Source organism: Tiliqua scincoides, chromosome 11, assembly GCF_035046505.1.
Source record: "Tiliqua scincoides isolate rTilSci1 chromosome 11, rTilSci1.hap2, whole genome shotgun sequence".
NCBI classification, from domain to species: domain Eukaryota; kingdom Metazoa; phylum Chordata; class Lepidosauria; order Squamata; family Scincidae; genus Tiliqua; species Tiliqua scincoides.
Genome location: NC_089831.1, coordinates 21,640,889 through 21,703,800, shown reverse-complemented (window position 1 = coordinate 21,703,800; position 62,912 = coordinate 21,640,889). Strand labels below are relative to the sequence as shown.

Below are 62,912 nucleotides of genomic sequence, written 5' to 3'. Positions count from 1 at the left end.
TGATTTGCAATCATGCCAAAGGACAGGAAACAGCTCTAGAGAAATAGTGCCCACAGGTCACTTCTGGGTTGCAGAGGAAAACAAGAGTTTATCTTAGGTGCTGGTGCAAGATTGCACCTATTCTGTTGCAAAATAGGAAGTTTCCATTTCCAGTGCTTAAAATGACATTGCAAATATGCTGGTATTCGCTTTGTACTCAGGGTAGGAGAATGCTTTGGTACCAGCAGGAAAGGGGAATAGTAGATCCTCTGGTGTTTATATTCCATCACCACCCCTCCAGGCTCTGACACTGATCTCCCTATCCAGTCATTCAGGTTACTGCAACTCAAACAAAAGCATCAAAATTCATGAGCAAACGCATCACTTTTTCATTTGTGCTGGAGAAACCTGTTCAGGTGCCAAGGGGCTTGAGCCAATCTCCCCCAATTCCCCAAATTGGAGATAACTTCTCAAGAGATCTGCACCTGAATGAAATTAATGTGAAACCAGATCAGAAAGAAACATCTGGATGTTGTGCTTCTTGAAAGATAGAACCTTCCTGCAATTGTAAAAATCCCTATGGGGATTTAAATAGCCTGCCTATGTAAACCGCCTTGAATAAAGTCTTGAATAAAGACCAAGAAAGGCATAATATAAATACCTGTATTATTATTATTATTATTATTATTATTATTAATGCATGAAAAATGCAAAACGAGTGTCCTTACACTTTATAATGCACTCCATGCCCCCCCCACTAAGTTGTAGAACTGCCCCAGAGGGGAACTTATACAGCCCTCTGAACCCATGTTCCCTTCTAATACTGCAGCAGCAAAGCAATGTTAACGGTATGTTAAATATCGGAAAACACCTCCTGACCTATCTGTGATTCAATGAGTGAGCATGCTATCATGGCAAAGTGTAATGCATTTTGTAAGACTGAACAGCAGATTCTCTTAAGACTAAAGTCTCTTTAGTTTTTTTTGGTTTGTTTTAATTTTTGGAAAGTTCCCTGCTGTTCAGACCCCCCCCCCAACTATGAGACCCCCCCTACGAGACCCAACTACGAGACCCCCCTACCCAACCAACTCGTAGTTCAGCATCCTGTTACCCACAGGGACCCAAGCAGATCCCAATTGTGCCCCCTTTGTCATGTTGCCCTGTTTGCCTACCTGTCACTTTCCTGTTCTAATTCTTCATCTCCTTCAGCGGGATTTCAAGCCCCATGTTTAGAACCCTGAGTGGAGGGAACAAGCTTTAGAGGAGAGATGTGGAACTGAGGAATATCAGTTCAGAACAAGGTTGAGCATTGCACCATATATCACTTCAGGAGCATTCTTCTCCCCCCCCCCACCCCCAACAAGCAGCCCTTGGGCCTTTGTGACAATGTGCTTGCATGTGACGTGCATTTAGGCCTTAGGTTTGCACTGAACCTGGAAAAACAAAGCTGAGGAAAATCACTGTGTTGCAGCACACCCCCAAAATGAATGTGTGTGCAGAGAACATAAGAACAGCCCCACTGGATCAGGCCACAGGCCCATCTAGTCCAGCTTCCTGTATCTCACAGTGGCCCCACCAAATGCCCCAGAGAGCACACCAGACAACAAGAGACCTGCATCCAGGTGGCTGCTGCAAAAACGGAGGTTTGTGAGTCGACTGATGTTTATTAGAAAATATGTTTAAGGCCCAGGATTGGCAAGCTGGAAGGAGCAGCAAGAGCAGGAAAGGCCAACAAACATATGACATCATTTTCGGCATCCCAAACTTTGCTTTCAGAAACAGCAGGTCCCCACAATGAGGTTCCAAGAGACTGCCTCTCTGTATGGTGATGCTTAGTGCTCACAAGCTGCCAAGGAAACAAGTCCCAGCAATAAGCGTTGACACAGACTGGTGAAAATGAAGCTCTGGCTGGACCTGGCACAGTCCGGTATCTACAGTTGCTCACATGAAGGGTCTGGCAATACAGGAGACTTTGCTTTTTATTGAATCATCTTCAGTCAAAGGGACTTTGACCCAGAAAAGTACAGGGAACCACTTCAATCTTCCTCACAGGACGATGAGTCAATAGGATTCATTTTAAAGTTTTTGGAAGAAGAAAAAAATGGGAGTAAGAGATTGAAATATTTCAAACATTAAGAGATAAGAGAATACAAAAAGGCTGCCAGCATCTCTTGAGTAAGTCTAGCATGCTGTGAACAAGCTAGGTGGGCATCACTGGTGTGAAGCGATATGTAGACAAAGCAGAAAAAAATAAGCTTTTCTGAAAACTTTGCACTGTTTATGACTTGAGACCAGGAATGATCAGAACGTCCTGCTCTGTTTGGGAGAAGCAATGGGTGTTCTTGCTCTGCTTCCGTGGGATGAGGGATTCTGCAACCCTGCAGCAGAGAAACATAGCAATTCAGTAAATGTCACCAGGAGTAGAAACATGGGGCTGAGGGCAAAGGGTTCGTTAGGTATGGATTAAATCAAGATTTCCTGATTACATTTTTTTTGTAGTAAGTTAAACTTTCACACACAAGACAAATTGCATTCCCAATGCAATCCTTCTAAACACGTTTAATCAGAAGTAAGTCTGTATTCAATGGGATGCAATCCTATTTACAGTTTCCTGGGAGTAAGCCCCATAGACTATAATAGGACTTACTTCTGACTAGACATGGATAGGATTGGGCTCTTACTCCCTAGCAAGTGTACTTAAGTGGTAATAATCCTGCATCTGCTTATAAGCCTTGTTGCACCAATGACGACTCTTGTTTAAAGGTCTGGGCTTATTTGTACACTACTCATGATACTTTCTGACTGTTTCTTTAATACTGCATGTTGTAATATGAGACCTTATGGTGGAAAGATGCTATAAAAATGTTTCAACTAAATACGATGCTGTAACATGAGTTACCTTTTTAAACCTTTATGCAATACTTCTGAATATTCTGGGTACTATATCAATGCTTATAACAGAATGTGCCTCTTGCTTTCTTTTATCTGAGTTGCAGAAAGTGTGTCCTTTAAGCATGAGTTACCAGCTGCGATACAAGGACATCTGCAAGAGGGATCTGAAGGCCTTAGGAGTGGACCTCAACAGGTGGGAAACCCTGGCCTCTGAGCGGCCCGCTTGGAGGCAGGCTGTGCAGCATGGCCTTTCCCAGTTTGAAGAGACACTTGGCCAACAGTCTGAGGCTAAGAGGCAAAGAAGGAAGGCCCAAAGCCAGGGAGACAGACCAGGGAGAGATTGCACTTGCTCCCAGTATGGAAGGGATTGTCACTCCCAAATTGGTCTTTTCAGCCACACTAGACGCTGTTCCAGAACCACCATTCAGAGCGCGATACCAGAGTCTTCCGAGACTGAAGGTTGCCAACACTATACCAGTTTTGAAATTCACACTGTTAGATCCCTGTAAATACACTTAGGCAGCAATGCATACCTTCAAATTATGGTACATTCCTATCTTTTGTCTACTCCAGTGATTTTCAACCTTTTTCATTTCATGGCACACTGACAAGGAGGCACACCACCAGTTTTTTTTTTACAAGGCACACCGCACTGACACCAGGGGCTCACATCCCCCAGTGGCTCTACTAACAAACGATCCTCCCCCAAATTCCCACAGCACATCTGCAGACTATCCGCAGCACACCAGTGTCCCATGGCATAGTGGTTGAAAATGGCTGGTCTACTCAGACAAAGATCAGGTTGTGTGGTACATTAATTTCCTGTGGTTTTGGAATACAAAGTCCTTCTGAAGATGTACTTGGCTAAAAAAAATTAAAATATCAAAAAGTTTGGATACCCCTGTCCACACTGAGCATGAATCACTATGGAACGACTCACAAAAGTATTATGAAATGCGACATCTCCTTTCTGACTATGGGCTCACCTTCAGCAGCAGTAATATCCACTGTTGCTTTCTTGTGGGTTCTTCTAGATTTCACCCTGGCAGAATGGGTCTTGGGGTCCTGACAATTTGCCAGCTTAGCTGCAAACAGAAAGGGAAAAAAATAAAATAAAATACAACTGACACACCAGAACACTGATAGTTGATGGAAGGGGGGCTGAAACCATTAACTCAGGGGTGTCAAACATAAGGCCCGGAGGCTGGATGTGGCCAACAGAAGCTTTTCCTCTGGCCCTCAGGCTCTCAGCTGCTGAGCGGTGCTGATGTGTTACTGCTGAAAGGGCAGCCCACATGGAAATTGGGCTCTCCCATATCTGGAAAGGTGATCACAATTTGTGTATTTTTCTCTTCTGTCATTTACAACTGTGGAAGCAACGGGCGCGCATGTGCCCTCTCAGCAACTAGTTGAGCGAAATCACCTGGCCAGCTGCCAAGCATGCACTCACGCTCCAGTTCTGCCTCCCAACTGGGGAAGTGATTGGAGTGCATGTGCCCTCTCGGCAACTGGTCAGATAAATCGCCTGGCTGGCTGCGGAGCGTGTGCTCATGCTCCAACTTCCTGACTGGGCAAGCAAATGGAGCACATGTGCCCTTTCAGCAGCTGGATGGGCAAAACGCGCTTCCCCCAGTGGGGTACCAATTGAAACACATGCGCCCTAATGACATCATGACACTGCATGGCTTCATGACGTCACTGTGTTACTATTGGCACCAAAAGCCCTGGGCACACCTCTGGGTTAAACAGGGACTAGACCAAAAACTATGGAGTAAAAACTTTCAAACAAGTACGTTACAATTTTTGTTATGAAGACATGTGGTTTCTTTCTCACATCTTCATTCCAGATGTGGAAGCAAGCAGTTCTCTCAAGCTGAGGAGACAAGTCACTTTTTAGCCTGGACTTTTGTGCCTCACTCTGGCGCAAAAGTGTCCAGCTGTATACCACTAGACAAAAAGGTGGAGATGGTGGCCTGAGCAGGCAGTCCTGACAAATTTTGAAATACTTCTGTCAAAGATGTCATCGCATTCTGTTACTCCTGGATGAAGTAATTACTGATCCCTGCAGGAAAGCCTGACTGATGTCTGATCACCATCTGGATAAAAACAAACATTGCCAAGCGCTGTGCTATTTTTGAATCTGAGAAAGAGAGTGTGCTTTTGATAGGAAATCCTGAGAAACAGTACAGTACAGGCATGCATCGCTTAATGACCTTCCGCTTAACAACAGACCGCATATATATGACGGTGGTCAAAGCACAACACAGAGGCTCTTAACGAGGCAGTCACGTCTCCCATAGCCGGCAGCAGAGTGAGCGATAACACAACAAAGCAGCTCTTAATGCAAAGAACAGGCCATTTCTGTCCGTCCATCTGTCACCAGTACCCTGTGCAGCCTGCAAGTGTCTGGCAGGGATTGTCTGTTTACACAACAAAGGCACCAGACTGGGCTGAATATTCGCTTAAGAACTAATCGCATAACAACAGAGATAGGAGAAGGTATCTCTGTTGTGACACCATTTCTGGTCACCCAGTCAGTGTGTGGTATGTGAAAACTAGCAGCAGCTGCCTTCCTCATTCCATTGCTGAGCTGATTCTTAGTGCCAGAAGTTAAATGGAAATAAGTGGCCTTACTCACCTAGGAACTTGGGGTTAATGATATTGTCATCTTTCAGCAGTGGCGTAAACACTATCTCTGAAGATCTAGTTCCTCCTGTAAGGAGCAAAGGAGAGAAACAATTTTGGGGATTGCCCTGCACAGTGCTCAGAAGTGTGAGAGATGAGCTAGCCATTTTCTTGTTATAACCTGCATATCATTTTTCAAGGTAGTTTTTTCTTGTCTTTTCATTCCAGGTGATGAATTCACAGCTTCTAGATTTAGAGTGAAAATCTAGGCTAAGGGCTCTGCAGGTTGCACCCTCTGTCTTCCAGGACAAACATCACACCAAGGGGGTATTCAGTCTGGTCCCACCATTGGCCAGAGAATCGAGCATCTGCAACAGGATTTGGGTGCATTTTTTCCTTGTTACAACACATTTAAAGGTGGACCCCAATATCAGTGGTGAGTCAAATCAGTGGATGCCGAATCAGGGCCTCACTGCCGGAGTGCACTGTTGCAAATGCGCCTGATGGCACATTTGCAGCTTTACTGCTGGCCCAGCACCAGAGCTGGCCCAGCAGAAGCCCGTCCTGAGACAGTGTCGGTTGGAGGCCAATGATCTGCTGTCAAGGTGTGGTATTTTCAAGTGTTTAAGCAGAAGCACACAGAAAGCCTTGGTATGGCAATTGCGGGCAAACCCCCCTTGTTATTGGCAAACCGACAAGGAATGCTAGTTTCCAGGCTGAAGTGTGACAATAGCTGATACAGCACTCTGTGAAGAAGCACCCATTGTTCTCACCCCTGTATGAGATTCTAATGTGGCTTTATCTGAGAACTGAATGTAGCTGTCAATGTTGCAAGTACAATAAAAACGCAGGAGGAGGCTAGTAGAATCAGCTTTTTCTCTCTCTGCTTTGAATCTAAAAGTCTGTCTCTCGTCTCTTCCTTGGCTCCTTGATTCTTTCCTGCACTTATTCAGCAACCTAGCCTGGGGGCTTGGTTGCTCCCCCAAGGGTCGCTGCAACATCTGGCGCCCGAACAGGGACATCTAATCCTAGAACAGGGACTTCTAGTCTCAGAACAGGAACCTCTAATCCTAGAACAGGGACCCTCTGCAACAATCAGGTACAGTAGACAGGCTGCTTGTCCTCTGGCTACCTCCCATTCATTGCTTTGACTTTCTGTTGCTCCAGTTTTCAAACCCTCAGAGTGCTTCTGCTTTAGCACTCTCCCTCAGGCAACAAGATACAGTCTTGTGTGTCTCCCAGGCAGCCTTGCGTTGCTACATTCGGGTTTATTCTGCCTCTCTGACTTTTCACTGCATCTGTTCTTATAAGCATCCTGTCTCTGAAGTCAAGTTGCTTCTCAACGCTATTGTAGCTATACCAGGCGCCCAGACGTGGGGCCAGCTAAGTATAGGAAACAAGCTTCTTTGCTCTTTTCTATATCAAGTAGCCTGTTTCGGGTTGCTTCCCAGTCATTGCTTCATCTGACCCTGAAACAGGGGCCACGCAGACTACAGCCCGCTCACCTCGCCTTGCACAGGTTACAGACGCGTCAATCATCCTTCGGGATCCCAGGTGAGTATGGGTTCCAGCCTTTCGGCTGAGCAAGAGCATCATCGCAATGACTTACGGTTCCTCCTCCGAAAAGCACAGCATTCTGTTTCCTCGCAGGAGGTCACAGACTTAGTGCGCATAATTGGAGAACAATGCCCATGGTATCCGGAGGCAGGCACTTTTAGGGTACACGATTGGGAACGTATAGGAGAAACTTTACATAAAGAACCCCGGGCTTCTATTCAAGTTCTTCATTTATGGCATCTTTGTTTAAATGCTGTCAAAAGCTGCACTCCAAAGCCAGAGCCACCAGGGCAGGAGAGTAACAATGCTCCTTCTAAAAGCCCTTGTATTTCTCCTCCTCCCCCTTCTGCCCCAGCTCTGTTAGAGCAAAAAGAACCACCAAACATTAGACAACCCTCCTTCATGGAAGCCATGGCTCGCCAGGCCATGAAGTCAGAGAATTTAACAGCAGAAGAATCCCTCGAGCTATCCTTGCTCTGTCCTGTGGTGCAGGGTCACGATGCACAAGGACAGGTTACTAGAGTGTGGCAAACTCTTCCTTATTCAGCACTGAAAGAGGTAAGGGTTGCACTCAAGGATTTTGGCATCACAAGCACCTATTCCAGAGGGTTGCTAGAAGGAATTGCCAATGCATACCGTCTAGTTCCTTATGATTGGAAATCTCTCATGCGCATGGTTTTAACTCCTGCACAAAATGCAGTGTGGCTTAATGAGTTTCGCCAAACTTGTGAAATCCACGCTGCACGCCTGCGCGCACAAAATCCACAAAACAACGTAATTTGGGAACAGCTAGCGGGAGAAGGCCAATTCAGCACTACAGACATGCAGGTACAACTAGGGGACCAGTATTTAAGTGAAACAGCCAATTGTGCACTACGGGCTTTACATAAAGTCCCTGTAACAGGGATGCCTGGAAAGTCTTTTGCAACAATTAGGCAGGGGGCGGCAGAATCCTACGTGGATTTTGTGAACTGCCTCCAGGAAGCCATTAGCAAGCAAGTAGACAATAATGAAGCAGCAGAAGAGCTGTTAATGAAACTTGCTATAGACAATGCCAATGAGGACTGCAGAAAGGCACTTCAACCCTTATCAGCAGTCCGGAACTTAACTCTGGCAGACATGATTAGAACTTGCCAGAATATAGGCACCCACAGTCACAAAGCTAGTCTCCTTGCAGCAGCCTTGCAGCAGTCAGACGCCCAACTCCCATCCCTAAAGCAATCACAGTGTTCACTGATGGGTTTCCAACCAGGGGGGTAGTTACATACCAAAGGGAAGGTCAAAAAAAAAAAAAAAAAACCACACTTTATAACAAGAGCAAATTGTACAAGAGAGCTTTAAACACCTTGGCTCCAGTTCTGATCCTCAAACTGCTACTAACAAGCTAAACTCACCCCTCCCTTTCAGTTTAGTTTGTAGTAGTTCCCTAACTTTTCAGTGTCTCTCATTCCACACACCTTTCAGAACGGCAACCATCAGCCATTTTGTCCACCAGCAGCAGTTATTACAGCTTTAAAGTCAAACTAAACCTTATTCTGTCATTAGTCAGAGCTACACCTCTTTTTATTAAGATGTTTATGTAAAGGTAATAACAAAGCTATTCAGGCTTTTAAAAAGTCTCCCTGTTCCCATAGCTTTGACTGATTCTATCCTGTTCCATCAGAATCCTATAGTTTTAATCAAGCCCTTAAGGCCTTTTTGTTTTCATATATAAGTGACTAGCAGATAGTAATATTTTAAATTAGTTGTAGTGGTTTAACTATATCAGAAAGGTTTACACAAGGTTATTTCCAGTTCAAAGTTCAGATTCTCACAGAGAGTGCAAAAGATAGCAGTTTAGCAACAGTTATGTTGCATTTCAAAGGCCAGAGTAAGTCATACAATGGTTATGAAAAATGAAGTCATTGTGATTAAAAGTGCAATGCCATTTGCTGACTGCAGAGAGTATGTGAATTATATGTGTAAGATGAAACAGAATTGTTTCCAGTAAAAAATGTATGTGTTTCAAAGAGAGAACCCCACATTGTAATAACACACATACAAGCTTCTCTTCTTCTCACTTCTGAATCTCACACACATACTCAATGCTTAGACATAAATCCCTTAAGATGTTGATGTAACTTCACTCACTCTCACTTCTAACTCTAACACTCTCTCAATGCTTAAATATAATGTGCTTTTACCCCCCATGTGCTTTTACAGATAATTGCCGGACCCAGAGTAAAAGGGCAAGCTTCATTAATAACTTAGCAGCAAGATTCTGCTATTCTGTTTATTTTCACAGAAATGTTTTAAGTGTCAGCACAGTGCGTGAAGATGCGTGGCACTAAAGTTTCCTGAAGACATCCAGTGAACCAAGAACCCCTAATAAAAAGTTCAATGTTGTTGTTCTTATGTTTGTTTTTGCTTTTTATAATTGTGTTAAAAGATAGTCATTTAGCACCCCCCTTAAGGGAGTGCATAGTATGTAACCAAGTTTTTAAATTTTCCCAATGTTTGCATAGCTCATGATCTTATAATGTAAATGTAATTCATGGTGAAATCCCAATGTCCATTTTGCATGGTGTCAAATGACCCCACAATGCCAAATGCTATCTCAAAATTAAAAATAAAAATAAAAAGGGGGACAATGTGGTATTTTCAAGTGCTTAAGCAGAAGCACACAGAAAGCCTTGGTATGGCAATTGCGGGCAAACCCCCCTTGTTATTGGCAAACCGACAAGGAATGCTAGTTTCCAGGCTGAAGTGTGACAATAGCTGATACAGCACTCTGTGAAGAAGCACCCATTGTTCTCACCCCTGTATGAGATTCTAATGTGGCTTTATCTGAGAACTGAATGTAGCTGTCAATGTTGCAAGTACAATAAAAACGCAGGAGGAGGCTAGTAGAATCAGCTTTTTCTCTCTCTGCTTTGAATCTAAAAGTCTGTCTCTCGTCTCTTCCTTGGCTCCTTGATTCTTTCCTGCACTTATTCAGCAACCTAGCCTGGGGGCTTGGTTGCTCCCCCAAGGGTCGCTGCAACACAAGGTACTTCATGCAAAGCACCTGGTGGTGGAGAGGTAAGTCAGCGTGTTGGGAGAGGCAGGAAGGATGTGTTCCAGGGTGGGCAGAGGGAAAGGGAAGCATTGTGGGGGAGGGGAGGGGGTGGGAGGGAGCCGGGACAAGTGGAGCTCAGCTCTGCTGGATCAGGTGACCCATGTCGGGTCTTGCAGCCTGTCACAAGGCTTCTTGATTCTGCACTGGCTAAAGAGCCACCACAGAGTGGAGTAGCCCCATTGCAGCGTTACTTCCCTTACTCGGGGGAAGGGGACAAATGTCTCCTTCTCCCGAAGAGCCGCTGCCGGCTACCCAGTGCTCACAGGATACCATGGCAGCCATTTTTGGTGCCACAGCAGCCCCACACACCGGGCAGCTCAGGATTGGGCTGTTTGTGGATAATAAGGCCTGACCTGTAACTCTTCTCCAGCTGCCACATTGCCCTGAGATGGATAAAGGGAATGGAAGCATACTTTGGCCTCTGCCAGTGGATAAATAACCAAGTGACTCCTGAGGGGAGTCACTTGGGAGATAATTTATATTGAGTGGCAAAGTATAAATCTATACGTGAATGAATTGCTTCTGAATGTTGATGCAAACCGTAAAGAGCTTCGCACTGATGTCAATGATTTCTCAAAGATTAAATCTAGCCTATTCTAGCACAAAAAGAAACTTTGAAGGACTATATCCAGGTGGCATCTGCTAACCACTGAGAATAGGTTAGGTTTGAAAATCAAAAGCAGCGCAGGCCGTAATAGGCCTGTACCCAATTTTATGGAGTTTCCTTCTAGCATATATTTAAAAACAAAAACAAAACCTGAACCTGGATGTGCCCTGCCAAAAGTAAATATCTGAGTAACTAAAAAGATGCAAGATGGCTTGCAGAGGGCCAGGATACTAACTGGCCAAGACTCATGCAGTCTCCTGAAGTCTTGATGCCACCAACATGTTTGCCAGGTGCTTTCTGTCTTTCTTCTGACCCATGGTTCTGATAGAATGGCATCAGATTCAATGCAGATGCAACAGCAAACTCCAGATTGTTCAGAAATAAGGCAGTGAGCCCTCGCACAATAGCAGAGCCAAGAGCTCAACAGCAGAGCACAAGCTTTGTATGCAGAAGAGGTGGGTTAAATCCCTGATGCTTTCCATTTAAAAAGAATCCGAGACAGCAGGACTGGGGAGGTTCTCAAGTTGATGGCTAACCCTGTTTTTCTTCTGGTTGTCTTGGGATTTGGAGTACTTACTTGCAGCACTTACTTGCACTTACTTGCAGCACTTACTTGCACTTACTGGCACTTACTGGCACTTACTTGCAGCACTCAGGAGGATGTACGTTTCTCGTTCAGTCAGGAGTTCAGCTGCGCAGCGGTGACAGTTTTGAAGTAAATTCTTTACCTGGCCACTCTCATCTGCTAACTCTATTTCACCTGAAACAAATCCACACACAATTTGGCAGGCCATTCCAGCTTTTTTTTTCCTTAAAAAGCAGCGGGGAGGGGGAGGATGTGCTTTTTGACACTTTATCTCTGTGCTCCAGTACTAACAATTCCCGCCATCAGTATTTGCCACAAAAGGCGACAAAAGGCACAAAAGGCAGTATTTGCTAACCCTCCTTTCTGTGGTTCCCAATCATGACTGCTCACTACAGCAATATCTTGACTTTCATGCACTTGACTTTCATCGCTTTGCCCTTTCAACCATTTTCAATTATAACCACGTTCCAAATTTAGTCCATGTGCTTTCCTTTTTTGGCCAATTCACATTTGTTGATGTTCTTATGTTTATTTTATTTCTGTTTATTTCAATTCTGCATGTATTTGTTTGTGTTATACAGTTAGGGCACAATCTTAACCGCTTACATCAGTGCTTTCCAGCACTGGCATAGCGGTGCCAATGGGACATGTGCTGCATCCTGCAGTTGGGTGTCACTCACGGAGGCCTCCTCAAAGTAAGGGAATGTTTGTTCCCTTACCTCAGAGCTGCATTGCCCTTATGCCGGTGCTGGAAAGCACCGGCATAAGGGGTTAGGATTGCGCCCTTAGTTATTTACATTTTTTTGCCAGCCAAAATAAATTCGTAGGCTAAATAAGGCTCTGCTCTGACATTCATTCATTTTTTACTTCCATCCATGTTCTGGTCTGTTATCCAGAAGAAAGTGCAAGATATTGCTGTATTTTAGAAAACAAATTAACAGGGCTGACTACACACTGAATGCAGTGTGTAGTTTGGCCTTCCTACTTATCTGATGGAAAAAGATGACTGGATTAAAAAAACCAAAAAAAACCACACAAATTCCAACTCATGCAGGTGCTTCAGATACAGAATGCCTGCAAAAAGATGGTTCTTGTCACCTTCCATACCTTCTTCTGTGTAGCCACAGTGCTTCTTGATGCCATCCAGGAGAAGCTGGACTTGACAGTGAATGTTGAAAATGTGGGCTTTGTTTTCTGTGAAGGAAAAACAGAACAGGGATTTCAAGCACCTCTGCCTTCGTCTTCCAGCCAAGCAATGTCCAAAAGTGGCTGACAGCAAGAATTAAAGCTAATTAACAGGAAACATACAGCAAGAAACCAGAATTAAAAGATGACTGTCTATAAGAAAATGAACAATCAATCAGTTGCAAACCCAGCAATAGAATTATAAGAGCAGCTTCCACTTGTTTGGAGGGGAAAATGGGAAATAAATCATTTCAACAAACAAACAAAACACTATCAACTACAGGCTGAGGATAATGTAAATGCCTTACCTTGATGTTTGAAAGCTAAGATAGTGAGTGCATTCTACAGACAGGGTGTCACAGCCAAGACTCGGTTTACAATTGCCACCCATATAGCCTATCAAAATGGGGGTAGCTTGGGCAGGAACTCTGGTGACGATCTTAACATGTCACCAAGTTCACATGAGAGCAAGCAGCCCTCCAGATTAGCTTTGGGCTGGTTGCAGAGAATCCACAAGGCTATTGTGAGCTCGTCCGTATTGGCTCTGCCTTTGCTGCTGGGTCTGGGTTAAAGGGCTGGTTGTGACTTTTTACTGAGGTGTTTATACCCGAAGGCAATTTGCAATCAATTAAACGGAATCAGTCTGACAAAGAAGAAAAAAAATAATCCACTTTAAACTTATTTAAGAGAACATTTAATAAAATAAATACCGGGGGTGGGTGGGTGCGGAGACTAAAGAGAAGAAACTGAGAAAGCAGTTTTTATTTTATGTTGAACCCAAAGTGGCCAGGAATGTGTCTGTGGTTGACCACAATGATCACTGCAGATCAACAGTTGATCAACTGTTGATCAACTGATCAACAGATCAACCCCAGCACAGTGTCTTTTCCTGTGACTTTTTGCTGGTGTTTCTTCATCATCTTTTAAAATTATGAGCCCTGTTGGGGTTATGTATGTTGCCGCGTAAATTGCTTTGCACATTTTTTATTGTTGTTGAAAAGCAGAATGTCAAGATCCTTAATAAAACCATCATCATCACCATCTTCATCAGGTTCCTAGCGAATATGTGGCAAAACAAAAACACACCCACGGCCAGAAGGTTGCTTACCTCCGTGAAGCAGAGTTATAAACATTTCTGCTGCTAGCCTGAACATACAAACACAGGCACAGAGGAGAAAATAAATTGTGAGAGCCATCAATAGTTATGCAGAGGACACCAAGCCACAAGAACCCCCAGAAAATGCCCAGGAAGTGGGATGGGTTCAACTTCTTCACTTCATAATAGAGTTACTTTTAAGATGTATATCCTGCCTTCCATTTTAGACAAGAATTCAAGGCATGCTAGAATCACTTAAAATTCTACAAAACAAGAAGACAGCAACATGAATGAACAGTGCCATTAGCAAGTGCACCACGTGTTTGCAAGATGATACCATGATAGCTGAACAGTCTCAGTAACTGTTTTCATTACAGTATATATATATATATTTTTCCCCAGCCACTTAATTATTTCTAATTTGAAACTTATAATAAGTCATTTCAAGAGCTAGCTTCCACTCGGAATGCACTACAATAATTTTAAAACAAATGTGTACAAATTGGAAAAACAGGTTTCAAAAAAATAAGTCAAATAAATATACAGGCATATTGAAGTGCTAGCCTACACATAGTTTCCCAGAAGAAAGTCCCCCTGTGTTCAATAGGACTTACTCCCAAGTAAATTTTACCAGAACTCAGTGTAGACTTACAGCCCAATCCTATGCATGTCTACTCAAAAGTAGTAGTAGTCCATTGTAGTCAATGGAACTTACTCCTAGGAAAGTGTGGATAGGATTGGGCTATCAGTGTAGTATGCACCACATACTGTCTCTCACATTACCCTTAGAAAAGATAATGGCTTGGGCGTGAATAGATGCCCCCTAGGCAAATTTCTCAGTTTGCTTCCTACTGAGCCTGCAAAGGCAGCATCTAAGCTTTTCTGCTGATGATGCTGCCACTCCAGCTATGGGAGAAGTCCTGGAACTCTGTCCCTGTCCCCCCCCCCCACTCTGCTCCCCCTTGACTAAACCCCGGTTACCATGAACCTATACCACTGTGTGCCGGTGTAGCTTGGCAGGCCAGGAGAAGTTTGATGCTCTCAGCAGACCCCCTCAGCTCTGTGCCGGCTTTGCAAGTGGTCTACAGAACAAAAGGGATACCGAAACCAATTTCTCCAGTGCCTGTTGCTAGAAGCGCAACTGAATAGGTGGTTGCTGGGGCACAGCCCTTATTTGTTTCCCTCTCCAAGGGTGACACACTGCCCTATCAAAGGGTCCAGTCAGCATTCTTAATCTCATGCAGCAATGGGGCCAAAAAAACCTCTTGTCTTTGGTATCCATTGTGCAAATATTACCTCATCAATCAGGAGCAAGGAACTTGCCCTGCTCTTGAAGTTGCCACGCTACTGAGCTGGCTCCCAGCGAGAGCGATTTTGCTCTGTCATACCTTTACCTGGAAGAGGATCTGAGGATAACTAGGTCAGAGGAAATCTTTGGTTGTTGGCATAGATCTGATGACAGTATTGTGGCACAAGGAACAACAACAAAAAAAAGCATTGTTCTCCAGTTTTTTTTATTGTTCTCCAGTCATAATCCTTCTCAAATATCAGGCAGAACGTGCTGTTTTAATGACGCCTCTTTCATCATATATGCTTGTTGTTACAGGAATTCACAGGGGTAAATGCTGTGCATTTGTCGGAAGCAAACTTGAGACGTGACCGCAGCCACAAATTTGAACGTTGAAACGTGACCACAGCCCTGGTTTCTTCCATGTGTGATTATCGCTACTGCTCTTTGCAAACAAGCTGATTGACAAGGAAGTGCAACGTAAGGGTACTCACGTTTGTTCAGAGAATCATTGCTTTTGCTTTGCAAAGCACTTTACCACTTTCCCCCATAAATTATAACTCATAGCTATGCAAATCCAATGAGCAAGCAGACAGCTGTAACTCACAGAGCCAGGGTGGTGTAGTGGTTTGGGTGGTGGACTCAGACCTGGAAGATCCAAGTTCAAATCCCCCCTCAGCCATGAAGCTTCCTGGGTGACCTAGGGCCTGTCACTTTCTCTCAGCCTCACCTACCTCACAGGGTTGTTGTGAGGAAAAAAGGAGGGGAGCAGCCGTGTACACCGCTCTGAGGAAGGGAGGTATAAAAATGTAATAACCCAACTTCTGCAAACTTGCACCCACCACAGTCCCTGGGTTTGTGCTAGATTAAGACAGAAGATTCATTTCATCCTACAGTAAACAAAATCCATCCACTTCTCAATCTTCTGCCCACATACCATGCACACCGAGGGCCCAATCCTATCCAATTTTCCAGTGCCGAGGCTGCTGTGCCAGTGGGGCTTGCACTGCGTCCTGAGATGGGGAGGCAGTCACAGAGACCTCCTCAAGGTATGGGAACATTTGTTCCCTTGCCTCGGCAGCTGCACCGGTGCTGGAAAATTGGATAGGTTTGGGCCTTGAGTCCTTATCCTTCCTCTCTTCATTGAAACAGTAGCACTGAGCCAGTTGTTTTTGTGTTCTTTTCCCTGTAGCTGCAATGAACAAGTAGCATTTTCATTCCCGTCCCCCTCTGAAATTTTTGCCTATTTGAAATTGGCGTGGAATGTCTTTGTTATGAAATAAAGTGACATCAGAACATAACTGTGTCATCACACGGTGTTTGCTTTGTCTTCGCCCACATGGCTTTCTTCTGCCGCAATGTCAGTGATAATCATGTCTGCGCACCAGCACATCATAACATGGTGTTTCCAGAATGGAACCCATATTGGTATGGAAGATTGCATAGCATGCTTGGATAGCATGTTGGATAGCATGCTGTTTAGAATGACTCTAAACAGTGATTCTGCTGCAATGAATGATGAAGAAACATCTGGAGCAGCATGAGAAACTGTAGTGCAAACAAAAAAGTAACACCAACCATTCAAACCACGAACCACCATTTTTAACATGAAAACCATTTGTTGAAAAATGTGTCCACTTCAACAGAAAGATTCTTTTTCTAAGGGAAGTAAAACATCATGAGAATTTGGTGCAGCAGCAAGTACTGGACTGTCTGTCTGCGGGTACACATGAAGGCTCAATGAGAGTCAGTTGAACAAACTGACAAACAAACTAGTTGAACAAACACTGATTATCGCGTCAAGGACAAGTCCACAGAATGCTTTTAGCTGGTACAGTTTAGGCTGCTTCCCCTCAAGTGTTGTGACCATCCAGGGTTTTCACAAGTTCAGCCAACTCCGATTCGATCTTGTTGATCCTCTGTGCCATGAAACTCCTCTTAATTTCTAGCAACAGAGCTTGGTCTCTCTGGGCAGTCCAGGACTCAAGCTGTTCCAAGAACTGCTGTGCTTTCTCTCCACAAGGGCCACTTGGAGACTGCAAAACAAATCAGAAAGCAGGAAAAAAGGCAGAATAAAGTCACAGAGTCTGGCAGCATTCTCGAAACAGTCATTTTGCTGCAATAAATGAGGCAGGATGCTGGGACCTGGGCTGTCATTACTTTTATCATTAATGACATGCAGCAACACACTATTCAAGGTCCCCTTTTCTCCTGTTTCCGGTTCTGATGCTGTATCCGTCCTCTGCATATCCCAGAGCATCTAGTGACATGCATCTCTGCAGCAAGATGTAGGGCCTTCTCTGTTGTGGCACCACAACTCTGGAATCAGATGCCAGAAGACTTGAGAACAGCCTCCTCATTTCATGGCTTCCGCAGGCTTCAAAGACCTATCTTTTTCGCTTGGCTTTTGAGGGGGGGGGGAGGAATTTTCTAGGGACCCTTTTTAATTCCTGTTGCTGCTTTTAAGTTATGTTATAACATTTTAATCTGCTCTTGTATAATGGTCATTTTTAACTGTTTTAATTTTTTTAGTGTTTTTTTTTAATTTCGATGTTTTTATCTTTAGTATGTTTTATATATGTATTATTTCTTCTTGTACTTCTTTTTTCGCGTATTAGAAAAGCAGTATAGAAATCTTTTAAATAAAGAAATAAATTACAATATTTTGCATTGTGTACTGAGCTTGCCATATGATGTGTGAATTGGGCAGCACTGCCATCAAGTTGACTGAACTCTTTGTCTCAGGTGGTGGGGTGGAGGAAGTGCCACACTGAGTGGGGGCACCCTGTCCCCACCTGGCTCCCATCTACCCTAGTCTGTTGTCAGATTTACCTCCTCCTGCAGAACTTGACACCTCTGCCTCCACTTCTTGCAAATATGACCTAGGGGACAATTGCTACTTCTCTAGGTCCTTTCCCTATCTTAAATCAAATACCTGAAGAAGTCACGGGGCTATCGTGAAAAGAAATAAAAATGCTTGTCTCACTTCTTTTCTCAACAGCCCCGTGACTTCTTGGGGTATTCTATTTAAGATAGGGAAAGGACCTAGAGAAGTAGCAACTTCTCAATCCTTCCCCAGGAATGACCCAAGGAAACTATCAGTTTACTTGCAGTGCTATGAACAGGATACAGTCATATGTGTACTAAATAAGAAAATAGCAAGCGACTTTCAACCCCCCTCCCCCACCCATGCGACAAAATGAAGCAATTGTGCATACTGCAGCTGACTCCTCTTGGGTTTGGAGCTTCTGATCCAGGTGTTCTACCTCCTTCTGGATTGCCAGAATTTGCATTGTGAGATGGAAGAAGTCCTCGTTCAAACCATCCAGCACCTTCTCTAGCTCTGCAATCTTCACCTGGAGAACAGAAGCCATTAAGAGTGCGAAAAGAGTGTGATAAGGCGGGAGGGGTGGTTTGGAGGACGAGCCGGCGCCCTGCCTGAAGAAGCTAAGCAGGATTAACTTGGGTTCTCGCCTTGGAAGGAAGATGGAAAGCTACTGATGGAAGGCACTGTGAGAGGGTGTGGAATGTATAGAGTACAGAGGAGTCAGCTAGAGATGGATAACATCTTGAGAACCTACTGAGGGTGAACTGCTGTGAGAGCTCGGAAGGTGCAGAGCGCAGCCAGGGTGATGGCTGAGCTTGGGTGGAAACATCTGGTGAAACTGAGGGTTTTGTGAGTTCCTTTCACAGAACAAATATTTGTAAAAACCCAATTTGAAGGGGTTTATGAATAGCCTGACTGTAAACTGCATTGAATTCTGTGTAAAAGAAAAAGGCAGTACAGAAATACTTAAATAAGATGCTGGGAGAATCATGCAACACAGTTATTTAGCAGATGTCACTGGTCATGTCCTTTTAAGAGAGGGACAAAAACAGCACCAGCTGGTATAGTTCTTTCTTATGCACAATCATTAAAAACATGACAGCTCCGACTTCTGTTGCATTTGATCACCCTGCACAGAGGCTCAAACTGCACCTTCTCTGTGGATGCCACTAATCCACATGATCCTCCAAATCTCCTTGGGGATACATATAGCTGGAAGGAAAGCAAAACGGCAGTCTGGCAAGACTGCAATAGCATTTCTCTGGTCTCCACAAAGTGCAACCTAGGAAGCAGAACTCCGGTCAGAAAAATGAAGGCAGTGATGGCGCACCAAGCCTTTTTTTTTTTCCTTGGGACATGTTGCTGTGGAAACAAGGATTGGCTGTGCCCACATGTCTCCTCTCTCCATTGGAGGAGAAGGATTTATGCGAGCCAACAGAACCCAGTTGGCTTAGCTCAAGGGAGGTACCTGGAGGCTGGAGGAATCTCCTTCTTGCCGCTTCGTCTCACCACTGCAAACTTCCTCTCTGTTTTGTCCTGAATTTTCCATTATCTTTTGAATCTCTGCTTGCAGCTGGAAACTTCTGTAATCTCGTAACCTGAGGTGCATGAAAAAAAATCAAAAGGAATTGTTGACTTAGGGCCCAATCCTATCCAATTCTCCAGTGCTGGTGCAGCCATGCCAGTGGGGTGTGCATTGCATCCCGTGGTGGGGAGGCAGTCACAGAGGCCTCTTCAAGGTATGGGAACATTTGGTCCCTTAACTTGGGGCTGAATTGGGGCTGCACTGATGCTGGAAAGTTGGATAGGATTGGGTGCTTAATCATCCCCCTGCATTCAGATGAACTCCAGTCTCCCGGTTCACTGGCTGGAAATTAGTAGAACATAAAAAGGAAAAAGGGACCTAGTTACAAAAACATGCTGAACCTGTAAATGTGTGCATGTGGTTCCTTGGATCATCTACTACAGTTTTCTCCTTTTCCAGGAGAAAAGGGAGAACAGCATGAAGGAAAGAGTGAACCTTCGCCCCCTCCCTCCAGCAGCATGGTGCCGCTGCAAATCCTTCCGCGTTCTCAGTCACTATCAGCGATGAAAACATGCAGGAGATGCTGTTCAAATTTAGCCTGGCACTCAGGTTATTCCCACACCAGCAATTACGCCTGTGATACTGCAGGATGGGGGATGTATCTGTTTAAAAGAGGAACAAAGACTCTGGCACCAGACACTGCTCCTGTCTCAGTGAAAAGCTGGCACCGTAGCAGCAACTGTTACCCTGCACATACCCGATCTCATCTGATCTCAGAAGCTAAGCAGGGTCAGGCCTGGTTAGTACTTGGATGGGAGACCGCCTGGGAATACCGGGTGCTGTAGGCTTCTACCATGATCTGGGAAGCTAAGCAGGCTCAGGCCTGGTTAGTACTTGGATGGGAGACCGCCTGGGAATACCGGGTGCTGTAGGCTTATACCATGGTCTCAGAAGCTAAGCAGGGTCAGGCCTGGTTAGTACTTGGATGGGAGACCGCCTGGGAATACCAGGTGCTGTAGGCCTAAACCATAGTCTTTCGAGACTGAAGGTTGCCAACCAACAAGCTGCAAGCACATCTGCGTCCACCAGCCGCTCTGACCACACAGTTAGTTGCGCAATCGATGTGGACAACCTCTGTCTGAGATACCAAATGCCACATTCTGTATGGAATGCAACACTTAATGCAAAATCGGTAATCCCAAAAGTCTAAGTTTTTCTTTTCTTTTTTGGAACAAGCAAGACCCTAGCCTTCATTTATTTCAATGCAAACAACAGAATCCACAACCCCTCCTTGCATACCTTCCCTCTGCGAGCTAAGGCTTGTCCAGATATCTGGTCCTCAAATGCATCTGCTCTTTTCTTTATACCTGACTCTGACTCCTTTAAATGCCTGGCTTTAGTAACTTGCTTTCCTTTCTCTTTCAAAGTAGCTTTTGGACACAGCTCTAAGTTTAGGGCTCCAGGTGGTGGCTATTCATAGATATACCTCCCCTTTTTTGGTTGCTGGTTCTTGATTTCCAGAAGGAAGGCTACTGATGAGGAAACAGAGGAAGTAAGGGATATTTCCCTTCTTTCGGTTATGCAAATGGAAAAAAAAAATACCCCACTGTTGTAATGCAGGTTCCTCAAAACCTTCTGCATTCAAATGTTTCAGATAAGAATAGTTATTAGAGCAGGGCTGGTTTCTTTACTGTATAAGCCAGAGAACCAACAAGTGGGATGTCGCAATTATTTAAAAAATCATTATATAAATAAAAATAGCACTGTCTCCGAAATATTAGCTCTAATATGCAGCTAAGTCCTGGGATGAAGAATTATTTGCTTGTCAGAGAGTTAGGGGTTACTGAGCTAATCACAGCAATTCCTTTTCAACACCTTTCACATGGATGCTTCTCAAGGAAGCCAGGGTCAGGCACCATCTGGACGCTTAGCAGGTCTTCAAAAATTGACTGAGCAGCTAAACATGCGGGCGAATAATTTTGCAGAGAATCCTGAAGGAAGAAGCAAGAGAACAAGGAGCAAATTTGGAGCTGCCCCATTAGGAAGCCTCTTTGTTAGACATGTCAAGCAGCCAAAGAACTTCATCAACAGCTCAGGAATTTGTGTTTGCTTGTTACTCAGCTGCTTTGAAAGGGAGACTCAATCGGTTTTCTATGCACAACTCAAAAAAAACCAAAAACAACGGAGCAATGATGTGTTTAACAACAGAGGGCCCAATCCTATCCAATTTTCCAGTGCCAGTGCAGCTGTGCCAAAGGGGCATGCACTGCATCCTGTGGTAGGGAGGTGGTCACAGAGGCCTCCTTAAGGTATAAGTAAAGCACTTGTTCCTTTACTGTGGGGCTGCATTGTGGCTGCACTGGTGCTGGAAAATTGGATAGGATTGGGCCCTAAGCTCTCAATTTGCAAGCCTCTTGTTGCTCTTTGGTTGTAGGTCCTGCTCCTTCACTTCATTGTCTTTCACGCTCACTCTCATGGAACATTTCACCTTCTGCTGCTCCACATGGAATTTGGGAAGATAATTAAACACCATCACAGGCAAGCATGTCCCAGATCCTACTGAGTGTCTTTCCCAAAAAAGGCATGTGCTAAAGAGGCATGAAGGCTATTATCCACCTTCAGAGGGGTAACATACTGCCCTGGCACCTGGGGCAGTGATGTCACGATGTCACATGACATTGTGGTGTCACTTCCAGGTTTTCCCCCAAGGTGGGACACGATGCTGCAGCTTTGTGTGCTGCATCCTTCTCCTGTGGAGGCTGGGATCCACTACGGAAAAAGAATGGGGTACGCAAAGCCCCCAGCACCTCCTCCATAAAAAGGGGGGAGCCTGGGGACAGTCATGTGCCCCCGGGTGTAGTGCCCAGGGTACGAGCCCCTCAAGCTACACCCAAGTTACGCTTCTGTCTACTGTAATTGAGGCTAAAATCCAGTTCTTGTGTGTTATAGTGGCCACTGCTACTGGTTGTAGTAATGGGTGGACTCATATCAGAGTCGAGACATTCCTGAGGCCTTCCCTGCTACCACTCCCCATTTTGACCAGAGATGAGATGAACAGCAAGGAGTCCTGGGAAAACTGTGCCCAAGACAGAGGATCTGGCCACTGTGGCATCAAGCATGAAAGAAAGTAGAGGCGAGGCCTTGCAAAATCCAGCATCTGACTCACTTTCCCCTCGTTCCAAAGTTGCTTATGTGGATTTTTGTACAAGAAGGCTACTACATCTGCTGGAAATCTGGAGCTCTATAACAGGAGTCTCCAAACATTTTGGTCAGAGCACCACATCAAATATCTGGCATGGTGTTGAGGGCCGGAAAAAAATTTAAATATAAAATTTATATAAATAAATTAGAGATGGAATTTAGATGAGTAAGTAAATGAATGAACGGGCTCATTCTTTCCAACTCTTTGGCCCTTAGAACACCCTCCAGAGGCAACCAGAGCACAGTTCCAGTCATGTTTGGCCAAGTGGGCCAGAGGCTTTCAGGGGACAAGAGGCAGGCTGCAGGACGGATAGAGGCTTGACATGGGCTGCATCTGGCCCCCAGGCTGGGGTTTGGAGATCCATGGTCATACCAGTCCCTAAGGAATTTGGGGATGGTTCCAATATGGCCAAGGCATGCCCATGTAAAACATTTACTCAGAGTAGCTTCTTGCACCATGTTTTTTAAAAGGTAGACTAACAAAAGGTAGACTAACAAAAAGTGACTCAAACCAAGAATTTTACTTATTCGCATTTACAATAGCTACATGTTGCCTTTCCAACAGAAGCTGCTCAAGATAACTTACAGCCTTTGTTTTTTTCCTACATACATTAGACTGTCAGAGCCATCAGAGTTGTGGTACATGCTTCTCCCTTGAAACACTGCAAACCCATTTACCTTCTCTGCTGTTTCGACTGTTCTCCAGGAACACTGGAAAAAGGCATTCGCTAGAGCTATGATTGCAGTGTTCAGCTCTTTCCAAAAGCCAAAGTTTGCAGGGATGACTTCCTTATGGCCTGGGGAAGGAGGGGGGGGGGGGTAGAAAGAGATATAAAGGTAAGGACGGTTAGAATTGTTTTATTCTCCACCTGCAGCATCTTCACCCAAAAAGGAGCCCCACTCTTCAGCACTAGCCACTTCCAAGAGTCAATGAAACTGGAGCTTCGCAACCTTTTCTCAGCTCTCTCCTTGCCACCTGCCCCTCTTTTAGGCATCTTTCCTCTTTACTACCATCTAGGCCAGAGGAGCTGCAGTTCAGTAAGAGCTGAACTTCAAACAACCAATTTCAGCAAGCTAAAGTTTGGATAATGATTTTGGCTGCAATCCTAACCACACTTTCCTGAGAGTAAGCCCCACTGAACAAAATAGGACTTACTTCTGAGTAGACCTGGTTAGGACTGTGCCCCGAGTCTCTGTTGTTCAGGGAAGCCAACCAATTAGACAAGAGCAGTGGTACGGTGGTAAAGTTTGACATGCAGGGACATGTCATGATCCCCCCATAACCACACCCCCAGAGTCACATTTTCAATAGCATGCATGTCACATGTCAGGTATTCAAACAAATGAATATAAGGTTATCAGGCAGCAAGACACAAGACCATGACTTTACACTAAGTTAAATGAGTGACACTTGGGCGCAGCGAGACAGCTTGTATTTCACATGTAGCACAGAATAAATAACCAGGGTTGAAGAAGTAGAATATGGGCACAATCTGGTCAAATTAAATGCTTAAATTCATGCTCACAAAATTTAAGTTAAACTTACAAAACTCTGAGACTCAATCCTAACCAACTTTTCAGCACTGGCATAGCTGTGCCAGTGGGGCATGTGCTGCATCCTGCAGTCATGGAGGTCTACTCAAGGTAAGGCAATGTTTGTTCCCTTACCTTGGAGTAGCATTGACCTTGTGTCAGTTCTGGAAAGTTGGTTAGGATTGTGGCCTTAAGTGTGCTTAATTTTGGCTAGATTGGGTCCTCTGTTTGCACTGAGAAATCTTGAAGCTGACCCATTTAAAAAAAAAAAAAAAGGAGTATCCCCATTGAAATCAGTCCTAGATACTGAAATGTCAAAACAGAATTCCAGAGCCAATGATGTGACAAAAAAAGGAAAACAATGTAATAGGTTCCTTGTTCTTAGTATTATCTAAGTATCAAAAGCAATAAGAAATGGACAAGCAATGGAAAAACACTTGGAAGGAAGTTGCGTGCGGAGTATCTGTTACACAAATAGAAAAGAAAAATTCCTGCCCCTAATTATGCAGGAAGCTTCTCACAGGGTGTAGCAGCCTAGTTTGATGACAATAGTTGGAATTTCATCATTATATTTGGCAGGTATTAATTCATGCACCAAAATTGCATTCCAATCACCCTTAAGCAGTTTGGGAATTGCTGCAAACCCAGGCTGCAGCACTTTCCCCCACATTATTATAAACGGATCACTCTTAGCACATCATGGTAGCATACTTCCTGGAGGGGAGGTGAAATGCCCATGGCTCTCCCCACAGGCTCTTTAAGACAGCAGCAGCACCAGAAACACCAGAGAGCTGGGGACAAGCTTGAACATGACGCTCTTTCCAGCAGCTGCCCACTGCCAGGTGCTATGTTCTAAGCTAGGAGCCACATTCCAGCCTTCAAAATCATTGTTTTGCATTGAGCTGCAGCATCTTGTTTTGTTAACTAGTCCAAATGAGGTCTCGTAGAAATGCAGGGCAAAAGTATATGAAATAAACAAATCCCAAGGGGCCTTCTGTTCAGTCTCAGACACAGAGCCAATACAGGGAGGGACGGCTCATACCTCAGTGATGAAGTTCATGTTTTCCATGTTCTGAAGTTAAACTTAGCAAATATGAGTTTGCTAACTAACTAACTAACTAACTAACTAACTAACTAACTAACTAACTAACTAACTAACTAACTAACTAACTAACTAACTAACTAACTAACTAACTAACTAACTAACTAACTAACTAACTAACTAACTAACTAACGTTATTAGTTTATGCATTATTAGAGGAAGCCAAGATGTTGTAGTCGTTCTGGTGTGCACTTAGACCTGGAAGATCCAGATTCAAGTCCCCACTCAGCCAGGAAGCTTCCTGGGTGACCTTGGGCCAGTCACTCTCTCTCAGCCTAACCTTCCACACAGGGCTGTCGTGAGGCCACAAGGAAGGAAGGGACCGTGTACTTTGCCCTGAACTCCTTGAAGGAACAGCGGTATAAAAATGTGGCAAAATAAAAACACAAAGCACATGTTTAAAAGAGCACAAGAACTGCTACGAAAACTGGCAGTTTCCCCTCCTCCTTCATAGTGTTGGGTTACCTACAACATTATGTAGCGCATTCTCCCTGCCCATATGGAACATGGTTGGGTGGAGTGGCACAGAAATGAACACAGTACAGCCAGCAGGAAGTGGGGCAAGTTGAATGAAATGTTCCAAGGAGGGGAAAGTTGAAAGGAGGCTGCTGGTTTCTGTGGCCCTGATGTTCTGTGGTACATTGTTCTGTTGTAAGGCAGCAAATGCGAGAAAGCCCTTCCTGAGATCCAGATCAAGATGGACTCACACGTAGGCTGCATGCTTAGCCTGTTCAGTTGCAAGTAAACATACAGGTGAGCTCAAAAGGACTTCCAGAGAGACAAGCATAGTATTGGGCTGTCAACAAAACGCAGTTTCATCCTAGGGAACTGCACCTGCTTTGATCTGCGCCATGGCGTTCAGCAGGACCGCAACAAATCCTCCGGCATTCTCCAGATGCGATGAGAGGACGTACAAGAACCTATTGTTTGCATCAAAGTAGGAATCTCTGCTGGACTGATGGGCCTCCTGGACACCCACAGTGGCTGGCCTGGGGATTGCCTGAGCCAAGAGGAGGACCAGGGCTGGGAAGGAGAAGGCATTCCCCAGAATACGCGCCACAATGCAGCCAAAGCGGTAAACGACAAAGTGGCGAGGGGACAAGCTGGCCAGGTCCGTGGGAACCACATGATTGGCACTCGGCCCCAAAGAGTAGCTATCATCCACACATTCCCCTAGAAAAGATGAAGAGAAAACAGGTGAGAAGCTGGCATGTGTAGTATGACTCTGAACCAGTAGGTCAGAGTTCTACCTTCTGACAGCTGACCCTAATTTCCTTGTCCCAGAGCCCATTTGATCTTCCCAGGTATGCCATGCTTCCAGTTAAACCAACACCTTACCTACGTATCCACTCTTGGGACTTAGGATAGAGCAATTTCTCATTCACAAGCAGGCAGGAGGCAGGCAGGGAATGCCGTCTGTCAACTCCCACGATTATGCTTACCAGATCTGGAGGATGATCTGAGCTCCACAGCCTTGACTCAGACTGGTGTGGTGTGCTGTCAACTAGGGTGGCTACCCTACACTGCAGGGCTGTTGTGCTGTCAGAGGTTCCCTCACCCCCACTGGACTCAGGTGGCTTAGATAGAGGGCTAACAGCCCCCTATGCAGATGGTTCTCTTCCAGCATAGGAACTGTTGCACCTCCATTCCTTCGAGGAGGAACTGAGCACTCTAGAGTGTCTCTCGACTGCATGAGCTGAGGTCATGCTTGCCCCAGCATGCCTAAGCCAAAATAAAGTTTAAAATTCCCAACTTCCCTTCCCACCCCATCTGCATAATCCAGGGTAGGTTTAGGATAGAAGAGCCAGTCTGAAGCTCTCTGTAAAAAAAACAACAACAGAGGCAGATCTCTAAGAAGTCTTTGTACTTTAGAGCAAGCAGGAGTCAGACTGGAACTAGGTAGGGGTTCCTTCCATTTGGAGACAAAACACGTCTGATTTCAATTGCTCTGCCCACTGAACAGTAGGTATAGTAATCTACAAAAGGATACCCTTCCCTACTCAAGAAGGAATACTAATTTTTTTTTTAAACAAATTTATTTCTTCCTGGCATGACTGAGTTTGTGAAAATCATCCAAGCACGTGACTTAGTTGCATGGAAACAGCTCCTTTGGAAGTTCCTGGGGGCTTGAACCAGGGCATTTAGCAGCAGGGCTCCAGCACTTTGCTCCCTGCACCTCAGGGGCAGCTCTCAGGTATTAGAAACTACTGGCCAGGTCTTTATTGTGCCACATCACTGAGTAGGTAGTGACCAGAAAAGTAACTCCTCTTCCTAACCTGCTCTTAGCCTCACTCTGATTTGGCTTCAGGATAACAGATGATGTCAGAGTGAAAGAAAAAGAAGACTGCCATTTTTCTTGTCTGGAAAGGAAGGATCATTGGAAGGAGAGAGAGAGAGAGAGAGAGAGAGAGAGAGAGCAGTGCCCAGCAGTAGCATGGAGAACAGGTGCCATAGTCAGGAAATAGAGTGAAAATGTCCCCATTCATATTCCCCCAGTCAAATTAACAAAACGTTCTTCCTGATTTTGCAACCTGCAAATGGAGTAATAAACATACAGGAGGAAATTTTCTTCTAGGAGGTAAAAAAAAAAAAAAAAAGAGACCACAAAATGGCTCTGATTGCCAGAAAGATGTTGTGCATGCATGCATGGGTGTGCATACACATGAACTCTGGACTGTGGCACAATCCCATAATGTCTTAACCAAGCCATGTTGAAAAATGGAGGGTTAATACCGGGAAGAAAATGTGAGCAGAGATCGACATCATCACCTGAAGAAGAAAGAATTTGAGGGTGCTTCTGGGGTGCCTCTAGCAGAGCTTGCTTGATCTCACGCAGTGTCCTGGCCAGGGGAGAAGTTGCCATCAGAGCCTCTACTTCCAGTTCATTCAAACAGGCCAGCAGGCTGCTTTTCCAAGTCTGCAGATCCGACCCTGAGGAACTCAGAACAAACAGATCACCCTGAGGTGGTGCTTGCAGATTGGGGGGAGATGTTGCCTTCATGCGGATGACTAGACTGATGAGTGACCCTGATGTAACACATGGTCATAAGAGAGACCTACATAGCCTGGTCCAAAAAACAGGGATGCTCTGTGACACTCCTAAATGATCACAGCTTAGGCTGCCATCTACTGGCTGCTCACCTGAACTGCACCCTAGCACTTCTAGCAAGAGCAGTCAAGATGTGAGATAGGTTAGTAATTAGGGTCTCCTGTGCTTTCCTCTCTATAGAATTATATAGATTAATTAGCAAGTCTAATGAAGCTTCTTTAAAACTCTGAAGATGAGGAGTGGGGTTATTACTCTGGGAGAGGGTGTATTAACCTTTCCCTGATCTAATGCCACCTCCCCCCAGATTCTATTACAGGGGTGCTCACACTTTTTTGGCTCAAGAGCTACTTTGAAACCCAGCAAGGCCCGGAGATCTACCAGGGGGGAAGGAAGCGTCTGACAGACACCCCCTTTAATGTATGGAGCCCCTGCTGGAGTCTAGTCAGTTTCGTCAGTTTTGTTGCTGCATGCCTGAAGAGCAGGTAAAGTGTCAGTTTCAGTGTCAGTTTAGCTAAATATGTCAGTTTCGTCTAGTCACTAGACAAAACTGACATATTAACAGTTTGGAGAGACAGGGCTCCCTGATCTACTCATTTTGCCTCGCGATCTACCGGTAGATCGCGATCCACCTATTGAGCACCCCTGTTCTATTATCATCCATATTTCTCTTTTACTTTTATGACATTGGGTTGTTACTGTATTAAAAATATTGCATATGCACATGTGACTTTGAGGGCCCTTTTGAGTGGACAAGTGGCTTGTGAAAAGTAATATACAATATACAAGTAATATACAAATAATGCGTTGGGGTTTTTCTGCTTCAGATTCACATTAGGTTTTGGAATTTAACCAAGGCTCTGAGGCATAAATCTGAGTTGGTGGGCACTGGGTGCAATAGGTCTCCTCCATTTTGCACCAGTTATTTTGCTTTACAGCCCAACACAAAAAATAGGCTCTAGTGGAGCAGGGCTCAACAGGTCCTACTCCCCTCCCATCCTGGTCCTCTCCCACTTCACCCTCCACCTGCCCCAGAACGCCTCCACCACCAAGGCCTTCACCACTGCCTGGAGCACCTACCATACCCTGGGCGGCAACCGTCCAGCACTGAGCTCAGCACCAACCAGTGCCAGTGCTGACTCTTCACAGGGTGTCATGGTCATGCCTTACGGCACACTTGTGAAACCCAGTGCCAGCGCTGGACTTCTGCGCCAGAGCTAAGGTTAAATAGGATTGGGCCCTTATTTTAAACATGGAAAGCATCAAATGGTTCAGTCATATAGATTAAAGGCTTTTAAGAAACTAGTCCAATACTTAGATGCCAATTTTGGGAAAAACGTACAAGCTTTATAAAAGGAGAATTGTGACCCATTGTAAAGGAAAAATATGATACAAGGAAGAAAATGGTTTCTGTTTCAAGTATCATCTACTTCTAAGTTGGCAAAGAACACTGCTATAGTTTATCTGGAATGGAAGCTCTCCAGGATGCAGGCTGGCACCTGCAAAAGCCACAAAGGAAGGAGTACTGGGGATACCTAATCTTCAGCCTAGAAAAGAGACGCCTGAGGGGGGACATGATTGAGACATACAAAATTATGCAGGGGATGGACAGAGTGGATAGGGAGATGCTCTTTACACTCTCACATAACACCAGAACCAGGGGACATCCACTAAAATTGAGTGTTGGGAGAATTAGAACAGACAAGAGAAAATATTTCTTTACTCAGCGTGTGGTTGGTCTGTGGAACTCCTTGCCACAGGATGTGGTGACGGCATCTGGCCTGTACGCCTTTAAAAGGGGATTGGACAAGTTTCTGGAGGAAAAATCCATTACGGGGTACAAGCCATGATGTGTATGCGCAACCTCCTGATTTTAGAAATGGGCTATGTCAGAAGGCCAGATGCAAGGGAGGGCACCAGGATGATGTCTCTTGTTATCTGGTGTGCTCCCTGGGGCATTTGGTGGGCCGCTGTGAGATACAGGAAGCTGGACTAGATGGGCCTATGGCCTGATCCAGTGGGGCTGTTCTTATGTTCTTAAGGTTATTATCACGCAGCTCAGTCTGAGTGATGCACAACTGATTCCAACTGGATAACAAAAGCATCAGCTGGGAACCAGAACATGCTCCAGTTCTATTAAGGGTTATGTTAGGATTAAATATCACTAAGAGGAAACAACTTGAGACAGAACATAACCACTAATCAGATACTCTGATCATGAGACAAGCTGAAAAATAAACATGGCCCCTTGATCACTCCAACTAAGGGCCCAATCCTATCCAACTTTCTAGGTACAACCACAATGCACCCCCAAGGTGAGGGAACAAGTGTTCCCATACCTTGAGGAGGCCTCTGTGACTGCTGCCCCACCACAAGGTGCAGTGCATGCCCCACAGGCACGGCTGCACCAGCACTGGAAAATTGGCCCTAACACAGACCAGGGCATTCAATGAGAAGACTAGGGGATCTTACCACAAGAGGAAGAAGGGACTTCCCTAAAGCAGCTTTCAGGATTTAATTTCATACCATGTGAAGAAATAATCAGAAAGGTTTCAGGGTGGATCCCATCAGGGTTTCAGCAGCAACAAGTGAGATATTTTATACAGAGGATAACTAATATTATGTTTGCTTTGTAGCCCTTCACAAGTTGAGAATCATTGCTAAAGAAGGAACCTTATGAAAATGGGTTGCTCTGTCTGAGCTTGAAATGGAAATTGGAGGAAAAACAGGATTGCTGTAAACTGCCTGGTGGAGAGATTTGGGCATGGAACATTCCACAGCCATATGGAGTGCCTTCCACAAGGATGTCTGCAAACCATGGGACTGATATGCCACACAAGGCCTTATTCCCAATCAACAATTAAATCTCGCATAATTGATTGCAAGTTCAGAAATTTGTTTTTTTTTTAATATCTAATCTCTTACCTAGGCTGAGCTTTTCAGATTTTCTTTTTAAATGTTTTATTTATTTATTACAGATTGTATTGGCAACCTTCAGTCTCGAAAGACTATGGTATCGCGCTCTGAAAGGTGGTTCTGGCACAGCGTCTAGTGTGGCTGAAAAGGCCAATCCGGGAGTGACAATCCCTTCCACACCGGGAGCAAGTGCAGTCTGTCCCTGGTCTGTCTCCCTGGCTATGGGCCTTCCTTCTTTGCCTCTTAGCCTCAGACTGTTGGCAAAGTGTCTCTTCAAACTGGGAAAGGCCATGCTGCACAGCCTGCCTCCAAGCGGGCCGCTCAGAGGCCAGGGTTTCCCACTTGTTGAGGTCCATCCCTAAGGCCTTCAGATCCCTCTTGCAGATGTCCTTGTATCGCAGCTGTGGTCTACCTGTAGGGCGCTTTCCTTGCACGAGTTCTCCATAGAGGAGATCCTTATTACAGATACAGGTAAGGAAAATTGGATAGACCTAGGGTTAGGACTACATTGGTTACACACAAGGTGGTGGCCATCGATTACAACATACATTAATCCAAACAAGATTATTCATCAATACAATCATTGATCCAATGATTAATGATTAGTCAATTAATTAATCATCATAATTAATTAATCATTGGATTAATTAATGATACAATCATTAATCCAAACGAGATTATTCATCAATGCAAAGATTATCATATTGATTAATCTACTGGTTAATAGTTTAATTAAACAATAATATTTTTTTCTCTAACCTTATCTATCTCATCATAAAAAGGCTTCAAATTTTTACTTATAGACTCTTATCTAATTCTTAACATCTAATATCACATCTAAAAGGAATACCTTCAATTACAATGGTATTACAAACTTCAATATCTCTTATAACATGTTATATATCATTTTCCATATCTATCCAGTCATAAAAAGGCTTCAAATTTTTACTTATACATTCTTCTAACCACTAAACTAACATCTAAAATAAAATCTCTTATCTGATTCTTAATTTCTAATATCAAATCTAAAAAAATATCTCCAATTAAAATTCTTTTTAAAAATAACCCTTATTTATCTTAATACCACTTAATTTTCACAATACTTTTCAGATTCCCCCCCCCCAATAATTTTAAGCCCCATTTTTGTGTTGGAGATATACTACTTTGCTAGTTGTTAATAATTTAAATTGTGTAAGTTGGATTTACCACCAAAAAGGATTTTTTTTTAATTGTGATGTGACTTGGAGTTATGAGGCTTTGTACTACTTGCACATTAAACATTTACAACAATGTGCCTAAAATCATTCATTTAGAGTGGCCTCCAAGTACAAGCTGGGTAAAGGATATATTTGTATTACCAGGCACAGGCCATTCCCTTACCTTGGTCTTCACCGCCATGGGAGCTACGGAGTGCCCTTTTCCCACTGGAGAGCGTATGACATTGTAGAAAGCCTGTCCCCTGCAGGGAACAATGTTAGAGAATCACTGAATGGAGAGAACATGAGTGAGTTGGCCATTCACTCTTGCCATTCATTCTCACCTGGCATTGCTGTTGCGTTCCAGCTTGTTCTTGAACAGCCAGGCTGGAGCCCCCAGCCCCACTGTGCCCCTGGGCTCTTAGCTGTTTCACTGTCACTTTTCCGCAGTGGATTTTTCGCAGCAAAATTCCCAGGACTTTCATCAACTCGGTGGCCTCCTGCCACTCGGCACCTAGAGGACCCGGCAAGAAGTTCACTCTGGTGACAAGTGAATACTGTGTCTCTGTACAGATGTCTTTAAAGAACTAGAAGCAGCTGATTGTGTCCATCACTGGCATTTGCTAGTGAATGCAGCTATTTGGGAAATGCGCCAGGTTCTATGTAGCAACATATTCTATTCTACCGTAACAACATGTTCTATTCAACCAGAGTTTCCAGGTGTTAAAAGTGTACCTAAAACACATGTTTTTAAATTAATTAAAAACAGTATTTGCCTTCCCATCTGATTTTAAAGAAGTCTACATACCTCATCTGGAGCTCACAGAAAACAAACGTCTTTGAGATGAAGTGAAGTGTTACTTTCTCCTTGTTTTGAGAACTCTCACCTGAGTAGCCCATTGCTTTTAAAGCTCTCGCCACTTTTGCTGGGGAATTCTCATTCTGCTGGTTCTCCTTGGACAGACTGAAGTTGGCCTGAGTCCTCTCCATGGAGGTTTTCGTCCTTTCTAGTCCCTTCAGTCCATCTAGATCCAGTGCTTGGACCATATCCTAATCACAGAGAGCAGTACCCATCTTGTTAACGACTCTCATGTTGACTCAAACCACTTCACCAATCTTCACTCCTCTTGATCTTTGCACATTTTGACATGAGCTGTAGTAAGTGGTGTCTTCATTCAACTTCAGAGTTAGTGCCATTTAGCCCCATCAGTGAGGCATCTAGATATATACTGTATACTCCATGCGGCAAAAAACATGAACATTTAGTCACAGACCAGGGGGATCAAACCAGCAACTTTTAGAGGGCAGCCTTTGGAGTAGCTGCCCCAAGCCCATTTATCTTCTCAGTATAGAACTACACCTCTAACACTATACCACTTTCAACCCCAGGAATCCTCCCCCCCCCCCCCACAAATGGGCAGACAACAAGCATCACACTCCTATAAACAGATGGACAGGAGCATTGAAATTACAGCAGCCCTTTCAGATTAGTCTGTTCCGTACAACAGTCTATTGTGCTAGAAACACAATGAAGGAGACAGCAAAAGAGAGGCTCTCTTTTCTTGTGGTCTGTAGATTCTGTAAGCACCTGTTTCCAGGCAGGAAGGAGACAACAACTCTTTGCTCAGCACTTACCACAAGATTCTGGATCTTCTGGCTGATCCCGCGGTAAAACACCAGGACATCTGCCCGGTGTCTCGCCAGTTGGGATGCAAGGTGAAGGTTCTGGTCTTCGAGCTTGTCATACAAAGTGCGGACACTGAAATCTTCTAGGTCTCTCACTGTGAATCGGTCTCCTGAAAGGCAAGACACATTATCCCTTTTCATCTCTTATACCAAGAAGGTTTGGGAGTACATGGTTTCCAAGATGCTTTTGCAGTAGAGAAGGACAAAGAGGTACTGTGGCAGGGAAGATCTCCAGGATCTCTGCCTCCTTGTCGAAAACCAGCATGGAACTGTGGGTAGACTGTTGGACCAGGAAAACCTGGAATCAAATCCCTGCTCAGTCATGAAGTTAACTGGTTAGCCTAGGGCACGATACTCTTTATCCCACCCCATGGGGTTGTTAGGAGGATACATCAGCCTCCTTGAAAGGGAGGGCAGCACACAAAAGCAGTAAATGTACCATTGTCAGATCTGGCTACAGTGAAGACATTGCAAAACTTTGGTCAAGTAGGTTAAAATCCACTGGGACTCTGTTTTCACAAAGTCACAACACTGGGGACGAATCTTGACAGTTTTCACAGCATCCCTCAAGAGGTGCCCCAGATATTTGCAAGGCGTTAATTATCAGCTATTCTTAGTCTGTTGTGACGCTTACGCTGCATGCCAGGTCACCCGGCTTGAAATATTTTTCCCTTGTGAAAAGAGCGCATTTAAAATCTCCCTGACTCCTATTGTTGCAGTTCTGTGAAGACCACAAAGTTCCTTTGGACCACTGCCCCATATCATTGCTCACCACACAGTATGCAAGTTAAGAACAGATGGATTTCAGCCGAGGAAATGGTTGCTGACAACAGAACCCCCAATATATATTTTGCTGGAATATCTCAGACCGGGGAAGGGCACGTTTTACAACACAGTCTCCCCAGACCCTTCCTCTTTCAGCAATGCTGACAGGAAGAACCAGGAGGCAACCTGCGATACGAACTGTAAGACAACATACAGGGAGGGGAGGGGGCACTTCATATGGAGAGGGGGCACTTAGGCTATTTTCCCCAGTGGCTACCATGACAGCTTTAAGAGTGACCGGTAACATTTATTATCGGTTTTCCTGTTGCTTGGCTATTTTATTGATTGTTGATTTTATTTTTTCATTGAATTTTAATTCTGACTACAAGCAACCTTGGGTGCTCTCAGAGTGCAAGTGCAGGTTCAAAATCCCCGAATCAATAACATCCATAAAAATAGGCAGAGATCGGCACACTCACTGTTTCTGCAGGCCATGCAAGTGTTGCACTGGTGCGAATTAAGAAACACAAAGTACCATGCAAACAGACTCTGAGGGCCTTTTCACACATTACACCAGGGGTGGCCAACCTGCAGCACACATGCCGCTAGCGGCACGTGGACACTTCCTAAGTGGCACGTGCAAAGTTGCTTGTCATGTCCACGCCAACCAGCACAGGACTCCATGTCTACAATCACATGGTACTTCTACTAGCACAAAGCCTAGAAAGACAGCAACAAGGCCCAGGGTGGGGTGAAGACAGCTTAGCAGAGACTTGGAAGATCACATGGGCCAGTGAACCCATCCGAACATGTCTGGAGAAGACCGAAATAAGTTGGAATGGCATGTTCAAGATTCCGTATATAAGAAGTAGCACATGGCGCGCTGTGGGTTGGTCACCCCTGCATTACACAGCAGCAAGCTAAGGTTTGCCACTGAAAAGGATGTTTCACAGGGAACCCCAGCAAATCCTGGCTCCTCAATGAGTACTGTGTGCCTGGTGCATATATTTACAAACCCACATGCTTTCACACTTCCAGAGGTTCGCTCAACACATTCTATATGCACACCCAAAAATGCCCATTGTGAAAGTGAAATAATTTATTAACTGGCAAGATGCCAGTGGCATGGAAACCTCCTTGCTTTGGTGTTTTAGTGCATGTTTAGCAGAGACATTTTCTGAGCCAATAAACAGCCCCATTTGCTGGACATTGTGCTCTTCCTCTGCCGTTGTCGGTAGCCTGTCCTGAAGATCTCTCCTTCCCAACAGAAAACTGGGTCATCCAGCATAAGAAAAACAGCAGGGCATAAACACAATGCCATTGTTATATCAGGAAGTGTGATAATTGCATCTATTGGATAGAGCGAGCAACTACTGCCATCCAAGATGTCCCTTTGGGAAAGTGACTGTGGTCTTTTCCTATTAAAAGCAAAGCTGGAGATCTTCCAGGCACCTGATGTAGGCACAATCTGAAATAGACTTGTATGTGCAAATGAATAAGGGTAGCCTTTGAGAGGTGTAGCAAGCAACTGGACTATGGCTTCTGTTGCAGTACAAACCTTGCATAAGTATTCTTGGTTGCTGTACTAACTTCGGGAAAAAAGTTTGGGGGCAGAGTTTTCTTAAAGGCACATGAAATACCTTTTCCGACTAGCTGGCAACAAAACTATTTTGCCCACATTTGTGTGGGAGGAGGAGAAATGCAACGTTCACCCACCCATTCTGTGAGAAGCGCAAATGTAGCTTAATCCTTTAAAGGGCCTTACCTGATCCACGGAAACATCCGTCTCCAGTGTCAGGTCCTTCTCCAGACCCTTGGGGGCCAATAGCTTCATAGAACTGGAGGCTGCAAGAAGGGGGAAAACACACAGCCAAGAATGTGGAACAGCTCTGCTGAACCTGACCAAAGTCTCACTGAACCTCATATCCTGGCTAAGCAAATGCCAATGGAAAGCCAACAAGCAGAAGGTACAAGCAAAACAATCTGTGCCCCAGCAACTAGCATTTACTATCAGCATACAGCCTCTGAAAATGGAGGGTTCGCACAGCCAACATGACTAAAAGCCATTGACAGAGCTATCTTATCTCACAAATATGATGATCTGTACTGTGCTTGGAGTTCTATTTCCTACATTCAGTGGCATTCCCAGAGGGGGGACAAAGCACTAGGTTTTTCAAGCGCCTGAATGTGCCTTGTAAAGTGGTCCCTCCATTTCGACGTTAGCGCTGGAGACAGCTCCACTTTGCTCTCATCATCCTGAATGCCTCTGAAGTAGAGGGGGAGGGACTGCTGTGCATGGCGCATTCAGGCACCTGAAAAACTTAGTACTTTGCCCCCCCTCAGGAACGCCACTAAATTCATAGCACTAGAGCACTCATGCTTTGACTAGAGCAGTTGTTCTCAAACCTTTTAGCAGCGAGAGCCACTTTTTAGAATGACATTCTGTCAGGACCCACCAGAAGTGATGTCATGAACATAGAAGTGATGTCATGGCTGGAGGAGACATCATCAAGCAGGAAAATTTTCAACACTTCCCATATGACAAAAACAAATTTTGTAAATAAGTAAATTAAAAGTTTGCAATAATTATAAGTTAAAAAATTTATTTAAAATAAAAAAGAACCCTCCGAAGCAGTTGCTGATCAGTTTAAGAACATAAGAACAGCTCCGCTGGAGGCCATATGCCCATCTAGTCCAGCTTCCTGTATCTCTAAGTGGCCCACCAAATGCCCCAGGGAGCACACCAGATAACAAGAGACCTGCATCATGGTGCCCTCCCTTGCATCTGGCATTCTGACATAGCCCATTTCTAAAATCAGGAGGTTGCACATACACATCATGGCTTGTAACCCGTAATGGATTTTTCCTCCAGAAACTTGTCCAATCCCCCTTTAAAGGCATCCAGGCCAGATGCCATCACCACATCCTGTGGCAAGGAGTTCTACAGACCGACCACCCTCTGAGTAAAGAAATATTTTCTTTTGTCTGTCCTAACCCTCCCAACACTCAATTTTAGTGGATGTCCCCTGGTTCTGGTGTTATGTGAGAGTGTAAAGAGCATCTCTCTATCCACTTTATCCTTCCCATGCATAATTTTGTATGTCTCAATCATGTCCCCCCCTCAGGAGTCTCTTTTCTAGGCTATAGAGGCCCAAACCTCATAAGCCTTTCCTCATAAAGAAGGTGCCCCAGACCAGTAATCTTCTTAGGGCACAATCCTAACCCCTTATGTCAGTGCTTTCCAGCACTGGCATAGCGGTGCCAATGGGACGTGTGCTGCATCCTGCAGTTGGGTGTCACTCACGGAGGCCTCCTCAGAGTAAGGGAATGTTTGTTTCCTTACCTCGGAGCTGCATTGCTGTTATGTCAGTGCTGGAAAGCACTGACATAAGGGGTTAGGATTGTGCCCTTAGTCGATCTCTTTTGCACCTTTTCCATTTCCACTATGTCTTTTGTGAGATGTGGCGACCAGAACCGGACACAATACTCCAGGTGTGGCCTTACCATCGATTTGTACAATGGCATTATAATATTAGCCGTTTTGTTCTCAATACCTTTTCTAATGATCCCAAGCACAGAACTGGCCTTCTTCACTGCCGCCGCACATTGGGTCGACACTTTCATTGACCTGTCCGCCACCACCCCAAGTTTAAAAAACATTCCCCAAAGGCTACAATTCTACCCACACTTACCTGGGAATAAGCCTCATTGACTAGCATTTTTAAAAGCACATGCATAATAGTTTGTTAAAGTACAGAACTGTAACTCAAATACAGTCACAGACTATGGTAGCATCAAGTCTAATATATTAAAAATAAAATACACATTGAAGTGAATGGGGAAAGGGGACTCACCTGAAATTGGCTCGTAACCCACCTAGTGGGTCCCAACCCACAGTTGAGAAATGTGGGTCTATAGAAAGGACAGGCTGAAGCCCTGCACTGACTGAGATCAAATTTAAATTGCACAGCTCCAACACCACCTATATTTCCCATGAGGATCCTGTTTAGATTGGAAGAATGAACATTTTTAGGCTTGTGGACTAGATACAGGGAAACCTGGGTGCAAGTTCCTGCCTTTGGTGAAGCTCACTGGGTGACCTCTGGATAGTCACTCTGTCTTAGAGTAACCTAAGTGTTGATGTGAGGAGAAATGGGGCAAGAAATAATGAATGTTTCTGGAGCTCCCTGGAGAGAGGATGGGATATAAAAGTGACAGATAAATGGGCACTATTTGATGGACTTGGCCATGCTGATCGCTGCAGCAGACTACAGAAGAATAACACAGAGCACCATTGAGCAGTTGGTCTTATTTTCTCATCCCAGGCTGCAGGCATGGAGAAGGCAGCACCTGCTGAACTACTACCCTTTCAATTCCTCTCTTCTCAGTTGCTGATCTCCACCTGGGCTCCACATCACGCACCTCTCCTTGATGAGCACGTACTCAGGCGGGATGTGTGGCTCCCCTAGGCTCCTCCAGCGTGGTTTCCAGCTCTTCAGTGGGCTTGGGGTGGAACTGGGGTGCCTCAATACTATGGCCAGGGCCGTCAACACGATCGTGAGGAAACCCAGGACAAAAAGCACAGCTGAAAAGGGTAGAACACACAGCCATTACAGGAAAGGAAATTGGTGATCCAATTCCATGCTCAAGGGTATCTACAGTGTGTTGGTGTGGGGAGAACGATGACACCTTGGCTGCCCTCCCACTCTACTTGAGCCCAGATGGGAATATCCTCCCCCCCAAAAAAGTCACACACGCATGCTCTGCTTGGTGCAATTTCTGTCCAACTTCAGCCTCTTGGCATTAATTTCTCCACTGTTTGGGTCGTTTTTGCTGCTCTTCATGGCTTCCTTTGCCCACCCTGACCCTCCATCAAGGACAACATTGAAAAAGAGGGAGGGACAGACTCCACTGGTCCCTTTCCCATCTTTCCCATCCCACATCATCCAATACAACAAGCACACCGCCTACACCCCATTCTTTCCCTGTGCTGTGAGGGGGAAAAAGCACTTGCTGTGGCATGCCTGCTTGCAGGTGCTATAAGATAAGAGCCTTTGGCTGCAATCCTAACCACACTTTCCTGAGAGTAAGCCCCATTGAGCAAAAAAGGACTTACTTCTGAGTAGACCTGGTTGGGATTGTGCCCTTTGTTGTATCTACACCAAAGCACGTTAGATGGCTTTTAGGGGAATTAAGTGTGGCTATGACTGAAATTGACCACTTTCACAGCTCTCCACACAGAAAACACTTCCTGAGGTCCTGCCTTGCTTACTTTCGATTTACAATTCAGAAAAAAAAAGAAATCTTTACCCTGCACATCCCTGATCTTGTCTGATCTTGGAAGCTAAGCAGGGTCAGGCCTGGTTAGTACTTGGATGGGAGACCACCTGGGAATACCGGGTGCTGTAGGCTTATACCATAGTCTTGCGAGATTGAAGGTTGCCAACCATTAATTTGACACCAGGCCATCCTGGAAACCCTGATGTTGGCTGCTCAGCTGCCAAAGAAACAAAGCCATCCATTACCTGCATTCTTGAGGCAAGGTGTGGTGCAATCAGGCCACTCCTCCTTGCCAGCACCTGCCTGCAATTGCTATAGAGCCAGAACTTTTTTTAGTATTGATGGTAGTGGGGGAGTTGCTCCAGAAGGCCAGAGGCTCTGTCCTGTTCCTTGTCTTGGGTGGAATGCATAAAAGAATTAACTGCAGCAATTATTCCAATACTGGGAACTAATATGAACCAGGCACCTCATATCACCCACTGTCACCCTCCTTCTGGAGCTCAGAACTGTTGGAATTTGTGTTGCAACCTATAGGAAGTTGCAAGTATATGAAGCAAATCAAGGGGCCCCTCTAATCCAGTGCCTTGCTCTCCAACCAGATACCTCAGGGAAGTTCAGAAGTGGGAGATTTATGGCACAATCCTAACCCCTGATGTCAGTGCTTTCCAGCACTGACACAAGGGCAGTGAAGCTCCAAGGTAAGGGAACAAACATTCCCTTACTTTGAGGAAGCCTCCGTGAATGACACCCAACTGCAGGATGCAGCACATGTCCTATTGGTACCGCTATGCCAGCACTGGAAAGCACTGACATAAGGGGTTAGGATTGTGCCCTTAGATAAATAGCCCCCTCTTGCTGTGGCGTCCTAGAAATCAAGATCTAAAGGCATACCACCTCTGAATGTGGAGGTTCTGCTCAACCACAATGACCACTACCTTCCACACCAGAGATACAAACTGAGAGCACCTGGCTTCCCTAAGACCCCCTACCTGTTCCTGGCTGTCCTGCAATGCAATTTTAAGGTTAGCAGAGTGATTTGCAAGAGCAAAAAGTAAAAACAGCATAGATTTAAAATTCCCTTGTTCCAGGAACCTATCAAGCTCACACCTGCCCCCGAAAGGGTGGAACCACTGACAAAATACCTGCAACAGCAGCCCAGTCCGGGGCGACGTTCCGCACCTGGTGCTTCAGGACTCCATGCCGAGCCAGTTGATAAGGAGATGAGGGTTGAAAGGGTGCTTCAAGGGGGTCACAGCCCACACCCACCTCATTTACCACCACAATGAGCATCCGCTCCTTGATGGCATTATCCCGGAAGACATACGTCCCTGGCTCCAGAAAGACATGTGCAAACCTGAGTGGGAGAGAGGTGCACTAATTAAAGAGAGAGGTGTTCTAATTAAAGCATTTCTATTCTACTGTGTTCTTCAATATTTAATCAATATCTATGGGCAAGAGCTCATATAGAAGGAAAATACCTGGAGATGTTGAACTGAGTCTCTCGGATTAGGTGGTCCAGCCTTCTGAAGGCACCAAAATCCCAGTTGGGATTGCTGTTGTAGAGATGCTGCTTCTGATACACTGGGTAGTGACTGGACGCTCGGTCTGGGAAGGATGGGTGCAAAATCAGCACTAGGGAAATGATAGCCAGGCTAATGTGCTCTGTGGGACTAGGAAAATTTTGAAGAGAAAAGAAATCCCGGCAGGTGAAGAAAGGGCCATCAAACAGGTCACTGAGAAACAGGGGCTTTGTGAAGGCACAGGTGGAGAAATGGGCAGGAAGTGCGGTCTGGAGGCTTAGCTGGTACCCTGCCTGAAAAAGACAAGGAGGATCAGCCTGGGTTCTCACCTTGGAAGGGAGACTAAAAAGCTGCTGACGGCACTGTGAGAGTCAATCAGCAGCTTTCTGGCCTCCCTTTCAAGGCCAGAACCCAGGCTGATCCTGCTGAACTTCTCAGAATGCACTTTGAAGGAGCTGTAAGAGAGTATGGAATGTGGAGATGGGTAACATCTTGAGAACCGACAGAGGATGAACTGTGGCTGCTGTGAAAATTTGGACTGTGAAGAGCACAGCCAGGACGATGGTTGCTCTTGGACAGAAATATCTTTTGTAATTGAGGGTTCTGTGAGATGCTCTCACAGAACAAATACTTGTAAAAAACCCATTTGAAAAAAGGGGTTTACGAATAGCCTGCCTTGAGTTCCATAGAGAGAGAGGAAGAGAGAGGGAGAGGGGGAGAGGGAGAGAGGGAGAGGGAGGGGAGGGAGAGGGTGAGAGAGAGAGGGAGAGAGGGGAAGTGAGAGGGAGAGGGGGAGCGGGAGAAGGAGAGGGAGAGGGGGGAGGGAGAGGGAGAGGGGGATAGGGTGAGGGGAGAAGGGGGAGTGGGGGAGGTGGAGGGGGAGTGGGGGAGGGGAAGAGTGAGAGAGGGAGAGAGGGGGTGAGGGAGAGAGGGGGTGAGGGAGAGAGGGAGGGGGAGAGGGAGAGGGGGAGAGAGGTATACTGTATAAATAAAGAAACAAACAAACAGAGGTGGGGCAGGGTTTAGGTGAGGCCTGGACCTGATGGAATAACTGGTGGAGGCAACAAAGACTTGAGCAATAGCGGCATGGACCGGAGGTAAATTCTGCCATGGAACCCAGGGCTAAGCAGGGCTGTGTGTTATAAGGAAGAGATGGAAGTAGGATGGAAGTAGGGCAGGGCGACAAGGGCCAAGAAGGCAAGGGAGCAGTAAGGACAATGTTGTGACAGAAGGTAGCTGAGCATTCTGTTGATTCAATCTAAGCAGACTAACTGGTGGCTCTGCAGAGGGCTGGCTGGCTGGGCTTTGTGACCTTCACAAGGCCATCCTCTGTTCCCTGTCCCAAGCAGTGTTCCAGATTTAAACATGCCACATGCACAAAGAGACTGGCTTTTTAAAAAGGTGCCAAAGAAATTTTGTATCAGATCAACATGAGAGATGCTGCATTTTATTTCTCATTTAAACCAAAAGTCTGTCCAAAGTATCGGGGGAGGGGCAAAAAATCCATGTGGGTGTCAGACAGTCAAGTGGCAGGAGAAGGGTGAGGAGGCGGGGACCCAAAGCTTGCCTTACAGCAGAGACGTCTGCACCAGTTCCCATAGGGAGGTATGTTTTACAGACCTTACAATGAACTAACAGAACACGTTTTCTCCCTGACTTCCACATTAATGTTTGGGGATTTGGGGCTTAACATTTGGGGATCTCTCAAGACTCAGGATGTCTCTGTGACAAGACTGAGTAGTGGCATTTGCTATTTCTATCCATTTTGAATGCATATAAAGAAAGTACAACCAGTTCACAGTTGTCAACCAAGTCCTCACGCAGACACTCACTGTGAGGGTTGATGCTGAGCTGGAAGAGGATAGCGTCCCCCACTGTCAGGCAGACAAGAGGGTTTGGGATGGTGGGCAAAGGACGAGTGAGCTGGGATGATGCTGTTTCTTCATCGCGTCGCCGTCTTTGCCCTGGGGAAAGTGGCTCAGAATCTCCTACAATAATGACAAAGACAAAGGGAAGGGATGAGCGTCAAACGTGTGTGTGTGTGTGTGTGTGTGTGTGTGTCACAGACATTCATTTGTAACATTAATCATGAACTTTCATACAAAACTATTGCAAGCGCTTGAGCCATCAAGTTCAGTACTGTCAACACACGCTGACTGGCAGGAGCTCTCCAAGGTTTCAGACAGGGATTTATCTCTGCCCTGTTTAGGGATGCCAGGGATTGAGCCTGGGACCTTCTGCATGAAAAACTAATTGACTTCCACTGAGCCACTGTTGCTCCCTTACAAAGCTTTATGGTAAGTGACACCTGACAAGAGCAAACCAGAAAACATCCCCATCTACACATAAATCTAGAGTTGAGAGTGAATTCATTTCAACAGGAAATTGCTTCTTGGAATTTGGGCCAAGAATTCAGGAACATCAGCACTGGTTTCCCTGGAGCTGCCCTGCAGACCTTCTGTCAGGAGAAGCCCATGCCTTACCTGCCAGAAAAGAATCCAGAACTTCTGGGCTGGAGACAAGGAAGCCAAAAACTCCACTGGGTCCAAAGAGAGCCAAATGGACTTGCTGACTTTGCTGCACGTGTTCGTCTGGTCCAAGGATGTTGGGCATCTCCTGCAAAGCACAGGGCAGCCAAGGGGGGAATCGCTATTAAATGTTAACCAGGCTCACTTCCTGCTCAGCACAGATCTGGATGCTGCCAGGAACAGGGAGAACAGAAGCAGGAATTATTTGCAGCCCCTGCTTCTTGGCATGAATGAAATCACTGCCAGAACTTCTTAGGACATGTTCAGAGGGGCTGCATTTTGGAGAACACAGGGGCCCTCACTGGACATGGAAATCCACATATAGAGCACACACCCCTGTGTTCCCAGAGTCATCCACTTCTTGTTCCATTAAAACAGAACAAAAAAACAACAGCAGCTTCTCCCTCGCCTCTGAGACATCATGGAACTGGGTGTGCAGGGATTTCAACCTGGGCCTCTTGTTTAAGGGGAGGGGGATATTTGAAGAGAAGAGGCAAGGATGGGGGGGTGAACATTCAACCTTTCTTCTTTCCCTCCCCTACATGCAAAGCCTCAGCCCCGCCCTGCCTGGCACCCTTGGCTCACTTTTTCCTCCACCCCATCGACAGCCAGGAGCAGCTCTCCCTCTGCACCAAATCGCAGGGTGATCTGTGGGGATCTCAGCATGCACAGCCGATCACAGAGCTCCTCTGCAGAGGTGTATTGCTCACAGTGGCACCTGTCGAGCAGAGAGAGAAAGGATTACCTTTGCAAATCCGGGAAACGGAACTTCAAGGCACAGGATCTATCTCACACTTCTAGGACTGTAAGGAAGAGGGGCTGATGGAGCTGAATGGAGTTCAGTTCAGGGGTTCAAGATTCTAGACCAGGGGTTTCCAACCTATGGTCCACAGACCGCAGGTGGTCTTTGAAACCCTGGGAAGTGGTCTGAAAGATCTCAGATAAAAGATTGCCTTTGATCACTTCTAGTGTCTTGTCAAGCAAGTGCCCCCCCAGGACCACCAGAGAGGGTGAAGAATGGACCACCCACAGCCTCAAGCTGGCACCGATGGGTTGGCTGCAGCTGTGGGCAGCCCATTCTCTGCCTTCTCTGGTAGTCCGTGGGGGAGTGTTTGCTTGGGAGAGGCTTTCCTGTGGGCCATCGGAGAGGGTGGAGAACAGACTGCCTACAGCAAGCAACGAAAGCAGCAACTCACAAATCTTCTCTATAAATAATAAATCTAATAAAACTAATAAATCTTATCTAAATATTACCATTTAATTGCATTTTTGTGTGCAGGGGTGGGGGCTTGCATGTGGTTCACAACAATTCCAATTTTTGCTTCAGTGGTCCACGGGCTACTAAAGGTTGGTAACCACTGTTCTAATCTAGACCAGGGGTGCCCAAACTCCGGCCCTGGGGCCACTTGCGGCCCTCAAGGCCTCTCAATGCGGCCCTCAGGGAGCCCCCAGTCTCCAATGAGCCTTTGGCCCTCCGGAGATTTGTTGGAGCCCACACTGGCCTGACGCAACTGCTCTCAGCATGAGGGCAACTGTTTGACCTCTTGTGTGAGCTATGGGTTGAAGGCTCCCTCCACTGCTTGTTGTTTCATGTCTGTGCTGCAGTAGCAGCAGCAAAGGAAAGTCCAGCCTTGCTTTGTGCAAGGCCTTTTATAGGCCTTGAGCTATTGCAAGAACTTCATTCAATCATATAAGTTCATCTTTAATATATTCATTTATGTAAATTTATTTAATTTTTAAATGTAAATTAATTATTTTTTTCCTCTGGCCCCACAGTGACACAGTGTCAGAGAGATGATGTGGCCCTCCTGCCAAAAACTTTGGACACCCCTGATCTAGACCAAGCTAGGCCTTGATGCCAACTGGAGTAAAGGTGGTTGCGCCCTCCTGAGTTGCCACAAGTGGTAAACAGTGGTGGTGGAGAAGCCCTGGTGCCAGTGTCTTTCTGGTTTCACCTAAACTAGCCCTGTGCCAAGACTACAATTGGTGGGCTCCACTATCACCACCGCAGCTAAGTCAGGCAGAAAGACCATTCTCCTGTCCTAGAAAGATAGTGCTTACATGCCAAGTTCAGCATGGAGTTCTCCGCCTGCAGGCTCACAGGCCAGGGAGCAGTCATATTGCTCAGGAAACACACACTTGCGGGTGGATGCCAGGCGAACTTCCCCAGGGGCACAGCGCTCCTCTACCTGCACAAAAAAGGATAAGAACATAAGAATATAAGAACAGCCCCACTGGATCAGGCCATAGGCCCTTCTAGTCCAGCTTCCTGTATCTCACAGCGGCCCACCAAATGCCCCAGGGAGCACACCAGACAACAAGAAGACCTGCAAGGCTTCCTGGGAATTGTAGTTAAGAACATAAGAACAGCCACACAGGATCAGGCCATAGGCCCATCTAGTCCAGCTTCCTGTATCTCACAGCGGCCCACCAAATGCCCCAGGGAGCACACCAGACAACAAGAAGACCTGCAAGGCTTCCTGGGAATTGTAGTTAAGAACATAAGAACAGCCACACAGGATCAGGCCATAGGCCCATCTAGTCCAGCTTCCTGTATCTCACAGCGGCCCACCAAATGCCCCAGGGAGCACACCAGATAACAAGAGACCTGCAAGGCCTCCTGGGAATTGTAGTTTAAGAACATAAGAACAGCCCCACTGGATCAGGCCATAGGCCCATCTAGTCCAGCTTCCTGTATCTCACAGCGGCACACCAAATGCCCCAGGGAGCACACTAGATAACAAGAGACCTGCAAGGCTTCCTGGGAATTGTAGTTAAGACCATAAGAACAGCCCCACTAGATCAGGCCCTAGGCCCATCTAGTCCAGCTTCCTATATCTCACAGCAGCCCACCAAATGCCCCAGGGAGCACACCAGATAACAAGAGACCTCATCCTGGTGCCCTCCCTTGCATCTGGCCTTCTGACATAGCCCATTTCTAAAATCAGGAGGTTGCACATACACACAGCATACACACAGGATGACATACAGCAGTTACAGGTTTTAGGAAGAGGCAGTTTTAGGAAGCAATACAAACATGCTTGTAAGTCACCTCACCTGGGGGTGGCAGTCCTGGTCACTGTTGCTGTCTGAGGATTTCTTTCCTCTCTCGTCATAATAAAGGTAACCCACCTGGCAGATGCATGAGCCATCAGACTCCTGGAAAGCCCGATTCAGACCACGGCAGTTACAACTGGTAGCACCTTAACGCAGTAGCAGGTTATGAGTTAGACAGAGGAGAGGCTCCGAAGAAAAATATCTTCCAGAGCCTCTTATCTCAAAGAAGGGTCAGACCAACCCCCTCCCAAGGGATGGGCCGCTATATGTTGAAAAGGGGCAATCAACACTTCCAGGTGACTCAAATCAATATAGCCAAGCCTTTTAACTCTGTTAAAAGATGGGTGGGATTTAAGCCCACCTTTTGCACCTCCTAAACTCACAACAAGGAAGTGCTGATGGGGATTAAATCAGAACTGAGTGGCATATGAAGTACGAACTCTCCCCTTTCAAAAGGCTGAGCTGGTCTGGGACCAGAACTCTCCAAACTCAGGTCCAACTCAAAATGGGGTCCACTCCTGCTCCCTTCTAGTACCCCCATGCCTGTCACCTACCTCTCATTTCCCAAGCAAAAAGCCCTGGGCTCTGAGAAGGGGTAACATGCAGTGGGAGGAGGGCTTGCTAGAGATAGTAGACACATTGCCACCCTCTTTGCAATTGGAAATGATGCTATTGGGCAGACTGAAGAACATCCTTTCCACAAAAGGGACAGCCGGAAAAGCCTCCCCTGTCTGTGGTGAGCTATGACAACTCCCTCTGCACCCTCAAATGGTTTATTTTTTCCTTGGGGAAGAGTAAGAACTGACTGGGGCGTGTGCTTCAATATGCATTGCTGGATCCAGCCACTGCTAAGCACTTGCAAGCACGACGCTTATTTGAGTGCAAGCCTTCTGAGACGGCCAGTGTCATGGAACCATCCAGAACAGGAACAAGAAAGATGGCTCCTGCATTGCTTCCAAACCTGCGGTTTGGCAGCTGGAGGGGATACCACAGCCCAGGGGAGGACGTGCTGAGAGAAAAACAGCTGTGACAGAAACATCAGATTTAGAGGGAAGAAAGCTCACCTGGCTTGGATGTTGAGGAACTTCCACAAGGAAAGCAACCAGTTTGTCCATGAACATGGTTGAAGGACCCAGCTGGGCAGAAATGGCATTCCTCCAGATGCTTTGCACGGCTTCTGTTCCCATAGGTGCCAGGGGGACAAGGTACGGGGGCAGGGGTCATGCGAGGGCAGTAATACCCTCGGGGGCAGGGCCTCTGGAGATAGCTTGCACTGCCTGGAGGTAAAATGAGTGGGCATTTCTTAGATATAGAGTTCTAGATCTCTGGAGTTCCATAATAAGCCTCATATTTTAGCACAGCAGTTCTCTAAGTGGGTCGTGAACCAATTTAAGGTAGGTCGCATAGCACCTAGCTCAGCCATAACTGAAAATAATACATGGTACAGAGCTGTAATACAGGGCAGGCTCCTGGTGGGAGAGAGGCATGGCACTCTGCTCTGAAGAGGTGGGAAGGTGGGACACTGGAAAGGGGGGAGGGCTGTGTGGTTGGAGAAGGATCCACTGGTTGGCAACCTTCAGTCTCGAAAGACTATGGTACAAGCCTACAGCACCCGGTATTCCCAGGCGGTCTCCCATCCAAGTACTAACCAGGCCTGACCCTGCTTAGCTTCCGAGATCATGGTATAAGCCTACAGCACCAGGTATTCCCAGGCGGTCTCCCATCCAAGTACGAACCAGGCTTGACCCTGCTTAGCTTTCGAGATCATGGTATAAGCCTACAGCACCAGGTATTCCCAGGCGGTCTCCCATCCAAGTACTAACCAGGCCTGGCCCTGCTTAGCTTCCAAGATAATGGTATAAGCCTACAGCACCCGGTATTCCCAGGCGGTCTCCCATCCAAGTACTAACCAGGCCTGACCCTGCTTAGCTTCCGAGATCAGACAAGATCCAAGTCTTGTGTCATTGACTTCTGAGAAGGAATGCTTGGATTCCGACCTATGCAAAATAATAGCACAAGCATGCTGTGTAATGGGACTTTCGGTTGATTGCGGCTTAGGTTTGAATCCTAATCTGATGATGTCACTTCTGACCATTGCATCACTTCCAGGTTAATGACATCACTTCCAGTGGGTCCTAACAGATTGTCATTCTAAACAGTAGGTCCTGGTGCTAAAAAGTTTGAGAACCAGTGCTTTAGCAGCTACTGTAACAAACAGTAATTGCTGAGTTGACCTCTGGGCAGTTGTTAAGAAGTGGCCTGAAAGCAGCTCGTTACACCAGGTGCAGGGAACTTGTTTAGCCGCATCAAGAACAAATCATAACACCCAGAGCTGCAGCCAAAACCAGGGTTGCTTTTTTTGTTTGTTTGTTTTGCATTGCAGCATTACAATTTGTAGGCCACATTTATGAACCCGCTATATGCAGAGTTACACAACAAGAAAAGACTTCACAGAACACACTCATGGTGGTCAACTTCACAACTTCGCCATGGTGATGACGGGTTGGAGGGCTGTGTGTCAGCCCCTCCAAAGTGAATTTCGCTTTACTCCAAAGTGAATTTAAAAGAGGACTGTTCTTCCTCTCCCTTCCTTTCTCTTTGCATTTCCACAGCTCAGTAGGAAAGCACAAGCCTTTTCTCTAGGAGACCCCAGGTTCAATCCTCTGGTTACAGGATCTCAAATAATATCAGAGCTGTGCCAAATATGTTACCTGTCAGGTAGCACAGTACTGGACAAGGTGGGCCACTGGTCTCATCCAGAATAAAGCAGCTTCATATGCCTGCATGAGAAACTTTAGTACCTTCCTTGACTTTTAAAGACAGAACAGGGACAGAGGCTATTATTCAAATCCAAAGCCCTCTTGGGTGCCACAAAGAACTAGTGACACAATTCTTTGGATCCTGGTCCAAGTGCCAAAGGCGGCATTCCCCACAGGAATGTTTTCAGGCTGACTGCCTCTTGCATCCTGAAGACGCTGCAGCTTTTGGAAACTGAACTCTTATCTTTCCATGGCACTGTGCGGAGTAATCACCTTCTGGACAGCTGAATCCTGGTGGGCAGGGCAAACAAGACAAGCTCTCAATGCTGGAGTCACCCCCGTAGGTGCCCGCTTCACAGGCCCTGCAGCTTTTCTCAAAAGTGTCCCTAAGGCCTGTCGTGTTCATGGCTGCATATCCTTCATGGCACAAGAGTGGACGGGCACTGCCAAGAGGGCAATAGTAAGGAAAGGCACACCTGGAAATAGAGGCAGGAGGAAGCAGGGTCAGTGAGAAAAGTGCCATGACTGAAGAACAATGAGAAAGTCCTCCTCCTATCCAGTAGGCAGCCTCACAAACTGTCAAGGAGTGGGGGTGGGGAACTCAGTTTGAAATACTGAAGGCCTCAAGGTCAATTCCTGACATCTCCAGGTAGGGTTGGGAAAGACCTGTGTTTGAATCCCTGGAAAGCTGCTGTCAGTCAGAGAAGGCAACACTGACCCAAATAGAACAAATGTCTTCCTACGCAGAAGGAAGCTAAATCCATCAAATGCTACAGACACTGTAAAAACCTGGCCAAAAGTAATCAAGCAACACTCATATTTTGTAGCAGTGCAGAAGCACTGGGCTTTGAAGCTTTAAGCAAGACATGGCAACCTAGCAGACACATCTGCTTCTGCTTTCAGAGCAAACTCTGAGCTTGGCCTTGTTCACTGCATTTTACCTAGTAAACAAGATGAGCTAGCATTAGAGATAAGGAGAAGTGCTCAGAGTTCAAGAATGTGTTACCAAAGTGACCGTTAGTAAACTGTATTGCTTCAAGAATAAATAAAAGCAGACAGAGAGGAGGGTACAACAGCTAGCACTCATTGGCACTCGCTCTAGCTCTCTCTTTCTCTGTACCCTCCCCTTAAAACCTGTCTCCGTCTTCATTGCCTCTCGGATTCCTCACTGCATCTGCCCCTACAAGCAAGCTGACTCTGAAGTCAAGTTGCTTCCCAAGTCGCTGCTGCAATATTTTACATGAGGATCATGAGGCTGAAAGAGAACTCCAGCCATGGGAAAAGAACATCTGGAGTTTTGCTTCCGATTTTACTTGCTACCTGCAAACCATTGGGAGCCAGAAGACCTTCCTATCTAGTGCAGGTGACACAAGAGATCCTCCAGTAGAGCCTGCCTGAGCTGCCTGCCTTTTGTCAGGCAGTCCTCACCTCATGCGGATTTAGCAAGTAAATCCACTAATCCACCATTGATAGGAATCCATTTTGTGAAATGCACACAACTTGAACAGAATATTAAGATCCCCATCCTACATATTTATCTGAGAGTTAAGCACCAGTGAACTCACTCAAGCTGACATCTCGGTAGACATGTACAAGATTACGCTGTCAGTTTGGTACCAATGCATGCATTTTTCAGAGTTCTGAGAAGTTTTAGCTGCATGTGAAATATACTCACAGTTGCCCAGGGATGTTGTATGTGGTGGATCCTTCAGGGCAGTAGTAGCCTCCAGGACACCAAGGTGGGACACCTGTATGGGGTCCGCAGTAGCAGCCAGGCCGACATAAGGATGGATGGATTGAACCTGGCGAGGAAAAGAAATGGTTGGGGACAATGCAATGCTCTGCGGGCTCCCAAAGTCCGCCACTTTCCGGGCAAGCTTCTGATCTGTGCGTCTGTCACAGCCAAGCAGATTGGGCAGGAACAGGCTGCAAACCAACCAGTCATGGAGGCTGTGTCTCTTCTGTAACAACAGTCACCCGAGTCTTCAGCCAGCAACTCAGATGCAGAAGAGGTGCACAGAAGGAAGGCAAAGGGGCTTGCTGTCAGACCCAGCAATGTGTGGGGAGGGCCCAGCCTGCCACACTTCATCCCTTCCCAGAAAAGCTCTTCTGCTGTTTGTCTGTATTCTACATACGTGCTGTTTGTATGTGCACTTTCTAACTTTCAGTTGGCTTGCACTGACATTCTAATTTGCAAACCGGGTCAGTTTTTAACAACTGAAGATTAGTATGAAATATGGCAAATAAATCAATATCAATATCTCAGCATGCTAGTCTTGAGATATACTCAAGTGGTCAGAGGGAGTGCTGTCTGACCTGATGGGCACTCATAGCCTGGGTCGCAAGGTATTCCTCGGACGTTGGGAATCCCGGACTCTGCTGGATCTGGACAGTAGAATCCAGCAGGACAAGGGTTACATTCTTCCAGAGATGTAGCACCTGGTTGAGTCCTAAAGGAGCCAGGTGGACAAAGAAAAGCATCATCTCTTCCTGGGCACCAATGTCCTGGAGCACAAGGGTAGTCTTTTACAGCAGTGACATCTGTTGGAAGAAAGAAGGGAAATCAGGTTAAAAAAAAACCAGGAGAGAGAGAGAGAGAGAGAGAGAGAGAGAGAGAGAGAGAGAGAGAGAGAGAGAGAGTTCACAAATTGGGGAGAAATTAACAATTCTTATGTACTGGTATTTTAAAAGGATTACTTTTTTGGTAGGACGAACCACTATACACATCAGATCAATTCCACCCCAATAAGAACTGTCTGCATTTCAAAGTAGCTTAACTGTGACGTTAGACACAAAAGAAAAAGAAGCCTAACAGTTAACGGCAGCACATTACGTACTTATAAATATATTGATATCTTGCCTTTCAAAACAAAATTTTCACAAGATTGAAAATAACCGACACAATCAAACAAGGGAACAATTATTAAAACAGCATGAATTCACAAATATGACCTAACAGAGAGACAAGAACCAGCACAGATGGATTAACAGCCCAATCCTATCCAGCAGTGGAACGGGGAGGCCAGCTGGCCTGCCCTGTATCCAGAGTGGGATTGGGACTGGTTGTGGCTCAGCCAGGGGCAAGGGGAATTCCTCCCCTTTACTCCAGGTAAAGCTGCAGCAGCCCCAATGGGGCAACTCGGATCTGCGCCACCTCAAGAGGTGGCATAAATCCGAGCAGCCTGGAGCTGCTCTGGGACACCTGGGTCTGGGGCTAGGATCTGGCACAAGTTAGGATCCGTCCACCCGCACTCTACCCCCACCAGCCCAAACGAGCATTTTTGATATCTCAGTATTCAGTCAGAAACTCAGCTGAGCGAGCTCGTGTTGACTCAGAGGGATCAATGCAAACTCATTCTTTTTTGTCCCCAGCCCTGGTTCTGCTTCTGGGAAGGTCCATCATAATCAGACAGAAATGTCCTTCATTCCTCTGCTCAGAACTAGAAACATAGTCTATCACATCCCACTTCAGGGATGCGGCTGTAGTTCAATGGAAAAAAAAGACCACCTGCTCTTCATGCAGAAGCTGCTCTAGTTCAATAGCTGGCCTCTTCAGGTGGGGTTTGCCTGAGTTTCTGCCCTGGAGAGCTTATTATGTTCCTCCTGCTCAGGATCCTTGCAGACTCCATTTGTTAAAGGTCCTTCTGCTTCCATCCCTTCAGATCTCAGCAGTCCCCCAGACAATTTGCTTGTCCATTAATCCACTCCTCTTGATTTCAACAGTCTTTATGCAAAGCAAAATGAGTGCAAAGACCTGAAAGACCAACTCACCTGCTGTAGGGCAGTGGGAGACTGACGGACAGGGCTGGCACTCTGATTGGCTCTGGGCCCCTGGATCTGTCTGGAGAGTATGCCTGGGGCACTGATGGCGAGTCTGCGGTCCAGTGGGTCTGGTTTGATTCACCCCATAGCAGTTGTGACCATAAGGACATGGATTGGCCTCTGGATCCCCTAAAGAGACAGACAACGTGAGAGTTCACAGATGCCAGGGGCTCAAAGAGGAGCAGACCTCAGTGGGTTCACAAGGGGTGGTGGGTCAGGGCCCAGCATAAGTTTAATTCTTCCAATGCAACAAAAGATGAAACAATTATGCAAAAATAAGTAAACATGCAAATGGCCTTAATTTATATGGGCCACGGAATTTAACTTTTCTTGCGTGCAGAATCTGAGTCACTGGTGTTCAGATTTGATTTTGTTTTAAGAGGAAGAGTTCAGTTTTCCTTTTGAATGACGTCTCCTTTCTACATTTGCTATGCCCTCTTCTCCAATCTAATTACACAGGCCTGCAAAATAGAAGGTCAGAAAAAACTTGTTTTTCAAAATTTGTGATGGTTTAATATGAATTTGGGGTGCTGATTCCAAAAATGGTGTTGGTTTTGCCCTATCACATCTAGTTTCAGAGATACAACATAGCTTTTTCAGTGCATGGTGCAACCAGAAATAGGTCTAATTTTTAAGACAACAAAATGTGTGTTGGCCTGTGTTATGGTATGTATTTTTTAATTTATAGAAGACCTAGTTATAGGCATCCTTCAGCCTCGGAAGACTATGGTATCGCGCTCTGAATGGTGGTTCTGGAACAGAATGTCCTTTCCAGAGTGTGAAGCCTGGGTAAAGTAGATATGGAGGATAGACTGTTTCCCATGCAGCAAATCCCCCCTCTCCACATTGCTGGAATGGTCCAATGGAAAGGCAGAGGCCAATACGGTTGGTTCCAGCGGCGGGCGTCGCAGGAGTTGCCAGAACGTGACTGTGTTCAGCCATGAACTGCCTCAGGGACTCCGGCTCCGGATTTTGCCTCGAGGTTGACTCCTGAAGCCTTTTCCATAACTGGATGTAGCCACAAGGCAGTGGAGGTTTGGGATCAGAGTTTTCCTTCTCTCAGATGAGCTGCCTTCCCAGGCTATCGAGTCCCATCTACCCGGTGGCTGTTTAGTCGCCTCTTATGACAAGTACAGCCAAACTGAGGGCCTATTCTTATCCCCCAGCCCCCAGGGGTGATAGAAGACCACTAATGTACAAACTGCTTTACAGAATAATAAACAAAAAGACAGGCTGTCCCCCCCTCCCCAAGGGACATGTCCCCATGTCTGAACATGAATACTGGGGGAGACAACAGGAAGAGGGAAGGATAATGCAGTGACTCATCTTTAGTAGAGGAAAAGGGTGGGGGGGGGGCAATGGCTTCACAGAAGACATAGGAATTTGAAGAAAGAAAGGATGAAAACCACAGCACTGTTCTGGGAGAAAATTCCAAGCGCTTATTATGACCTGTTTTACACCAGCGGCCTGGTGGGCACGGCAAACAATCTTCTCTTTGTCTGGCTCCTGGAAGAGACCCAATGGTGTCGTCTGGACAAGGGACAGGTACGGCTGAGCCCTCTGGGCAATAGAAATCTAGTGGGGGGGGGAGCAGAAACACGCCACAGTTAAACTCCTGGCAGGGAAGATCAGGCATTTGTAAGGTGCCAAGGTGAGAGTCTCCTATACCAGCCACCTGCCCCAACCCCAGAACTGCACCCTAGCACCTCCACGAGGATCAGGCTTTGTGAGTCAAGGGTACCCTCTAGGGTGCAGTGACAGACTGAATTCTTTCAGCTGACTCTCAGCCCAAATATGGCCAGCTGACTTCACGAACTAATGAGGATGCACCAGGCTCCTTGACGCCAAAGCCAGCTCTCTAGTCTGAGCCATTTATTGCAATGAGTGCAAAAGGTTCAGCTTTTCCCTTGCCCCGCCTATCCACAACCCTAGCCCCTCCGTGATCACATTTCCTGCCCCTTGCGCTCTCTCTCTCTCTCTCTCTCTCTCTCTCTCTCACACACACACACACACACAGCATTCTTTTTCCCTCTTGCTGAGAGGCTTGGTTACCTGCTGGACAGGTCCCTGCACAAGCCTGACCCCAGGGACACTCAGCCCGAGGGGTCCAGGTGAAGTTCTGGCCCTGTGGTGTGGCATCAGGGCTTCCTTTTTGGCAGAAGTAGCCAGCAGCACACCTCCCCTCCAAGCGTCCTCTCCTGGCACAGAGGAAATAACCAGAATTTAGTTGGAGAGGGAAAGGGAAGCATAGTCTTAGTGGAACAACAAAGAGTGACAAAGTCTTAGCCACAATATGAGAGACAGATACAGCTGTTTATCTGTATATGATCAGATCTGAACTGGGAAGGCCTGGCCTCAAATCGCTCCTCAGCCGTGACACTTTCTTAAGTGGCCATATTGGTCTTTGGGGGAGGGTCCAGCTAGCCACTTCCTCTTCCCTCCCCACTGACCCAAGGCAAATGAGACTGGAATGTTCTAAGTGGTGCTGGGAAAGCCTGGAATGTTCTATTGCTTGGAGCATACCAGGACGGGAAGGGTGGGAGGAACTGTCTGCCCACCCATCTTTGCCACCAAGCCCATTCATCTGTTGCTCAGCCAACCTGCTCCCCAGTCTCCCTGCCAGTACAAGAAGCTGTGGAGACTAACTGGGGAGGTAGTGGTGGTGGGGACAAGATTGTAGGGGGAAGTGCGTAGAGTACATGGTGGCCTAGGAAGATGCTGTATCCCAGGGTCGACTGGACCTTGGCGCTGACCCTCATCAGCCTCCTGCAGTAACAATCTGGTATGAATCCTGATGAAATGTTGCTGAGGCCACAGTACCTGCAGTAGTGACCCTGGGGACAAGAAAGACATTCCCTCTCCTCTTGGAGGCCGATCACATCTGGAGGGGTAAAAGTGCCCTCAGGACAAGGATGAGGAACCGAAGAACCTGGGAAAAAGGGGAAATGAGGCCCAATAGCCCTGTGAGGTAGGCATGCTCTGGAAGCAGAGAAAAGACCTGCCATCACAGCTAGCTACGATGCATAGAAGAATCTGCCCAGGTTCTTGCAACTTGAATCCAAGAAGCTGGAAGAGAACAAGGATTCATTGCCTGCCTGGGGACCTAATCCTATCCAATTTTCCAGGGCTGGTGCAACTGTGTCAATGGGGCATGCATTGCATCCTGAGGTGGGAGGGCAGTCACAGAGGCCTCCTTAAGGTAGGGGAACATTTTTTCCCTTACTTTGGTGCTACACTGCAGCTGCACTAGTGCTGGATAGTTGGATAGGATTGGGCCCTGGGTCACCTCCCACCTTGTGATTCAGCATTGCAACACAATACTGTAATGGAAAAGAGCCAAATGGATGGCTGTCTGTCTTTCCACACAATCCAAGTGTCTCCCAGCTGTTCTAGCTTTGGAAAACAGACTCCCGGGGGTCTCTTCTGAATACAGGAGTGAAATATCTGAGGTGGGAGCATACAACAAGAGGTAGCTTCATGCTGTTCACCACCACTTCCTCCTTTCAAAAAACCTGCATATACATATTGATGTATTAAACCCACCTCAGATATTTCACTTCTGTGTTCATTAGAGACCTCTGGGAGTCTGTTTTCCAAAGCTAGATTTGGGAATAACACTCCTTATAGGAGCACACTAAAGTTTCTTGGTTCTTTAGAAAGTTTAACTTAGCCTTGCTAAAGTTACTTTGTTTGCCGGAAGAAGCTTCTAAATCAGATATTCTCTACTTAATCTTGAAAAAATCCCTTTGTAATCACTTCTAGCTAAAGTGAAAGCCTTATTCCAGTAATCCTTTGAATAGCACCTGTTACTTCCTCCCTATAAAGAACAATTTCAACACACTCACTGCAAATATGTAGGAAACTGTTACTCCTCTAGCAAATATTAGTGAGAGCAAACAGGATTTAAATCTAGGATGAGAGCTTAAGGTGATGGCTTGCTGTGAGGAACCAGTAAAGCAGGCAGTGTGTACGTGTGTGTTAACACATGTAGTTTGTACCTGGGGGACAGTAGGCATGTGGTGGACAGTTCTTAGGGTTCTCAGCTGCAGCCTCAGGGCAGTAGAACCCCACTGGACATGGGAGGCAATACTCTGAGCCCTTGTTGGGTTGGTATTCTCCAGTGGGGCATGGGGTGGGATAGGGAGACCCAGACTGGCAGAAGTGCCCCTAAGAACCAGAAAGAGGAAGAATAAGCATAAATGAGAACAACAGCTCTATTACTGCTCTGTTCTGGGGCTGGCCCAAGACCTCTGAGACAGAGCATCAAATGATGCCTCCTACATTAAACAATGACACAGCTGTTGTTGCCAGAGGCGTCGCTAGAGGGGGGGTGCACTAAGTTTTGCAGAGAGCCTCCCTGCAGCGTGCAAGCGGCTCTTCCCCCTCCCCTCGGGAGCTATTCGCCTCCGTTTCCCCCACCGCTGCCCACATGGCTCCAAAGGGGCCATGTTGCTGCTCTTCTTCCTCGGCTGTGAAAAAAGAAGAGGGAATGGGGCAGAAGTGTGGAGAAGACGACAGTGGTGGGCCTCTCCCTATATTTCCTTTTCTACTCTGTTCCCCCCTTCCTTTCTGAAACTAGGAGCAGGAGGAAGAGGATGTACCTTGTCAATCCATCATCCGCACCAGCTGCTTGGCAACCCAATCCTAACAGTGGCGGCGCTGCCAGGTGCAGCGGTGCCAAAATGGTGGCTGCTGTATCCAGTGGCCCAGCCAGGACTGCTGGAGGCCTCCTTGGGGGGAGGGGACTTTTGTCCCCTTCCCCTGAGAAAGGGTGCAGGGGCTGCAGTGGGTCTCCTCCAGTCTGTGCCAGCTATTTTGCCAGTGCAGACTAGAGGAACTCCGTGTTGGGTTTTTCAGCCCAACATGGAACATAGAATCTGGTAGAGCAGAGTGTTGCTATAAAGCAGCAAACGTCAACCTTTGTCATCTCACACACGCTTTGCAAGGCACTAAAATTGTCAAGGCACACCATCAGGTTTTTGACCATTGACAAGGCACATCATACCACCTGTGGGGGGCTCACATCCCCCATTGGACCTACTAATAAATGATATTCTAAATTCCTGTGACACACCTGTGGACAACTCGCAGCACACCGATGTGCCACAGCACAGTGTTTGAAAATGGCTGCTAAAATGTTGGGAATGGAATTGAAGAGGAAGGAAGTGCAAAATAGATAAAGAATTACGACCCTGTTAATACAAAAAGGAATGGCACTTGGGTCATTGGTGGATTCTGGAGCCCTCACTGTTGATGTTGCGCTACAGACTGAAACCAGATTGCTGTGAACTTTTCTGGTTTTGAAAGGGGAAGAGGCAAATTCTGCTGCTGTCTATCAGAAGCTATTAGCCATGACTGCTAACTAGAACTGCTTGTTCAAAAGCAGGACACTGCTGAATACCAGCTTGCTGGGGGGCGGGGGGGAATAAAATGGGAAGGATTTTGGCCTTCGTGCACCACTTACTTGTGGGTTTCCTGGACATGTGTGGGCGGTCACCAAGGGAAAAAGGGTGCAAAATGAGACAGACACAACATGTTCTCGTTCAACAGGGATCTTATGTTCTTATATTCTGAACTAAAACTGTCAACCTGAGTCCATTTTACCATAATAGAACAAATCCCATGGCTTTGATCACCACTCTGCTGGGGATCTTAAGATCACTTTCAGCCCAATCCTACCCAACTTTCCAGCACCGATTCAGCCATGCCAATGGGGCATACGCTACATCCTGTGGTGGGGTGTGCAGTCAGAGGTCTCCACAAGGCAAGGGAATGTTTGTTCCTTTACCCTGTGGCTGCATCAGTGCTGGGAAGTTGGTTAGGATTGAGCTGTTAGTCTAACTTCAAGAACCTGCCGTGACCCTTTCGCAGCTCATGCCACAGACCTTGGGGCAGAGGAACGCAGTCGGGTTAAAGGAGCTGAAATTTGCTGGGCAGTAGAAACCAGCAGCACATGATCCAGTAGGCGCACTCAAGCCCATGCTGGCGCAGAAGAACCCTGAATAACAGGGCACGCAGCAGTCCAGGGTGGAGCCTCCTGTGGGGCAGAGAAGTGAAAGAGGTCAGATTTGAGTCTCCCCTCCTCTCCAAGGTACTCTGTTCCTCTGGCCTTGCAATTGTCACATTCACTGTTTATTAGTCTCACTCAGAGGTTTAATTTTATATATCAAGCTAACAGATCCAAGACAAATACACAAGTTACTTAAAAGCTCTGAGCTCCTCAAGTATTCACAAGGCAGCTGTCTGCTCCTTTTACACACTACGTGACTTGAAAGTGAGTGACTCGCATTCTCTTCACTTTCAAACCCAGAGCTGTCAGCCCAAGCAAGACGTTTCAGCTGATGAATGGCATGCCTTTCGGCTGATTGACTGAATTAACTAGCCAATTCAATTTAAATACATTTGCATATCACCAGCTCTCCAGTATAGATGAGATATTAGAGAGTGTCAGATAAATTACTGTTTAATAAACAGATGGTTGGTAGGAAAGATTCTCTTAATGTTTCCATTTTCATCTTCAATTAATGGAAGAGATCTAGACCAAAAAAAGAGAGACAAAGTTCAGCCTTAATTCACCACTCAGCTGATTTGCCACACATTTGGAACTCTGTGTCAGTTCAAGTGGTTTAGTTCTGCCCTTCAATGTGATGGTGCTGATATGTAAATATGAAAACTGGATGCTACTCTATTCTCAGAAGTGGGTGGTGGTCCAAGCAGCAGTGTAGCTAGAGGACCCAGAACCTGGGGCAGCAACTTCTTGACGTCATTTCCAGGTCCTCCAAGAAGAGGAAGTGGTGTCAGCTTTGCAGTCACCCCCTTCTTCCTTTGGAAGCTCAACAAAGGAAAAGGAAGGAAGGAAATGAACATAAGAACATAAGAACAGCCCCACTGGATCAGGCCATAGGCCCATCTAGTCCAGCTTCCTGTATCTCACAGCGGCCCACGAAATGCCCCAGGGAGCACACCAGACAACAAGAAGACCTGCAAGGCCTCCTGGGAATTGTAGTTAAGAACATAAGAACAGCCCCACTGGATCAGGCCATACGCCCATTTAGTCCAGCTTCCTGTATCTCACAGCGGCCCACCAAATGCCCCAAATGGTGGCCAGATTGTGCTGTCACCACCTCTTCCAATTCAGAAGCTGCTGAAACACTAAGAGGTGGCAGCCACCATCTTAGCTGGGCCTCACGTAGCTCCCCCTCACATGACACTCCAGTGTGGTACCCGGGGTGTACTGCCTCCCTGCCTGCTACACCACTGGGTCCAAGCAATGGGCTCGCCCATCCATGACGATGACTGAGGTCGTAGCCCCAGGAAGCAATTGGTGGTGGGGGATGTACACCTCTGTCCGCCGCTCGCCTCTGCTGCTGCTGCTGCTCCTTCCATTCCCTGAACTGGAAAAGGAAGAGAGGGACAGAGTGGAAGTGTGGAGAGTGTTGGGCTAGAGCACCACCCTTCCTCTTTCACTCCATTTCCAATCCAGGACGGACAGAGACTGGCACAGCTCCATTTCACCTAGGGGGTGGCATCGTTCCATTTCAGGGAGTTGGATGGGCAGAGATGGGCACATCTCCATTTTACATACGGAGTAGCATAAGATCGCTATCTCAGGTGCCAGGACCGGCCCTGGAACCCAGCAAGGGAGCTTCTCATCTCAGAACATTTTTGAATGCCCTGGCTTCATCTCAAGTAGACAATTCCTATGCCTTGGTGGTGCTCTTTCCACAACTTCAGGAGAAAGAAAGAAAAAAAACCTCATAAATTTGGCACACACTTTGACAGGTTTCAAACTAGACTCCTGGTATTCTGAGACAGAGAAGCGTGAGCAAGATCTGAACACTGGATGGGAAGGCCGGTCCAAGCTGTACTCACCTGTAGCATTATTCAGAGTACCCACAGGGCAAGGAATAGGGAACCAAGTGCCCTCTGGACAATAATGCCCAAGTGGGCAAGGCCCATTGAGGGGGAACTCAGGTGAGCTTTGTGGGACGGCATCAGAGGCTTCCCCTGCACAGTAATATCCAGCGGAGCACAGACCTATCAGTCAGAAAACAGAGGTTTATTAGGGGCTGTGTTCACACAAACAAGATATAGGCAGCATTATGGTACTCCTGTACCAATAACCACCTAAAAGAAGCAACTTTTTCCTTCTGTGTATGGAAGAGGATTCAATAATGTGAGCTTGTACTGGCAGTCTGAAGAATTACAGCTTAGACAGAGGTTTACTACTTTGTGAGAATTGGCCAAAGAGCAGATCGGAAGACAATAAAAACCAGATGGAAGTCTGAAAGCCCTTATAACAACCTCCCACAAATCTCTCTGTCTCTAGTTTTGGGAATCCTCTATCACAAGTCATTGTGTATGTACATGTGTACCAAAGAACATAGCTAAAGCTGATAAAATCTGACATGACTGAATTTAGTCTGAGATGCTCAAGCTACAAGCAAAACTGAGGCCAAACTACAGCCCCACCCAACTCAGAATCAGCCAAGACCCCTCTCGGTTTCCTAGAAAAGCCTCCAAAGTGAGTAATAAATATCAATGGACCATAAACATCTGGATGCACAACATCCCATCCCATAGCGTGATGGGGCCATAAACAAGCACTTGGGCAGGGACAAGTGATGAGATACTGGTTGAAGTGTGCCAATTGGAAGGTTACTGAGTGGTGCCAAAGGAAATGGAAAAAGTAACTCTGGACTGGCTGGAAATTGACGGTCAAGAGAAACACAAGAAGCCAAGGGTCAGGGTCTGAAGGGGGTTATGAGCTGGGCCAAGTAGCTGAGCCCATGCAAAGAAAAGGAGGAAGACTGTTGACAAGCATATGACCAAACCCAGCCTCCACCCTGAGTTGCATACTGTGTTCAGTGTGACTGGGATAGGCTCCCATTGATAAAAGAATAATTGGGCAATCTCAGAATTAATTCGATACCTTTTAATCAAAATACAGTTTCCATAATGTTAGCATTTGTGTCTTGAGGCTGATTCTGGAGCACTGGCTCAGACTGTCTCAGCACAAAATCCTTGGGTTGCTGGGTGTGGCTGGAGTCTGATCCTGTTAAGGGATCATCCCCAGGCCTGCAGGTAATTTGCAGGCTGGATAGTATCAGGCCCTGAAGCCTTGGCCTGACTGCGCACAGCATCATGGGAAGAGATGATGCAACATCTGGTGATGCATACCAGGTGACTGTCACCAGGTATGTCACCCCATGTGCCATCAGAGTGACTAAGCACTTT

The 62,912-nt window shown here is 46.2% G+C and overlaps 1 protein-coding gene and 1 pseudogene across 1 annotated transcript; one reads left to right on the top strand and one right to left on the bottom strand.

Moving 5' to 3' along the window:
- Nucleotides 1–2,280: 2,280 nt before the first annotated feature.
- Nucleotides 2,281–13,661, bottom strand: LOC136662482 (uncharacterized protein CXorf65 homolog). Its single transcript, XM_066639703.1, has 6 exons — nt 13,637–13,661; nt 12,451–12,537; nt 11,401–11,517; nt 5,510–5,584; nt 3,858–3,956; nt 2,281–2,357 (listed from the first exon to the last, which is right to left on the bottom strand). The coding sequence occupies exons 1-6, from the start codon at nt 13,659–13,661 to the stop codon at nt 2,281–2,283; spliced, it is 480 nt and encodes a 159-aa protein (XP_066495800.1).
- A 6,334-nt stretch (nt 13,662–19,995) lies between these two features.
- On the top strand, nt 19,996–20,112 carry LOC136662611 (5S ribosomal RNA; annotated as a pseudogene).
- Nucleotides 20,113–62,912: the final 42,800 nt, after the last annotated feature.

Coding starts and splice junctions, on each gene's coding strand:
- LOC136662482 (XM_066639703.1), bottom strand. CDS start 13,661: ATGTTTATAACTCTGCTTCACGGAG. Junction 11,518..12,450: donor CTGTGGCTACACAGAAGAAG/GTATGGAAGGTG, acceptor GATTTGTTTCAG/GTGAAATAGAGTTAGCAGAT. Junction 3,957..5,509: donor CATTAACCCCAAGTTCCTAG/GTGAGTAAGGCC, acceptor TTCTGTTTGCAG/CTAAGCTGGCAAATTGTCAG.